Source organism: Hirundo rustica, chromosome Z, assembly GCF_015227805.2.
Source record: "Hirundo rustica isolate bHirRus1 chromosome Z, bHirRus1.pri.v3, whole genome shotgun sequence".
In the NCBI taxonomy this organism is placed as follows: domain Eukaryota; kingdom Metazoa; phylum Chordata; class Aves; order Passeriformes; family Hirundinidae; genus Hirundo; species Hirundo rustica.
Window position 1 is genome coordinate 39,849,375 of NC_053488.1, and position 71,931 is coordinate 39,921,305.

Consider the following 71,931-nt stretch of genomic DNA (forward strand, 5'->3'; position numbering starts at 1 on the left):
AGTACAAATAGTAATATTTCTGCATCTTTCTCCAAAAGTAATAAGAAGTCAAACAGGCACTGACTTATTCATATATAATTTTATGCTGAGAAGCTATTGAATACTGATACAAAGAAACATATGTGAACTTGTATCTCATTCACATATATCTGTTCCTCCGTGTACTTGGTGTTTCCATGTATCATGCTGAGTATCTGAGGAATAATATCAGGCATTGCTGACTTCTGCATCTGGAGGCAGTCACAACACCATCATCTCTCAGCAGCCTTGATGGCAGCTTGTGGGGTGTCCCTTTTCACACCACTCCAACCACTAAATAGTCTCTGATTCTTAAAAAAATATGTATGTTAAAAAAATCTGTGTCTTACTTTCTCAGCAGTCCTCAGATACCTTGCAAAACCATGATGGGAGGCGAAGGAAGGAAGTTGTGGTCCACTGTTGCAAGGGTTTCTTAGGTGGTGTCCCCTCACCCTGCAGTTAGTGTAATAGAGCTCTGCAGAAATGATCTGAACTAGTATCACACTGTCAAGGGAAGCTTTAAAACTCACTCTGAGCCTTTAAGAAGGACTTTGTGGAGTGGTGTGGTTGCAGCGTTGTGCTATATGTAGGAGAATACATACAAGTACTTAGGGAGGTGAGGTAGATAGAAGCAGGACTCTAGCAAAGAATATCCACTGTTCACACTGAATAAAGTTGCTTGCTTTCTTAATCTGCCTTTGAGGTTTGTATGAGTTGTTTATATGAGACAGATACGGATGGTAAGTACCAGCCACCCAGCAGCCCACAAACTAGGAGCATTGTCATTTAAGCATCAGCGGCCACCCAAGCAGCAGTGGTTAGTAAGAGCAGTGTCCCAGCACTAGGCCCTACACTAACTTGTGCTTTCGGTGCAAACTGAGGAAGAAAACAAAATGTGGGGAAAATAGCATCTGGGATTTGATCCAGACTTTGCTCTGAAACTATACCTAAATGAAGGCAAGTTGGATGCTGTTAAGTCTGACAGTAAGTAGGACACTGAATGCCTGATATATTGCAGTGTGCAGGTGTATATATCCTCCCAGCAGGAACACAGATATTAACCGTTAGACTGGATACACCCACTACAAAACAAACTTTCAGCATGTCCCTAAGTGGTGGTTTTTAGAGGCCCTGTGGTTACGCTGAGGAGTGCCATGTCTCTGTTCTTACCGTATCATCTCTCCTGGCCCCTTAGGAACAGGACCATGTTACCAGTGAACCTTCTGATGTAAAACTAGTTTGTTTTACAACTAAAAATTGTCAGTTGACTTAGACTGGCCTCAAATTACACTTGGTTTTAGGTTTACAACTTTAAAAATGCAGTGGTGTTCCTCAGTAAACAGTGACATCAACATCTATTTGTCTTCCTATGTAGAGACTCAGAGAGAGAGAGAAGTAATACATATGTATAAATGTCTAAAAAAAAATGCATATATGTGTATATGTGCTTGGTACAAATTTTTTTCACAGGAAAACTGATTTATTAGTTTCCATAATCAGGGTGCATAATTGCATCATGCAGTAAAAATTATTACCTTAACTGTCTTTTTTTTTCCTGCTTCCTCTTCGGTCCTCAGGATTTAAGTGTTGTTTGTGTTCTACTGTTGATAGAAGAGCTTTGGGAAGCACGTGATGAGGAACAGAATAAACAAGTACACGCTGTACTTGCTGACCCTGGGCAGTTGTCACAGTTTTAAAAAGTGCCAGATAAACACCTGCAGTAAGAGTGCTTTGATACCTGAAGCAGCAGTGAAATCACATCCTCACCCCTGGGATACCAATAACTATGGGTAAATACTCATCCTGAATAATTTTCTGTCTGCTTTTGTTCAGCCTGTCTCTTCTTTAGAAATAATAAAATACATTTGTAAGTTAAAAATAACTGTTGGATTTTCTTGGCAGGAGTATTTTTAACTCCTCTATATGTTCTAATGTAATTCACAGAATGTTCTTAATAAAGTTTGGTACCAGCACAGCAGGGGGTGTGGATCAGGGGTGAAAATGAGAAGAGGGTACAGGAGTTGTTTACATCAAGGAGATTGCCTAAAAAATGTTCATATAATGAAACAGGAGAGTTATAAATGGGGTTAAACTGGAGGGTCTAATACTTAGAGTGACCTAAATCCAGTTTTCACATCCTTATGGCTTAATGTAATCACACATTTCTTTTAATTGCAAATTTTTGCTCTCATTGGTCAATGACAGCTAGTTTCACAGTGAATTTCTGATCTCCTTAGGCAGTGTCAAGTCTGAGATCTAGCACCAGAGCACCTACAGGATGGATGGCTGTAGAAGCCTGGAAGTGTCAGACTCACAGAATCATTAGGGTTGAAACGGACCTCTGGAGATCATCCAGTCCAACCCCCCTTCCAAGGCTACAGCACATTACACAGGAACCTGTTCAAATGGATTTTGAATGTCTTCACAGAGGAAGACTCCAGGACAGTCTGTTCCAGTGCTCTGCCACCCTCAGTGTAAAGAATTCTTCCTCATGCTGAGGTAGAACTTGCTGGTTTTTGTTTATGGAAATTGGTCCTTGTGTTGTCTCTGGGCACCACTGAAAAGAATCTGACACCATCCTCTTGGCACCCACCTTTAAGATATTTCTATGCATTAGTGAGATCCCTTCTCAGTCTTTTCTCTGGGCCTAAACAGGCCCAGCCCCTGCAGTCTCCCCTCATAAGAGAGAAGCTCCAGATCCAAATCATCTTTGTGACCCTCTGCTGGACCCTCTCCTTGTCTCTCTTGTCCTGAGAAGCCCAGAACTGGACACAGCACTCCAGATGTGGCCTCACCAGGGCCAGGTAGGGGTGTAACTCCCTCAGCCTTCTGGTGATGCTCTTCTTGATGCACTTCAGGATATCTTTGGCCCTCCACGAGGGCACTGCCGGCTCATGGACAGCTTGTGATCCACCAGGAGTCTCAGGTCCTTCTCCACAGAGGTGCTCTGTAGGAGCAACCCCTGATGTGTGCTGGCACTTGGGGTTGTTCCTCCCCAGGTGCAGGACCTGACACCTGCCCTTGTTGAACTCACCAAGTCTCTCTCTGCCCAACTCTCCAGCCTATCAAGGTCCCACAGAATGGCAGCAGAACCTTCAGCTGGATCAGCCACTCCCTCAGTTTAGTGGCATCAGAAAACTTTCCTAGGGAACATCCTATCAGCAAACTTGCTGAGGGTACATTCTATCCCTCCATCTGGGTCATTGATAAACAAATTGAACGATACTGGTCCAGCAATGATCCCTGGAGAATGCCACTGGCTGTTGGTCTCCAGGTGGATTCTGTTCTGCTGATCATGACCCTCAGAGCTCTGCCATTCAGCCAGTTTCTGATCCACCTCACTGTCCATTCCTCTAACCCACATTTCCTGAGCTTACCTGCAAGGATGTTATGGGAGACAGTGTCAAAAGCCTTGCTGAAGTCAAGGCAGACAGCATCCACTGCTCTCCCCTCACTGGCCCATCCCGCCAGGCCGCCACAGAAGTTTAACAGGTCAGTCGAGCATAAATTCCCCTTGGTGAATCCATGGTGACTACTTCCAATGACCTTGTTCTTCTCCACATGCCTGGGCATGACCTCCAGAATGACCTGTTCCATTCCCTTTTCAGATATGGAGGTGAGGCTGACAGGACATACCTTCCCAGGTCCTCCTTCTTTTTGGAGATGGCAGTAATGTTGACTTTCTTCCAGTCATCAGGCTGTTCTCCTGTTCATCCCGTTCTCCATGATTTTGCACAGATAATGGAGGTTGGCTTAGCAACACCTGTCAGCTTCCTGGGCACCCATGGGTGCATCCCATCAGAGCCCATGGATTGATGGGTGTTAAGTGTCTTTAGCTGATCTCTAACCCAGCCTTCTATGACCAGGGTGAAATTTTCCTTTCTCCAACCTTCCTCTCTTGCCTCTGAGGTCTGGGACTCCTCAGGGCTGGCCTCACCAGTAAAGATTGAGACAAGGAAGGCATTGTCCTAGGTTACAATGTAAAATGTGCCCAAAATATGTATTCTATCACCATCTACATGAAATGTTGAAACTAAGTTGTGCACCACTGTTTCCCTTGCCCCCTCTGTCCAGACTATCTTCTGTTAATGGCCCATCAATGCCCTGCTGCACGACTCATAGATGACTCCCTCCAGGAGCTATCTCTGTTTAATGGGCAATCAAGGACCCATTACAAAACTGATAAAATTAGATCAGTCCATTGTGAGATGCTCCGCCCAGGGGGAGGAGCCAAGCATTCCCACCTGGATATAATCTGGCATCTGGGACAGCACAGGCAGCTTTACCCACTGGATTCCCAGAGGATAAGAGCTACCAGACCTTTCTGCAAGAACACTGCTTCAACAAGACCACTTCATCTGGACTGCTACTACCACGGTTTCAGGTTGTATTCTGACTCTGTCAGTGATCTTTTGTACCGTTGCATGTGTTTTATTTTATTTTATTCTACTTTCTTTTTTCGTCTCCTATTAAATTGGTTTTTTTCTGACTTGGAGTCTCTCACTGGTTTTGCCTTCAAGCCAGCACAGGCATTCAGTAATTCTGCCTTCTCTGGGTGTCTTCCATCACCAGGACACCCATCTGATTCAGCAGTGGCCTCACATTTCCCCTAATCTTCCTTTTGCTGATGATGTACTTGTAGAAGCCCTTTCAGTTGCCCTTGCAGGTTCAGTGCCAAATGAACCTTGGTCTTCCTTGTATCATCCCTGCATACTCTGATGATGTTCCTACAGTCCTCCCACAGGGCCTGGCTCTTTTTTCAGATCCCAGAAATATCTTGCTAGAAACTCTCTGCTCATCCATGCAGATCTGCTGTCCCCTTTGCCTGATTTCCTGCTCATAGGGCTACACTGGTCTTGAGCTTGGAGGAAGTGCTTGAATATTGACCAGCTCTCTTGGACCTCCTTATCTTCTAGAGCCTTATCCCATGGGATTCTTGTAAGTAGGTCTTTGAAGAGGCCAAAGTTAACTCTCAGGAAGGTCACAAAGGATCCTGACTCCCTAAGACAAAGGGCTAATGTGCATGCTCCAAACAGCAGTAGCCAGATAGTTGTGGATCCAACCAAGGATTGTTGATAATAACAACCAGTGATTGTTGGTAACACACACTGAGAAAGAGCAGGGTGTGGCTGGAGAAGGTGGCCATACAGAAGTAGGGCAACACTTTTCCAGGACAAACATCCTTGTAGTAACTCTTGGAGATAAGGACAACACATTGCAAGTACAGGAATGAGACTAAGAAGGGGGCATAGGTGGACTACAGGGGGGGATCCAGACCACCCAAAATGCCTAAACCTTCTGACCCATTTTGAGAAAGGTCTGAAAGAACAGACTGTGCATGATAACTAATTTTTATAGAAAATGAGAAAGTTATGTTCATGGCAGGGGAAAAAAGTATCCTCACAAAGCCCAGGCACATGTGTACCCCTCGTCCCTGAACTCCCCATCAGCTGGAGCCATGCTGGAGCCAGGTCTCAGTGTCTCTTGCCTTCCACCTCCTCTTTAATTCACCTCTCTCTCTCTTTCTCTCTTCCTCTCTCTCTCTCTCTCTTTTCCTCTTTCTTTTTCCCTCCTGCTCTCTCCCACTCCTGCTCTCTCCCCTTTTGCCCTACCTCTGTGTCCAAACCCCACCGCTGTGTACTAATTCTAGGAGATCAGGGACTAACTAACATCAATTTTCATGCCAAGTGTGGAATTTACTAGTAAAGTTTTTGTAAGCTTCTGCAGACCATCTGACTTCTGTTGTTCCCTTTGACCACAAGCATCTACAAAACTTGGCTGTTCTGTTCCATTTAAGGACTGGACAACAAAGTGATTAGAAATGGCAATATAACATGTAAAAGGGCACTTCAATCTGAAACAAGAATCTTTCTAAGTAAGAGAGAGTGGAAGTATAATTGTGTCTTTGTATCCTCTTGCATGATACAATGGAGCAGAGGACAATGCAGAGGACAATGGATCAACAGAAAAAGCATGATTTGGGTGTCACATCCATAGCAATGGTTTATTGTAATTTGAGCTTTGAAAGGTGTGTGTAAATAACAGATGATATTTCCTATTCTCATAAGAAACGAAATGAGAAATGAAATATCCTGGCAATGCTGCAGCCTCTTCATCTCTATTAATTACCCAAAACATATATAACTCTCAGCCTAAAAATACTGTTTCAGACAGCATGAGACTTCTGCTCTTCTTAGGGCTGTCAAGATAAAAAGCATCTGCAAGAAAGCTTCTGACAGAAAATCCAGATAATGGCATTGCAAATATTGATGTGAAAATCCTGTCACAAACAATGCCATCCGTGTAATGTCAAATGTAAAGCTTCAGATCAAATGGAGATACTGACACAATTCACTTCCTTATGTTAATATTATTTAAAGTAAGTAGCTTCTGTTTGTCATGACTCTGTCTCTGCACTTGCCCTGCACAAATCAGAATTAAGGGATTTTTACACTCGCCTCCGAGGAGAAACAAAATCTCACTATTTTTCCGGTTCTTGTAAACTGGAACTTTCACGGAGAGATTGGTGGTAAATGCTAGAATCCACCATTTTGAACGGTAAAGCTTTTCTTGGAGAAGGAAAATGGACACAGAAGATTTGATGTGGAAAGACTTTAGCTGCTCTTCTGGTGTTTCTGTACACAAGCAAGGTATTCTTGCACATCGTCTGGAGAGCCAAGTATAAGAGGAACTCTCTGGTGAATATTCTCAGGTTTCACATCCAATACTGCTTGGGTCCCTGTAGTTGCCATCCCACCTGCCTGCTCAATGATGAAAGCCATAGGGTTGCATTCATAGAGAAGTCGGAGCTAGAAAGAAGGAAAGAGGAGACACATGATTGTCTCTAGGGAAAATTATATCAAAAGACTAGCCAAAACTTAACATTCCTTTTGTGATTTTAGAAAATTTTGTACCAAACTTCAGTTGACCTAAGTAGCAATGTCTTTCAGAGAGCCCTTCCTTCACTCTCTTCTTCTCCCCTTCCCTTAAGCCTTCTGTTTGAAAGAACAGTGCACTGACCTTACATACAGGCATCACCACTATCATGTCCAAGATGATATACGGATGTACAGCATCAGTGAAGCTGTACTTTGTCAAAAATGTCAAAAGTGGGTGTCCCACAGACATCAGCAAAACAGTTAAGCCAGGTAAACTAATAGTACTGGGAAAGAAAAGCCAAAATTTCTTCTCATGCGGAGCCTTTATGTGTTAAGTCAGAGCTTGGGATAATCATGTTATGTTTAGTCAGACTATTTTGGAGTTTGAAACTTGATGCTCCCAGTTTCAAATTACCAGATTTTATTACTTCTCTTCAGTAATGTAAATAGCTATTAGTGGCCTGAACTAATCCAGGTGGCAGCTTCAGAAGGAAGTGCAGTTATTTATTAAAGAAAAAATGTCCCTTTTGGTTTGGACCCTGATACTGGTTTACATTTTTTCAAAATGTTACCCCTTGGGGTAAGTGTGTTTTGGTGGAATGCAAAATTATTTAGGACCCATGCCAAAAGTTTCTGTGTTTAAATGAACATTGATGATAGCTGGTCAGCTCTGAACAAACATTATTTCTGTAGGTTTATGTATGAAGTGCTCATGTACAAAAATATCAGCACATATTTCATTTAAAGCGCTCTTGACATGTACAAAAGAGGGAATGTTTTCTCAGAAAAAGGAAGTGTGACAGGATGCTACCGGATATAGAGACAGAGGAGTGGGCTGAACACAGGACTTCACTGTCCCTCGTGCCTTTAGCACACTGTAATCAAACCATGATATACCACAACTCAAATAGCACTATAATACCTGCTTTCTTATCTTTAAAGCCCACTGAAGTGCTACTTATGGTACAAGGACTCCATCTCTGAGGCAACACAGGACCAATGTCTTTCACTCTTCTCCCTATTGCTTGGCCCTATTCTGGAAGATTATGCGCCAGCAAACAGCAGTGGTATCACTATGGAACCACATTTCAAGTTTCATGTTGCTTAGCTGTGACTATGCAACTTGAGGAAAGCAGTTTTTCTTCAGGTAGTGGTGCAATTGCACTTAAGGATCTTCAGATGGGCTCTCTCTTCAGACAGGTTTAACATTTTCACCTAATAGAGAACTATAGGCCTTAAGTTTATAAAAAATATTATTCAAAATATATCATTACAGAAGAAGATTTATTTGTTGTCTTGACCTTTAGTGTTTATTGAGCATCAAGATTTCTTTCTTTAACTTAGGGAAGGATCTGTATATTTCAGGGCCTACATCCATATAATTTGCATTTACTTTAAGGACTTTTGATCAATTCCAGTGACATTTGATTCTTTTCAGCTGTCTAACCAAGACTGCCTTTCAGGGGAAAGATGATCAGGGCACTTGCCACAAGAGTATTATTTCTCCAATAAGAAAAGATATATATGAAAAGAACTATATACACCTGCACTCTGAGACAGAAAGAAAACTTATTTGTAATTATAGAATTTTTTGCTTCTTCCATTACTCTCTGGCAGTTAAAGCCAGAGCAATCCAATAATGAATATAGGTTAACTCCTGTGGAAACCTTTATTTCTAGAAAGTTATGTCAAGTCCTTCATTCCTTTGTTCTTTTGTCCTGTTTTTCATTCTCTCTTTTCAACAATGGTTTAGTACAGATTTCAAAACAAGTTTAATTTGAAGAAGCCAGTCACCAAACCCACTTTTTTCACACACAGCAAATTCCTTTTTTGTCTGTTTCTCTCTATGTACAAACAGATCCACATCATTTAGTGAGTGCTTTTTGGGATGGTGTTTTGGGATTTAAATAATTTTTGTTTTTAAAAATTTTAAATAATTTTGGTCTTGACAAACATGTAGACATATTTGTTTGTATATGTTGAAGATAATTATTTTCTCTTTTTGCTTTGAAGACCATTTGGATCTGCTTGTATTTTGGTAAATAAAATCTCACCATGATGGAACAAGTAGTCCTCTCTCCCTAAAGACTGTAGACAATAGGATATTTCGAGACCAGTATGGGACATGGGGCAAATTCCTCCATGTACCAGCCATGGATGCAAAAACATTTGAATAGAAGGTTTAAAGCACGGTGTATATCAGGAAAGAATGTATTCTTGGAGTCAGAACGCCATGTTCTATTATGTACTGTGCTAATGATTTCCTAAGAATGATCTGTTGGTCCACAGATCAGCTGTATGATTAGGTCTTTTAAAACATACTTGTGTAGAAAGTTGACAGTAAGGGTATCTGATGCTGCAGGAGAGAAGCAGAGGCTAACAATGGTCCATGGCCCATCAGTTTCAAAGACTGACTGCATTGCATTGCACTGCATTGTCATGGAGCACTTTGTACCAGTGTCCAAATGGGAGGTCATATTTTCCAAAAATACTGCATGAAACCCACCTTCCACTGTAATCACCTTTTCTGATCAGGTAGTAGAAGCCTGAGTTTGCAGAGCAGGAGATAAAAGGTTAGTGTTCTTTGGAAACATAAGTTAGGAAAACCTTTTTTCCTAGCATTGGACAAAACCCTTTTCTGGGGCTCAGCATATCCCACCACCTGGTGGGATAACTCTAGTTGCCAGTTTAAAGTGCAGAGATTTTCCTTAGATCTGTGTTGTGTCTGCCAGCTATGCATAGCTGTCTCAATGGGTTTCTATAGTACTGAAATATTATCTTTAGAAAAATTATTAAGTCCTTGGTTGCAGTGAAGACCACTTGAGTATTTTGTAATATAAAAGCACAGAGGAAGATTTTTGGCCTAAATTGGCAATTGCCTACATTTCTTTCCTAAATTCGATAGCTGATCATAATTTTCATTAATAATTTTTTCCATAGTGGAAGATTAATATTTGTATATTTATTTAAACTATTGCTCTAGTAATACCAGAGGTATTAGATTAGTTAAATTCACCAGAAATTAATTCAAATTATGTACCTTTCCTTTAGGACTCTTCTGATTAGCAGGATACATGAAGATCCCACCATACATCAATGTACGGTGAACATCAGCCACCATGGAGCCCACATACCTGGCACCATATGGGGAACTGCCATCCTGAAAAACATGAATAAAGCACTTTATTTACCAGGCTAGAAAACTAGTAGCATTGCAAAATGTAATTTTGCTATGAAATGGGAATCAAAGCTGCTTAAATTAATGGCTGCTTATACTGTGAAATCAGTCCTAAGCTCAGCCTTTTGTGATTGTCTACAGGGTTCAAAGATAACAATTTTAAAGACCTGCATTCACAGTATGCAAACCAGAGTGTCTGCAATTTGAGTGCACAATTGGAATCAAATCCCAGCCTGTGAAAAAACAAGGGACTGAAAACTTCTTCACCTTATCGGAACAAGATCAAAATAATTTGATTTTTGATCTTTCACTGGTTCCTAAGCATGAGCATGAGGACTTCACTACAAGTCCAGATGGTTCCAAGAGGACTCCAGCTTCTACCTTCTTTGTAAGTGGTGCTTATTTGTCAAGTGGTGAAATTAGTCATAGCATTCATTCTGCAGCTTAGTTTGGGAGATAGCAATTTATTCATGAATGTAATTTTCCTTGCTCTCAGCTTAGAAATTGATGTTGTGAAGGACAAGCTATTTTAGCAAGAGTAATCAAGGAACTATTCATCTCAGTCTCAGGCATGCTGGTCATAGAAATGGTTAGGCAGGAAATACAGAAGACAAGTAAGGTGTTTTGAGCAAATAGAAGGACATACAGTAGACCAAATAAGGTCCATTCAAGAAATACAACATCTCACCATACTTTTATGAAGGGGAAATACAAAATACAGATGTAAACTGAAGGAAAGCTTATTAAGAGAGGAATGTTGCTGGTGTTTCCATATCCCTCAATCTGTCTTCAATAAAGTTGAGGAGGAATTTTCATCTTCCCAGAACGTTACTAGAGCCTGACTTCATGAACATTTAATACACATATATGTTTTGTATTACAGTGCTAAAAGTCTGAAAAGCTTTCAGCATGTTTTTTGTTTGGATCAGTTTTCTAATTAAAGATCTTAGCACTTTCTACAAAGCTCATCCTGTACTGACACTAGATCTAGAAAAATACATAGAGAACTTGTTCAGCAATACCAGCTCCAAGACCTTCAGACACCACAAGTTAGTTACCTTTCCCAGCAAAATCCTAAGTTTGGCTGGGGAAAAAAAATCCACAATTGGAAGGAAAATAGAGAAAAATATAATTCTATTTTGAGATCATTTTTTCAAATTGTTCAATGTGACTGTGAAATTTTGATAATTACTCTTTTAAAATAGAAAAAAAATCTCATGAAATTACACATTATAAAGCAATAGAACACTAGGAAGTTAAGTCCTATATTGCTAAACATAAGTCTTGGATTTTTTATATAGCTGATAACAAAATTGGAAAAAAATACCTATTTCAAGCTATGTAATAATCCTTGTTGAACTGTAAATATGTTGGTTTTCATTACTCATGTTGTACACATCAGGAGAACTATGCAAAATTCAGAAGAAAACAATACATACTAGAAAGACTGATTGATAAGACACAGCCTAGAGCTTTTACATTTAGTTTTGTTTAAATCTGGTCCCCTTAATTGTAGGCACAAGTGAACAAGGCTTTTAAATATTTGGTCCCTTGTTTTTCTAGACTTATGCTCAAATAATTGCATATTAAGGCTTCAAATGATAACTTCTCCTTCTCACAGCTGTTTGCACTTGTGACTTGCAATTGTAAAAATCTCATGTCTGGAAAAACCAAACAGCTTGAGAGGTATTAAAGAGAGACAAATGCAAGTTTTCAGTTAAAGTCTCAGAAAGATGTTGTAGTCTCAAATTACCTTCAAAAATACAATCAAAAGAAGAACTTTCTTTTGTGGTTTTAAAAGGTAGTGAACAGAGTCTTGAGAACAGTTTGTTGAACACTTAGAAAAGTCATAACATATGAACAAACAGCCCCTGAACCAGACTGCTAAGGATTGCTTCTATGACTTTATCAAATAAGGACTCGGTAAACCACAGATAGAAAACTTAGTGACCATGAGCTGCATGGCTGAGCTAGCTGTGTACACATCATCTGACAGGTTTGAAATATGCTGGATTTCCTATTCACATGCAGATTATTTACATGATTTGTGTGTACATGGACAGTGTTACGCAAAGGATGTTTTGTGGGTTCCCTTCCAACACAGGGTATTCTAAGCTCATGAGATGCTACTGACAATTTTAGTTGCTTCTTACCCAGATAGATATTCACCAGTTAGCGACACAGTGCTGAGACTGTGCTGAGAAAAATACGGAAGATAAATTCCTCCATTCTGATAAGGTTATCACTTGAACTACATACTGAAATAGAATTTTTACATCCCTTAGCATACAGCTGTCTTCATGGGAAGAATAAATACTCTTTTTAGTTAGTGACATGTTATTTCTTGTTCCTCCAGCTTTGTTGCTTATTCATTTTTTTTACACATTAGAACGTTAATAGTGTTGCATGAGTGCTGGCATATTGCCCAGCAGTTCTTAAACAAAATTCTAAAGTATGAATGCTAGACAGGTTTATTACAACTCCTCAGTAATGCCAAGCTCTGTGTTTGCTCAATAACCACTTCTGATTGTTTGGTTGATGCCAATGAAAGTGTTGGAGAACCTTCATGTTCAGTATGGTCAGCATTTATGATGTTTGAATAAACTTGTGGCTACCCTTCATTTTACCCCTTCTGCTGCCTTTATTTTTTTTTTTTTTCCTTGATGCCAATGAACAAAATTTATTCATAACAGATAGGTCCTGTGATTTTTTCTTCATGTTCTGATAGAAATCAATTTTTGATTTCTTTCTTTTACTGATTCCTGATAGCCCTGCTCTTCCACAGCAGAACAAGACCAGAATTTTCTTATATAAATATGATGACTAGGAGAGAGTGGGCAAGACATTTTTTCTACAGACTACAACAGCAACACTCTGCATCCCTTACTCCACATACAGATGTGGTGACAAAAGAATAGTGATTTTGCTAGCTTTTTTGTATCACTCAGACACATCTTGGCTAGTTGACAGAAGAATGCTTCATACTGAAATGTGCTGTTGGGGGCAAGTGTTTAGTGGCATTGCTGAGACAAATTCTTAACCAGGGAGTCTCAATTGCATAGCTCTCATCAGCAGCAGGTTGTGATCAGACTCATCTTCTCTTGTGCCTGGCTGTGGGAAGCCAAGATAAAATTGGCTTTTTTAATTCTAATTCTACCATAGGTAAACCAGCGCCAGAGAGAAGCTAGGGCCTTGGAGCCATTATAGGAGGAAGAACCTCTTTTGAGGAGGAATTATAGTAAAATTTGTGCAGAGAGAGTTTCTGGCCCAGACGCACCTGCTAAGCATTGCAGACTGGAGTAAACAAGTTGCATTACAAGCAACTTCACAAACAGAAATTTCCTCTTCAAACTGGTTTAGCAGCAATGTGATTTTTGTCCTGCTTAATAAAAAACTAGCTTCACTGTCATACCAGAAGAGATGTGGTTAGACATAAGTTTCCCACTACATTATAGTAGTAAGGGGCTTAGTTCTGGCCTGCAGAACACTAGCATTCTTCTAGTGTTTTCTTTTCAGAATTGATGCCTTAGGGAAGTGGCGATCCAGAAGAAACTTTGAGGATCAGTGTGGCTGATCTGGAACACTCTGTTAGATAGTAAGTGGAAATCTCTCTTCTACTTATAAATGGTTGATTTTTAGTGTTTTGTTGCTAATGATGATGATATATAACATAGGACAAGTTGTAGATAACATTCTACTTTTGTTTCCCCGTTTAATTTTTTGTGTTTTCATGGCAATGTCAGAAAGTCATCTGAACAGCATGTTGACTGAGAACCAGAGAAAGGAGTTAAAAGAGGTAAGATCTAAGGAAGAAAAATGCAAAAAAGGGACAAATAGCTAAAACTGATGCCAGGTCTCTTGGCTTCTAGTGGCTGGAAAAGTATAGGGTGAATGATCTGCCGGAATAAGAAGGTGTTCCTCCATGTCCACATGTTCCTCCTCAAGTCACAGGCAACTGATAATCCAGCAGATATGTTCACTACCCTTCTGCATGCTGGAGACACAGGCACAAAAGTTGACTCTGAAAATGTCCACCTGGCTTCTGTAGGGAAGGTTGGAACAATCCAACGTGGCTGAGCTGGTTAGGCTTACACGTGAGGCCAGAAAGCATGTTTCATGCAATGGAGAAATGCCAAAACCTTTTCTCTCTAGTCCTCCCTACAATGCAAATATAATGTCCTTTCCAAATCAAGGAACTGAGTTATGCTGTTTCCAAAACTCATAAAAAGCTTCAGGTGGGCTGGGCACTTCCTTGTGCTTTGTGGCTGTAACATTTGTGCCTCAGCCCTTCTCATGCAGACAAAACTGTACATCTCAGAGCAGAAAAAAATGTGGTTGTTCAGCACAACTGAGAAGATTTCCTGTGCCCCAAATAACCCGTGCACTTCTGTGCTGCTTGCTTTAAAGCAACAAAAACATCCACCAACTTCTGTTGCATTAGACCAACAATTTCAATAGGTTTTCATCAGAAGATGCACAGATTTGAGATTAAATAGTGTCTGCAAACGAGTTTTTTCTGGTGTGTCCTAACTTAAGGATTTAGTGAGTCACATGATAGAGCTGTCCCCATTGATCCTGTGAGGAAATACTGTCTGGTCTTTCCGCTGTTTGAGATCTCTTCAGTCTTCTCCTAGTTGCCTGGGGTTGATGCATTTGTTCAAGAGTTTTACTTCAAACAACACTTTGGTGCTTTACAAAAACACAAATTAATAAATCCAGTCTTGGTGCATTATACTGAATACATAGCCTGGTATAACGTGAGCAGAATGAGAAGCACAGGTATTCTCCAGTTTCCCAGCTGGATTAGGTTTCAGGAAGTTTGAAATTTGTGTCATGGGCTTTGGCTTTTTTCACAGCTGAACTGAATGCAGACTTTGAAGTCTCAAAGTAATCTCAAATATTCAAATTAATATATTTAGAATGCTGTGATGTGACACACTCTGTATCTACAGTCTGGGTAATATGAAAAGGAGGGTTTGATATTCAGTCAGTAGTTTTGCAGCTATAGCTGATGTGGCAAATCCAGATTTTTTAGCTCAGAAGGAGGAGCTTATCATGGGATCATAGTTTAAATGCTTACTCATTATCTTTCCCTTTCACAGCACCCTGAGGGTTTTACTGAATCTATTTAACACAAACCATATTACAAGTAACCTTGACAGCCAATAGCTTAAAAATAATCTGACTTTTTTAATAGGAGGAGCTTTAAGAACAATTTCCTGATGAAATTAAGTCCTGAGTTGATCCACATCACCATATTTCATTATGAATTACTCTTCACATAGCCACACTTTCTAGAGAGCTTCCAGCTTTCCACATTGAGAGCTTGTGTTCTCTTCTCCTAGCATTGGTAAGTTAATACAAAACTGTATTTGTCCAAGGAAGTTCGTCAGACATGGGATGTCTTTCTCCAAGAAAGTTCATCACTCATGGATGTCTCTCTTTTAACCACCAAATACAGTGAAATTGTGCCTCATGCCCTTTGTTTAGATCATATCCCCAGCCTATGGGTTGGTTCATGCTCCCTATGAGGCGAACTTGCAAGAACGATACTGCGTTTTTCAGATACAAGAGGGTACAGGAAGGAGAAGGTGATGCCACCCAGATTCCTGCAAACACCTTCTGGGTAGCACATGGAATCCAGCCCTGAATGCCCAGCTGCACCTATGACTGAACTGCATATTCAAATAAAGCTAGAAAATTAGGGTATCCCCAGATTTGGTGGGCACATTTCCAGAGCTTTGTTGAAAGAACTGGTTCTTCAGCACATTTCCCTTCACACAAAGAAGCCATGATTTTATTTAACAAAATCTAAAAGATGCCAGGATGGGGAAAAAAAAAAAAAAAAAAAAAAAAAAAAAAAAAAAAAAAAAACACTCCATTACATACATATCCAAAATGGACCAGCTGGTATGAAAGGGTTATATGGGTCTGAACTCAAGAAGACCTTCAAATCCTTTTCCATCAGACAAGACTGCATGGAATGCAGTGCTTGCCAGTGCATGGTACATTGGCTACAGTGCTAATATTTTCTTACCTCAGGGAATTTTTTCTTTTGTAAATATTCTGTCATTGCAGGATCAAAATACTTTGCATAACCTTCATTGAGACTGTATACCTTCCCCTTCTTCTTGATTTTAACATCTCTGTCCACCAAAATAAATTCACCAAGACCCTGCAGGACAGGATAAATGAGGTATTAGCAGGCAGCAGAAATGATTTTTACTTTCTGTAACAGTTCTCACACTAGACATGACAGAAATGCTAGCACAGCTTGATCCTTTCAGCACCAGTGTAGCGTACAACCTCATAATATTTCAAAAAGAGCAGAAAGCAGATAATTTGTATTTAATTAATGAGAGCTTGTCACATTGGTACTATAAACAAAACCTAATTGCAATAGAGTATCAAAAGAACACCAATCAGCCCTGAAAGCAGATTGATCATGAATCTCTGTCCTCAAATCATAAGGCTGCAAATTAAAAAATTACACTGCCTTCTAATTTTTGAACTCTTCTAACCTGTCTTGTCTAAATTCTTTAAGTGAATCTGGTCATCTATACCCATGTGTTGCTGTGTGCAGTTTGATTTCCACCTCCACGTCCTTTTTCTCTGTCTCAATCAGTGCAGTTCATCTCCCAGTTCTTTCCACTTGGAATGAGACTATTTACAAAGGTTACAAGAAGTTTTGGTAATAATTCATCCTTTTATTAAAAAACAAACAAACAAACAAACAAACAAACAAACAAAAACGCCAAACAAAACACAAAACCATTAAAAAATCACTATGTTATTCCCCACATCTAAGTCTGGTTTTACAAATGAATGCATTTCCACAGTAACACTCATTGTGTTCCTGGGCACTGAAGAGTGACTTGTGTTCAATTGTACAGGCGTTGTTGTGCTTTTGCAAATTTTTGGGTATGCACCCTAGGTTACAGCCATAAAACTCTGCACTCAGGAAATGAAACATCACGTGGCCTGAGCTATCAAAAAAAATGGTCCTTGCCTCAGGGCAAACAGTTAACATGCTGATGTTCTTATTCAGACAGAAAAATCAAGAATAAAACAAACACAGATTCCTTTAAGTGAAGACAAAGACACTGTACAAATTAAATTTTCTTAAGTGTTGGTTTGGATGGAGAGAATTTCAAACACTTAATTGAGAATTTAACTTAATTTCACTTCTATCGAGTTGGAAAAAAACAAGCAGGTATTTCAACCAACATGCTCATAAATACTTGTAAAGAGAAGGTGGACACACAAAAAAATTGCATTAAGTAGATAGGTTAGAGAGAAGGATTAACAAAAAATAAGTAAAACCAAGGACAGAAAGCTCTAAAAGATAGTGGCAATGTGATTAACACCGTGACTGTACCGGATCGAGCATGAAGCAGTCCACTCCCTGCCCTGTGGATAGGGCAACCAGCGTAGCACTACCGTACAGGGCATAGCCTGCAGCAACAATATTGCGCCCGGGCTGTAAAGCATCTTTTTCACAGGGCTCATCATCTGTTTCCTGAGGAAAAATTACCATTGAACCAAAGGTTAAATTCTGATAATGAACAATAAAAACAACATTTCAATAATAATGTGTGACGGATTTCCTGTCTCCGTCTATGCAGGCCTTTGACACAAAACAAACAGAGTTTGCTCCCCCCCTCATTCAGGGCAAGTTTGGAACAGGTACAGGTACATGCTGGGACAGGGTGTTGAGAGCTTGTTATTTTATACATCATGCAATCAATATGATACGTGCCACAAAACTGATCCCTTAGCATTATAGCCCCAGCTATTAATTGAGGATCATCAGAAATCTGAGATAGCGATACTAATTTTCTGTAAATGTAACATAAGCTATCATACTGACCTCCCCTCAGAGAGATTAACTGAGAGATAAATGTTGTAATTAACATTACAGAAAAAAATGCTTCCATAGTACAGAATTAAAAGGTATGTGGTGGAATATGATGGAATTTGTGCTTTGGTCTCTGCTAGTGAAAGGATGCGTAAGTGAAGCAATATAAATGTTCATCTATTGTATACAAATGTTCATCATAAACAAAATAAAAAATGCATTTGGTTATGTAAAGTGTGCACAAGTGAAGGTACTCATCTATAAGTCTACGTAGAACATTCAGGTGGCATTTCACTTCTTGCTTTTAGTTCAGTTTCTGACACTTGTATTTTGATTTGGCACTTTGGTTATCATGGAACAATGGTAGCCCAAGCAGACATGGTGCAAATATTTCCAGCTAGCTCTAGGGGCATGCCTCGGCCATGGCTTACAAGAGTTTGTCTGGTGGGGTAGGTAAGGAGGACACCCAACAGTACTTGGGAAGGCTGGTTCTAGCCTTCATCTCTTGCTACTACAAAATTAGTAGGGATTTCTTGATGGCAATGCTTACTTAAATCCGTTGTGGTGAGACTTGTATGGATGTTCTGGTGGTGGTCCATGGGGAATTGAAATGAAACACCCCCCCGCTTCCTTCAGGCCATGGCCTAGTATTTTATTGTTCCAAACTCAGACAGTTTCTCAGTGTTGCACACGCTTATTTAGATTGAGTAACAGCTAAATAGAAACAGCAGGTCTAACCCTGAATATCTGGTTAAAAACATTAAAATCCACGAAGACAGTCTTGTATAGAAAATATTTGCCCATCAGGGTCCTAGAAAGGTGTTCCTGTTTGTCATTGTATGCCAACACCTTGAGGAAAACTGGGATGTGGGACACCAAAACGACACCTTTTTTGGTATGTAAAGACAATAATTTCACATCAAAATGTTTACATTTTAAGCTGAAATACTTTGTTACTTAAGTTACTTCACTTACAGTTTTTAGCTGTATTTTGCTCAAATCTTTTTTATTTCTACTTCATCAAATCCTTCTGTGGAAATAAAAAATCCAGTTGACAGCTCTTCATGGGAGCTGAAATATAGCATGAACAAATATATGTGGTACTCAGTCTCTTGAAACTGTGTCAAGCTGCTTATTCTGAGAGGTTACAAAGCACACAATGAAGTTCAAACTTTCGTTTGCATATTTCAGAACTCTGAATATTGACTAATAATAGCTAATACTTTGCAAAACAATCCTTACAGTACCAACTATTATGGCCTAGGTAGCATCATCTCTTTCAAAAATATACCTCTATGGCGCATATGTCTCGCCATTAAAAGCAATAGTTGTCTAGAGCAGACTAATTATTTGCAGCATCAAACACAGAATTAAACATGCATTTAGACAGTTAGTTTCAAATATATTGCAATTGTCATAGCTTTTTGTATGCTCTTCTCATCAAAGAAAAGATAATTTTGTATAAATAGAACAAAGTTCTATTTGTTTGTTTTCTAAAATACACTGTATATACAATACCTGTAACTCTGGGTTATATATAATATTGTTTTAATTTTTTTTTTCTCAGATGAGCTTTTCAGTGCTATTTCTTAAATGCATTTTCTATGTTAATTTGGCTGAGAAAATATATATTTGTTGAGTATTCTGAAAAAAAAAACCAAAACAGAGGAACTCCTCCCTAGAGGAGTAGGCAGTTGGGCTGAATTCCTCCTGAATTCACTTGTTTTTTCATCCTTATTCACAACTGTGTTTCCAAGAGCTAGCTTCCAAAAAGAAGGAGAAAAGGTTTGAGGCAAACATTTTGCAGAGCTCATTAGAATGTGAAAAGGCTACAGATCAGCTGATACTTCAATGTTAGGACTGCAGGAGTTTTGTCCTGCCAAGTACCACATACCGTTAAACAAACCAGGGAATTAAGCTAGACAGTATACTCTGACAATTGCTATTTTCTCTTTTTTTCTGGTGCACAGATGGATTTCCTGTCCATTATATTTTGACTGTGATGGTGGCAGTGAAATGCCTTTAGAGGTCTTTATGCAAAGCAATAAAACAGACAGATGGATTGCCAATAATGGGTTATAGTGACTCTGTCATTTAAAACTCTTAATTGGTGTGAGGCTGATTAAACAAAGGCTGTGGAGTCTGGCTATAGTGGTACCCTCAGGTGATACCTGAGTTTGAATTTTTTTTTGTTTGTGATTTGCCTAACATCACATGAAGGAATTCTCATCAGCACTGGGAGCAGCACAAAAATGACTTGGTTTCCAGGTCTCTGCTTCTATTATGTTTTTCATGAGTAGCCTTTGTGTTTATACTGAATTCTTACACCTTCTCTGTGAGGGACCACATGAAGGGGAGGACATTCTCCCCACAGCAATGAAGGGAAGGAAATAAAATGCATCAGAGTCATTGGGCAAAGTTACAAATCAAAACTAGAGTGAAACAAAGCAAGAGAGTTTCACAGCATATTTGTGCAGTATGAATTAAGGATTGTAGACTCAACTCAGTGGCATGAAAACCTGGGAGAACCCAAGCATTTATTGTCACCACGTCCTAACACTTTGGCAACTGAGAGCTCCTCAGCGGCAGCAGTTGTCTTGGTCCAATTCTCTGCTGATTCTGCAAGGCTTCTCCCTCAGCACCACTTTTCTGGTGTTTCTGATTTTTAGCAGCACCACTCTGGTCTCAGAAAGAAAAGGGCAGGTGGAAAATTAAATAAAGCTGAGATAGTATTTATTTCCTCATGGCTTTTTCTAAGAAACTGATAGAATGCTTTTCTGACATGAGGAAATGGTCCCTCCCACTTTGGTGGAGGCTCTGGATTGGGAGCAATCAGACAACTGTTTTCAGGATTGAAATGTATTGTCCAAGTCTGGCCTTTCTATAAGAGTGCTTATTATCTGTTATGTTGGGGTTTTTTCCCTAAAATAAGACTAATGTTTCTGCTTTGGAGAGTGTGCCTTTGCAAATGAAGTTGAGGTGAGACATGGTAAGAAAATCAGTCAAGAGTTAGTCTCAAAACTGGTAGGTGCTAAGGTTCATCCTTTGGAATAACAATAGTTCTACCTTTTCAGAAATGTTATTCATGAACCTTAAAGGCCTAAAATCATGTTCTCTTTCTCAAGTGATACTTATACACTGAAATAAGCATCTGACTTTTGTTCTTTCACATTACCCTTTAGTAACAATAAAACAATAATTTGAGAGGAAAATTCAGCTATTATCTATTGCAAATATTAGGAGTTGCTGTTGTCATTTAGGGTATCTTTGGAGAGATAACTGAAAAGGGCAGAGGTCCCTCTGCTTAACATAAGAGCATGCTTCATAGATTTCATCAACATGGATAAGCTCTTTTCCCTGCAAAAAGCAAGATACTGCACGGTACTGGAGGTCGTCCCAGGAATGCTGTTTCCAAAATCATACCCAGGCACCATCTCAGTGTTGTCTGGCCTGCACAGCATCCATGTTGTGGATTTGCACTATCCATTAACAGTGTGGACAGCCAAATTCCAGGACTCGGCCTGTGACACAACCCTCTTGAAATTGTGCCATAACAATTTGATTCACTAGTAGATGCATATTCTCAGCAGTGATGACTATTGTATTACCTAGAAGAAATGTAAAAACCAAGGACTAGCCGGCTGAAAATTATGCACTAAAAGGTGAACGACTTGGAAAACATCTTCAGTTGCTTGAAGCAAATAGCTTCAAGCTTGTAGCTTGTAGCATCTGAGTCTGCAAAACTTCTTTGAAGTCACAAGCACTGTAAACTGTTATTTCACAATAGCAATGGCTGAGGGTCTCCCACAGTCATATGACCGTGAGCTCAGCCTTTGGAAAAAAACACCAACTGCTGAGAGATTAGCAAACAAATCACAAGACCGGGCATGACCGTAACTATTGGTGTTTGTAACAGGCTGTATAGCTGCTGCTCTGTGCAGCCCCTTGGGAGCAGACGTGCTGTCAGGGCCCCGATGAATGAAGGCGATTTCTTCCTTCAGCACCCATCGTTTCCATGCTTGCGGACTCCCATCCACGACAGGCACAGCAGCTGGCGCCGGGAGGCCACTGCTGCTGACCGCGGTACGGTCCAGGGCTGCCAGCCCCCCGCAGTGGGTGTCCGTCAGGACAAATTCTGCTATTCGTCGGCACCTAACACTGAGTCAAGCATCACTGACGGAGCTAACCGGCTGCCCTGGGGGTGAGAGAGTTGTAGTTAAGCGCCTTTGTGTGTGGAGGGAGGAAGTGCTGCCACCTAACAATTTGATGGAGCTGGGTGTCCCCTTCCTCTGAATTCAGGCAGCATTTCAGCACACGTGAATATAAAGTGTTCGTCTACCCTTTCTAAGGCTCCCTTTTCCCCTGAGACACCTAATGCACCGTGGGAAGAACCTAGGCAAGGCGATGAACTCAAGACATTTTGCTTTCATCAAGAGGATTGTGAATGTGCAATTTGCTCCTCTTACCTTTCTGTAGATAGCAAATATGGTTCCTATCGGTGCCAAGCAGTCTATATTGGATGAACCGTCAAGGGGGTCAAAGCACACCACATATTTACCCTAAAACAGAAGTGGCAAGGAAACCATTTAATGGTATGTTGTTTCGCACTCTTATCTCCTTTTGCTTGAAAACTCCCATGTTTTCATGTCTGCATTTAGCCCTCCGAGCCTGCCTGATACAGCTCGTCAGGGAAGGCTGCACTGCTGACCCAGCTGGCCCTGCAGCACAACACCGACCCCCAAAGGGACTGCCAGGGAAATTGGAGAGCACATGTTTTTGCCCAGACAGCACAAATAGATAGAGGAGTAGTCCTCTGTGCCAAGCAGTGCAAGAAATTGTTTAAAAGCTAAAGGAGTGACTCATTCTGGAAGCAAGTATCTTCCTCGAATGAATATGTTTTCTCCTGCTACTTTTTGAGGCGAATGAAAGGATTTCGCTGTGTTGCGAGGTTTGAGGGTAGGAAGGCAAAAAGAAAAAAAATCTTCGGGAAAGGGCAGGTTAGTTACATCAGTGTGAACAGTAACTTGCCGTAATACGATCCCCTTCTGAGGGAAGCCTGATGAAGCAGTCAGGTGTTTCCTTTGGACATGTAACATAAAACTCAGTTCCGCCAGCCTCTCATCTCATTTTACCTTGCTAAATACTAATGTAATCCAAAACCATCACAACCATGGTCAGGGAATGTAATGGTACACTTAAAACTGGGATTTGAGATGTATTGACAAGCTTAAAAATAATTATTCTTCCCCCTTCACAGAACTTTAATAATAATTTTACTCTCCACATCTCTTTTAGCTGTTGAAATCATGCCACTCACGACAGTTATTAATCAAAACAACGCAGAAACGGTGCAAATTTTCTGAATTCCCCCGGGAAGGGTTGGGTTTAGGGGCCAGGGCCAGGTTTCATACTTGAAGCAAGAGTGCCACCTGCTGCTGCCTGAGCCGACAATTCCCCCCCCCCGCGAACGCCGGAGCTGCACAGACCCGCTTGTCTTTCGGGGTGATGATAGCCTCCTTGTTCTCCTCTGTGACCAGGACGCAGGTGCTGTAGGAGGACTGGAGCATGTTAATCACCAGGGAGTTGGATAATACATCCAGCTTCTTCACCTCATCACCTGTCACATTCACAGTGCCAGCTATACCAAACCTACAGAACAGTAAAAATATCAAGAAACCTGAGGGAGGCCAACATTACAGGTTTTTAGGAAAAAAAACCCAACAAGTCAATGTTGTTGCTTCCTCTTAGCTTCCTACAGCTTTAGATAATCTTTGGATGAAACAGCTGAGGTGCATTATAAGACTGCTGCTGCTGCTGCTGCTAGAATAGTATGCATTTTGAAGCCTTACTTGGGTCCTTTTGCTCCTGTGTGGATGTTCTCCAGGCCAGAAGTAGAGCCTACAGCCCAGGTGATAAGTGCCAGGCTTCCCCAGCAGCCCCATGAAGCAGCTGCAGTTTTGAGAAAGCAGGAAGTGCAGTGAGCATCTACAATATTTTCTGCCACTGGCTGCTCAGAGCTCCATGATGGTCCTTTAACCCACATTCACTACGTCCCCTTCCAGCCCCAAATCAAGACTCTAAATACAACCCCAGGGAATTTGCCATATGGAACTGCATCTCAGGATCAAGATCTGTTTTATTCAGTGATCCTCAGCTGAATGAGGATGATGTTTCTTTTTCCCATCCTGATTTTAACACTATGCTAATGACATAGTACAGTAGTACTATGTATGTATGTTTCTGAGACTTCCAGCTGAAGAAGAATGTTTAGAGCAAATGTGCATGTTCTAGGCATCTTAGAAATACAAAACAAAACAAAAACAAAAAAGGGAAAATATACAGCTTTTTTATTAATTAAGGGAAATTAAAAATTAGGGGTGGGGAGGGGTAGGGGCAGATGGGGAGAAAGAGAGAAGAAAGAAGTGAGTCATTAGTCCCCAGGATGATGTTGGTCATTGGCAGGCCTAAACTGGGAGTGGAGTAGAGCTTTTGTCTTAGTCAAAGCTCAAAGCTCCCTGTGGTTGTTTTGTTTGTTTGTTTTTGTTTTGTTGTTTTTTTTTTTTTCCCTCCCCCCCAGATTTATTGAGTGTTTGGGACATTTTATCTTTGAGTGCCAAGTTTAAGGTTTTAAAAGGACCATGACTTTCAGGGAGTGGTAAGTACCTACTCTCCAGTTAGTGTGTTTTCAGGCACAATCACAGCTCAGGTCTATGACCTGGAAAAAGTTCTCCTTCACTTTTGAACTGAAAATATGTCAATAATTCATGCTTGGTGCTTTAACATTAAAGAAGACACTTACAGTCTCCTATTTGGATGGGCAAGAAAAGTCAGAGCTCTTTAACTGTACAAATGCAGATTGGATGCAAGCCACTTTCACAGTGGTTGAAAGTTTGCCATGGGAAATCCTGAAATTTCATGGTTAGTTTCAGTAATTTTAATGGTGTAAGTTACTCGTTTGTATGTTTGGATACTTCAGATATTTCTGAGTCAACATCTGAAGCTTTTCATTTGTAAAAAGAAACATTTGCTCCTTAATGTAATTGATGTTTTAGGGTTGTGGTGTTTTGTTTTGTTTTTAATGGGTTTTTGTTTATTCGGGTTTGTTTGTTTGTTTGTTTTTAGGGGAATTATTATTATTATTATTATTATTATTATTATTATTATTATTATTATTAATTCCATCTTTGGCCCATCAAAAAGTTTCTCTGCTGTTACAAACTATTTCAGAGATTGCCTATATAAAGACGAAAATTATGTAAGAGCAACTGTTCCTTTAAGACAAGGAGGCAAAATAGCTCAGTTTCACTCGGTAAGGACAGAGACGAAGCATAGTTTAAGAGTAAGGGCATAGGAGCCTGACACTGTGGTTTGCTTCAAGTATGTCTCATGTCCTCTCTAGACATTATGGTCCTACAAAGCAAGGGAAATAGTTCTGAGACATGGAATTCATGATTTTCCATGATGATCAAGGACTTGGACCAAATAATCTTCAGAAGCACAAAATCCCCCCCAAACCCTAGTGTCACACATTTTGGTGTTTCTATGGAAGGAAAAAAACAAACAAACAAACAAACAAAACAAAAAACCAACTCCCTGAACAAATTATAATGTTGACTTTCTTTCACAAATGTATTCCTGGTCTCTTTTATGTAGGCAGGTGTAAGTACATAGTGTGGTATGCTCAGAAAAATATCTTTCAATACATATCAAGAACATTCTATTTTAAACACATCATTTTATTAGGGCATTCTATATCTCTGAACTCCTTTAGATAGATCACCATTAAAAGACTTAAACTGATGCCTATTGCACTTGTCTGTGTGGAACAGCTCAGTATATTCCAGGTTTTCCCAAGGTCATTTTTTATTCCCTCTGTGAAAGTGCTAGCTGCCAAATTGTTATGTTTGTTTTTCCTACAGGACCTTTTGAGACTCCCTGCCCGTAACCCTGCATCTGGGATACTGCTTGAGGAAGGAAAGAGAAATGCACCCAGGTATGACAGCATATGGAGTTTCTCACAGGGCTGCTGCTTTAGAGCATTGCTTATACAGCAGACAGGCAGAAAATCAGCTTCCCAAGAAAAGCCAAGACCTGATTTGCACAGTTCAGCAGAGGGTTTGGATGTTAGCAGAAAGTATCACAGTGAGATATTCTGCATTAAATATATCACGATGTGATTTTCAGCAAATTCACAGTAAATTTAAAAATAGATCAGTATCAACAAGTACAAGAGATAACAAGGTGAGCAGTGCATTGAAGTTCTGTTCTCACTTACATTTTTAGAGTAAAATATTACAGAGCAGCAGTTACTTTAAATGTGTATCTTGCGCCCAGTATTTAAAAGGTCCAAAAGAGAGCTCTCCTGCTTCCCACTCTTGATAATCCAGACTTTGATCTTAATCAGCTTAAAAAAGACACTTCCAAGGTACTTATGAATGCCCACCCCCCCAGCCTTGCTATGGAAGTAGCTGTCTCTCTGCCTCCTCTTCCTCCCTGTAGCGCAAGGTAGGACTCACATGTGGGCAAGGCCTGCCTTTCTGACAGCAGCGGAAATGGCCTTTATGGCAGTCAGCATGGAGTTGAGCAGCTGCGTCAGCTCCCCCGTCGCTCCTTTTACGCGGCGTCCCTTCTCCATAACAAATCGTGTGAGTGTCAGCATATCTGTTTCGAAAGGGCTTTTGTCAGTCATTTTTGCTGGGTAGCAGAGTTCCTGTCTTCTTGGCTGGACAAGATGCTCTCTTGCTGTGTTGAGATCCTGGATAGCTGTTTTATTTTGAGGTGGAGCTGTGTTTGGTTGTGTTGCTGGTCAGCATTTATTAAGTGTCTCTGAGACCATGTGATTGAATGCTCGGAATAACTGCACCCCAGGCTGGCTCCATGGCTCTGCTGGGATGCAGGAAAGGAGCCCGAGACAGGACTACAGCTGAACAACTACTGCTCATCTGGTCCCCCGCCTCTACACTGACATTAGCTCTGTGCAGATCTAGTTACATATTCTCACTGTACATCAGACTGATTATAATGCAAAACTCTTGCTGGCTGAGTTCTTGGAAATAGCTTTCCTGTAGATCCTGCTCAGCAATGGGCTCAGCATAGCCAAGGCTATGTTTACAAGGCACCAGAAGTGAAGCTACCAAGTACCAGTAACCATATATACCAGTCTTCCACAGCACTGGGACTCCAGAGAGTGAAGTTCCCTTCTCATGAGCTCTGTTTTTTCACTCTCTTTTGGCCTTCACCCTGAAGGAGGGTTTTGAAGGGGTGCATCTAGACACTCATTTGTTAAAGTGTTTTATGACGCCAGTTGGTCTGCTGCAGTTCTATTTTAATGATTTAATTCCTGGTCTAGGTTGTTTGTATGTGGCTGAATGAATGAGAAGTATTGGTAAACTGTGGCTTGACTAGTTACAAAGTAATCGTGTCTTCAATAACTTACAAATAAGGCTTCTCTTATTTAAGCATGTCAATGGCATAACTAACAAAATCAAATTTTATGTTGGCTTTCATATTGTAGTGCACCATGTAAATATAGGTATGTCCAAATTTGCAATTATGCTGCCAATAAGCCTTTACGAGCAAAATCATTGGAGCACATGATGCCAATGTGAAGGCAGGCAGAAACTCTCCAAGTAATGTATTAGACTGTGCATTAGACACATGCTAACTAGGCAGTAAGAGAAATTATATGCTGTAATATGCTGTAGCCTTCATTTTACTTACTAGCAGCACTCTTATTTTAAAGTAGAAGATATGGAAAGCCCACCAGCAAAACAAGAAAATCTGGAGTAACAGAAGAAGAGTTTTATTAAGTTTCATTATTATTCCTTTAACCCCAATTACTGCACTAAAATTATTTCTTGCCAGGAAAACAGAAATGAAATTCAATAACAAAACATATACCTAGTGTGGTTTTGTTAATAGGAACTGGAGCTGAAGCTAAAAGGTTTTGCTTTCTCTTGTTCCTTTTTTTTAATCTTTAGCATTTCTTCAGCCTTTCCTGGAAGTGTCTCTTCATCTATGAAAAATAATTACTTATACAGTTTTAAAGGGATTTGAATGCTAAGGTTTTCTACTTTGAAAGCAGCTGCAAAAAAAAGGCGTTTTGAGATTGAGAGCACTGAACACTAGCCACAAGTAGAAAGAAAGAGTTCAGTCCTGCTTTCATGCCATGTGCTTAGCTTTAGGGATGTTTTTCCAGTCCTCTTCCAAGGTGGAGAAAGGACTGGTGAGTGGAGTTGCTCAGATCAAGCAACAGGCAGCTTTTAGACTACATCCTCTAAAGCAATGGTTGAAAAAGAAAAAAATCTTGAAGATTTCTTCCCTACTACAGTGATACAGTTAAATGTACAGGACGCTGTTCACATCACAAGACAAATGTTACACAGCGTGTTCTACCTGGTTTCTTCTTTTGAACAGACTTTGTAGAAAACCAAAAAATAATGCATGTAGGGAGCTTTGGGATAGCACATGGTAGGATCAATAAAAGAAGGGGACAGGTTTCATGTTATACATGCAAAAATATCTGCTGGCTTAAAGTACAACCATTACATTCTGCACATTATTTCATCATCATGGCAGCTGTCAGCCTGACCCATACTAAAATGCTTTTAGTGCAAAATCTCTTTCCTATGCAGCTAGAATAGCATAAGCATACAAAATCAAATTAGTAAATAAGAAATAAGAAATGGGGTGGGGGTTGGCCTATAACTTCTAACTTTTGTCAAAACATCACATGGCAGATCTGTTGAATCCAAGTGATCTTTTACACTGGTCAAAAATACAAAGTTCATATAATCTTCTAACAGAATGTTTGTTTTGGAGTTAGTTGTTCAAAGAGTGTTTTCAGAGCTAATAACTACACTATTTGCCTTTTTTTTTTTTTTTTTTTTTTTTAATCTTCAAATGTGTTTTATAGGTGCTGGTTTTTTAGTATATATAAAGCACAATGTTTTGAGCTTCTCCAAAAACAGTCCTTCAACAAGACATTAACTTACACTATTATGTAAAGAACACAGACTCTTCAATCAATATTCCCATAAACACTGCAGTCAACAGTATAGCAAAAAGAGGAATAAAACTTGGATGGATAAAGACACACAACTGGATTACATGAAAGCCTTCTCCCTTTTTGATTAATACTGTGATCCCACTGAAACAAAATACCCCAAATGATTATACAAAATGATTAGGTTATATAAATAATTACCATTTGGGGGATGTGGGGAGAAATTAGATTGTGTAAAAAATGTGTGATGATTGTCTATAAGCCTGAGAATCTTCAGTACAATGGATTGGAATAGCATAGGAAGGTTAAAAAAATAAACACCTCAATTTGACAGATCTGGGAGATTTGCCTTCTAATATAAAGAGCTCTTGGGGATTATTCACACTTGCACTGGTGTGTGGGCTAGTCCTGAGCTTTAAAGGTGACACCTTTTCTAACTGATATGAAATGTTAGTCACTTGGATGGCACCAGCTGAAACTGGAGCTAGTGACCTTTCACCAAAGGCCACAGTGCAGCCTCTGAGGAGGGCAGTGGGTAGAACCGCCACAGGGGCTGACAGCAGACACTGACAAACCCACCTTCCTGCTCTGCACTGACAGGCAGGGAGAGTTCTGGAAAGGGAGATACGGAAGGAGATTGCTAAGTAGTTCATCCCCTGCTAGCCAGGGATGTTGTTCAAATGTGGACTTACATATTACTGATGAGAAGATAAACCCAGCTCACAATGGGTAAAATGCTAAGTATGAAATGTCAGCCTACAGGTAAAACGAAATTGAGAACTGACCTAGCAAATGTGGACAGCACTGACTTTCCTCCTATAACCTTTATATGCTGTTTACTAAAAATAGATATATGCAGTCCAGGATTCCTGTAAAGCTTGAGGGCAGATACAAACAAGGAATTATGGATACTAGGCATAAATTGCTGCTGTGGATTCTGTCTGCTAAGTCAAGCTAACAGACCACTGAGGCACTGCAGTTCAAACTGACTACCGCCAGCACTCTCAGAGTCTTTTAAGGGTTCAGGTCCCTGAAAGTTGTAATTACTAGCAAAGCTTCATCAGAATTAATATTTTCAGCAGAAACTAGGCCATTCAGTCCCTGACAGAAACATCTCGCCCCCCATCAGTTTGGAGAACAGATGTGTATATACAAATATCTAAAGTTTGCCAGTATGCCCCAGCATGACCTGTCAGAATGAGGGTCCTCCGGTTTTCATCTGTCTGAGCCCTCACAGAGCCTGCTCTTGCACCCTGGATTTCAGCTTTCCCATACTTCTCTCCTGTTTGACAAGAAAAACCACACTCAGTTCAGGCTATCTGCACTGACACATGCAAAGCCCTCAGGCAAGCAGGTTTATAGCTCATGGCACCCCTAGACAGGACCTCCCAAACCAAGAATTGACTTAATGATTAGTGGCATTCTACCCAACATCCATGTGATCCTTACTTTGAGTTTGGTGAAGGTAAGTGGGCAATGAGAAATATCAAAGATTCAAAAACTGTATCCAGATAGAGGTGGACAGCCCATCTAGCTCCCAAGCACTAGCATGCTCTTCCCAGAAGCATGCTTTGAATGAGCATATTGAATGTCAGTATGCTTTAGGGAGATCTTCGCACCTCCCTCCTGAATCCTCTTCCATGGTAATCCCCAATCCCAAAATAACATGAAGAACATCTGGTGGAGGTTTCTAGCAACACACAAGTTCCCGTTTTCATCAGGTAAGCAGGTTAATTTTTGTCAAAGGTAGCCAACTCATTGCAGCAGAATCTGTGTATGTACGAGCTGTCCTCATGCATTGTTTAACCCATTAAAACCCCTCCACGCTAACATGTCATTTTCCATCCTTGGGTAACTGGATCTGATAGAGTGGCAACCAGCATTATTAACGTCACATGTCAGAATTAACATGCACTAATGCCCATGTTTCACAAACATTCATTCTCCATCAGAGTAAACCCAGACCAAAGCACAGTGAACAGATTCTGGGGTGTGCACAATGGTCTAGGAAAGGTCATTCACTGTAAGAGGCTGCTGAGTCTTCTTCCCATGACTTTTTTAAGAGGACAGAGTCAGCTGTACTGCTGATAGTCTGTAAGTTGTCTGAGAAAGGTGTCTCTCCCTGCTAGATATTGAATGCAACACAGTGTTTCCTTGCAGCACGTGGCTCTTCTGTAACCACAAATTATAAATGAAAAAGAAAACATATTTTTCCATTGCTTTCATTTTTAATGCTTCCTTTAATGCACTCTTTTAATGCTTTTCATTGCACAATGCACTTGCACAAGATTTAACTTTTAAAAAAATCTTAAGAAAATATGGCTCATTTGCTACAGCAGTCAGACAGCTCAATCTCATAGTACTGCAGTGCATTCTTTGTTCAGCTGTAAGACATTTTATCCCCTGTGCACAGTGAATTCAGCAAGCTTTCTTTACTTTGCTGAATGCTTCTTGACTATCTCAAGGTACTCCTTCACATCATCAGGAGACCCCAAGACAACAGGCACTCTTTGGTGGATTTCCTCAGGCACTATATCTAGTACTGCTTGATGACCAGTTGTTGCTATTCCCCCAGCCTTCTCAATAACAAAAGCCATAGGATTGCATTCGTAGAGCAGTCTCAGCTAGAAGACAAAAGTCAAAATGGCAGCAAGTCAGGCCAGGCAATGCCAAAAATCATGAAATGTAAATATATTTGGCATCTGATTTTAAATCAATTAATATTCTAAGTACTCTTTATTTCATATAAACATTGACTCAATAATGAAATTGTGTGGATTTTTCTTTTAAAAACACAGTGAATGGTGGATTCGCCCAATCCGATTTCTTTCTCCATAACCCATGTTTGCATTGTGCTATCTACAGAGAGATAAAGCTTGCATGTTAACACACAACTGTTCAGGAGACAGAGCACATAGGACTGTGTGAAAATAAAGAAAACATGAGCCCTGAGCGTGACACTAGGTTTCTCTAATGAATAACTGTATCTTATCTGCAACCTGAAGCAACATTTTACAGAGAATTACAAAACAGATCAAAGGTCTTTGCTGAATAAACAGTCCCCTTCTCAGCCTTTAAGTGCGTGATCTTCCCTGATTGACCATTGTCCTGGCAGATGCAGTCAGGCACAGTTCCTCCAGACGATGTGCTGTTACCACATAAAATATGCAGATGGTTTTCTCTCTGGCACAGCTTCTCCTAATGGGTCAACTACATTTAGGCTTCTTACAAACTAGCTTGTACTAGAAATCTCAGGGTAATGTGGATTGTTCGCTTTGTAATGTTCTACTCAGTTGGGACCAGCATCAGCAGCTTTGGCTGACATGGTGCAGGAGAGCCAGTTTGAGCAGCCCATCCACAAGCTGGATATGTTTGCAGATAAAGAGAAGTCACCACAGTTGAAACAAGTGAGCAGCAGCCCTAAAATGGATGTCTGATACCAGGTTGCTGTCACTTGTGTTTGTTTCTTTATTAGAGATTACCAGGTACTGTCTATAAGAACTGTTTAAGCGTGCAAGGGATGGTCATATCCCCCCACACAAGAAATACAAGCCACCAAGTTAAAAAACACAAGATCAAAATATTGAACTTGATAGTGAAATGTCTACAATGCAATATTTTCTGCAACTGGGCTTATTCAGGCTTACCTTTCCTTTGGGACTTTTGGAGTTAGCAGGATACAGAAAGATTCCTCCATACACCAGTGTGCGATGGACATCTGCCACCATAGATCCTATGTACCTCCCACCATACGGTGAGCTGCCATCCTACAGAAAAATATTCCAATAAAAGTAACTGTAGAGCACACCAGTTTAACCTCCCCCACATGCCCCTTTAGCAGTCCTAACATCTTTCATCTCCATATTGTGCTTCATTGATAATACTCAAAAGTAGTTTTGGAGAGTACGTCAGTATCCTCTTCATTTTTTAACTAGGAAAATCCAAGGATAAGAAGCAACAGAAGACTTCAGCACAGGTGAGCAGTAGCGCCACCAACAGAAAATGTATCCCAGCTCTCCACTGGCTCTAACACTTGGAAAACACTGCATTTCCAATACCAAAACCTCAAGTGAATTGATATTGGGGCTTTGTCTTTTCTAGCAAAAAAAGAATCAAAGAGCAAAAGAAGTGATCTTTCCTACTTCTTCCAACCATTTTTGCCAACTTCTGCTATTTTTTTGTTAAGAAAAAGTTGATTGTTGACTTCTGATGTTATTTCCTTATTCTGCTCTTAATATCTAAATAAACAACTTTTAGCCTGGAAAGAATGATGAAAACATCGGTCTTCTTCCAAGCAAGATCAGGAAGTCAGGAAGGGACACAAATACTTAACAATAGTAGGTATTCACATTTTCATTGTCAGTGTAGTAACTCCTATGATGAAATGTGTAAGGCATGAGAACCTTTTATGGGCACTCCTTGGAGCTTTGGGCCTTCTGACACCAGGAAGTTGCACAACCACAAAGCAGGCCTTGAAACTACACTAGATTTTCAAGAGAGAGGCAGACCTAGGACACTCGTGTTACCACTGAGCAATGACCCACTGCCATCCCCACTCCGCTCTCCAGCTACTCAGATGTTGCAGTGAGGCAGCAGCAACACAACACATCTTGATCAAATTTCTTCATCACCGGACAAGATTTCCTCTCTACTTGATTACCAAATGCCCAGTTAAGCCTCCAGCACCATTACTCAGGCCCTCATTCAGGATAAAGATTCAAAAAAGGAAAAAAGGGAGAAAGTAACAAAATGCAAAAGAGGTGCAGTGCAGTATTGGAGAATGCTGAAGTATCTGGTTACATCAATTGCTGGTCTCATTAGCAATTCTACATCAAGTTATATTTTAAATAGACAGGAAAGGAAAACAAGCTCTGAACAGTGCATGAGAGAATGAGTGATTGATCATAAAGCTGGAAATCATGAATTTTTTTGTCATCCGAAAGTTCCTGTGAAACAGGACCTTTTACCTCAGGGAATTTCTTCTTTTTGAGATACTCTGTGATGGCAGGATCAAAATATTTAGCATAGCCTTCATTGAGACTGTAGATATTTCCCTTCTTTTTGATTTTCACATCTCTTTCCACCAAAATGAATTCTCCGATTGCCTAACAATAAGAAAGAAAAACTACTTGTTAACATTAATTGCTCCAGTGGTTTCATGTTTACTAAATTTTGGTCTTGGTACTTACTTTTTCTGTGGGAGAGAGACTAGGAGAAAAACAAAGCAGGCTCAACCTTAAAATTAACAAATAGTTTATTAACATACACTAAAAGAATAGAAAAAAAGAAAGTTGGAAAAAAAACCTAAAATGGAATGAAACTTCTAAAACATTCTTCTCTCCCCTTACAAACTGTTCACTTTTTTACAAAACAACATAAAGAGACAAAACTTGTAATTTTCAGTCAGTTTCACTATCTGACAATAGTCTTTCATCAATTCATAAGGAAAAGACTATCTTTTAGAGTCATGGATCCCACTGACAACTTAGAACAGTTCTCTTGTGGGTTTTAAACTGTCACAAAAACAACTGCCTGGAGAAACCTGCCTTTGTGTCCCTCCCAGGAACAGTTTCCCAAGCTGCTGATGGGTCATGGGTCTTAGACTTTTGCATACTGGGGTGTCACCTTCTAAAGATGAATAACTCCAAAGCAAAGGATTTTTCACTTCAAGGTACAGAGATATCTTCTCACTTCTTCACTGGCGCAGGGAGCTTCTTATCTTTATCTCTGTTCAAGCATCTTATAGGATATTATTTAGTTCATCACAAACACCTTTGCTCAAATCTACACACAAATTAAAACAATCATCTCCCCAAATGCATATTTTTTCTATGATTTAAAGGAATGACTTTATAGAGTTCATTTCCATGGCTTAAGGAAGAATAGAACAACCAACTCTTCAACTCTCTGTTCCAATAGTCTTTTCACTCTTGCTTTACTGACTTCATCTTGTTGTTCTTTATGTTCACTCTGTCCTTTCTTACTCTCTCAGAGAAGGGCCAAGCTCTGGAAGCTTCATGTTGCTAAGAAAGAGTTAAATCTGCTTGGAGTCTTTGTCTCTCTCTGTAGCTCGTGGTGTTAGATGTTCAAGGCTGAGCTGATGAGGGAGGAAGAACTCACAGAAATATCAGAGATCAGAGCACCCGGGCAGTCCAGAATCACAAAAAACCAGGCAGGATCATAAATGCCTTCTCAGCCCACCCCTCGGTGTAAATCGGGGTGGCTTCGGCCCAAATGGTGCCCACAGCTCTTATCAGGGGCCCAGCAGAGATCTCTCCCTGCTCCACAGAAGTCTGAAGAAAGTAGCTGTTATAAAACAGCAACCTCTCCTTCCCTTCCCCTTCACCCGGGAGCCAATGGAATCCGGCCAGGCCTCAGGCCAGCTTCTCCCCCAAAAGGGGGGAGCAGCAGGCCCAGCTCGATGTTACCTGTCTCTCTCTAGCCAAAAAAAGAAGAAAAAAGACCCACCTACAAGAAATTAAAGGATTTTATATGGTACTTCCCAAAGTCGCAGCTAGTAATTCTCAAAGGTTAAAACAGATGCCAATATTTTAACTAGCTCTCTAATAAGTCCCTGTCTCTTTTAAAGCCATTCCCAGGTCTTAACCTGAAAAATTATTTTACATTCTGTTATAACTAAAAAACTAAACTGTACCAGCCTATGACAATTGCTCACTTATTCGCAAACTAAGGCAAAATCCAAAAATATACACAATTTAATAAAAATTTACGACCACTGCCGATTCTTTAAATAATTCAGTATCTACAAAAAAGTAGTCATTGTAGTCTACATACAAGGTATTTTGTTTGTCCATAAACACAGACAGAGCATGAATCCTGGCATCATGCAAGCTTGCTCATACTACCATTCCAAGCACTCTCTATTTTCTATGCCCAAAAAATGCTATTTTGTAAATTTGTTTACCTCTCCACTCTTCTGCTAGACTTACAACAATGTAAGTTTCAGAACTCTAAGGAGTTTGGAAACTGAGAGTGCTGGCTGAACCAATGCATAAACAACTTCAAATAGCTGCAGATACCAGCTCTTTTTAGCTCGGACTAACTGGAAGCCTATGACCAAGGGCTGGTCTGTTTAGTTTTCGCTAAAGTAAATTTCCAAGTCAGTGCTAAAGGTAAACAAAATAACATGCACGCATGCTTGAAGTTTAATCTATTACTTGAATAAAGTCAAAACCACATGCATCTATTTAAGCTGCTACTAAACAGAGGGTACTGTTATAATAAAAAGTTCTATTTCCTGCAGCTTGATCACTGCAGGTTATAAAAATTCAAGACTGGCAGGTGGCACACCCTGACTGATCACAAAGAAACAGGCCACTAAAGCAAACTACCTTCTGCTGTGATCAACATGACTTTTGTTTCAAAACTCATGGTAAATGCATGTTAGAACGTCACATCACCCACACACATCACTTACTCTTTTACATCCCATGGTGGGATCTGAAAACACAGAAAAAGGTTAAATATTTATGCTCCTCTGGTTTACTAAGGTCCTAGCACTAAGGAAAAGACAAATAAGACTTAAAGGGTATTTTGTACTGCAGAAAACAGCTCATTTTAAATATCACATGATTCCACATGCTGTGTATTTGCTCTGCTGACTCAGCTGTCTTCCTGTTGTTGAGTCACATGGCACTGCTGCGTCAGGCAGGCAGCATGCAAGTCTCTTGATATTACTGCTGGTGTGTTGTAAGTACAAGTGCATTTATACTTCATTCCTTCATGCTACCTTGAAAACTGCTCCTTAGGTTGATTTTCCTGGGGACAAACAGCTCTTATAGACAGTACCTGGTAATCCCTAATACAGCAACAAAGAGACAGAAGAAATTCTCACCGGATCCAGCATGAAACAGTTGACACCTCCAGCAGAAGTGGCCAGTACCAGCATGGTGGCGCTCCCATAGAGTGCATAACCAGCTGCCACGAGATTGCGTCCAGGCTGTAAAGCATCTTTCCCAGAAGGTTCATCAGTAGACACCTAGAACAAGAAAGAGTATAGCCAATTTTATTTCATTGTTATTGCTGGTACATGACTGGACTCTGGGATAGGGACAGTCTTCTGCTCCATATCCATGCATGAGGTGGCACAGATGTTTCCATGATCCCCAACTGAGATTCCTACTGGATGCACTAATACAAATTACATATAGGATACAAACACATTGATCTAGAAATGCTGCTCTAACTAAGCCTAGCAGGAATGCAGGAAGCAGGAAAGGATTAAGGAGATAATAAAGAACTATGTACCTCCTTGTAAGTGATGATGAACACAGCTCAGAGGAAAACTCGGAGGCACAGTTGAAAAGAAATGAATCATGACTCACAGAGTTCAAAGCTGATCAAAATTACTTGGGATTTTTTGTTTGTTTGTTTGTTTTCTTTTGCTTCACACAAAAATGAAATTGAAAATAGCCACTTTGGGATATATGACAACATGCAAAAGATGATTAAAATGGACAGCTGGGTTTGTTTCATCTCATTTACTTTTTGCCCCATGTTGTGACCTGTAAGACTGGTATTTCAACCTCCTTCAGACAGGGTTTCTGCTTTTCAGAGTGAATTAGACACTTCAAATGCACATGACATGTTTCAGCTCTGGTCTGTTTTTGAAGCTTGTCCTCAGGCCAACAGGACTGCTAGTACAGAGAACAAGAAAAACTCGAAAGCACATTCCCCAAGTAGATGACAATCACATGGTATTTCGTCTCAACACAAATATTCATGAAACCTAAGACGTGATCTTTTCCAAGGGGTAATTTCATTAGCTGGCTAATTAAATATCAGCTAGGCTTCCATGTACACATAGGTTCTTCTTCTAAGAGACTAATTCAAATCCTGACTAATTCAAACTCAAATCCATGCGTCTGTGAAATACTAGATTTAACTTAAAGCTGGCCTTGAGTCTCTTTCACAAACAAGTTTAGTTAGATTTTATTGTCTTCCCATGCAATTTTATTTCACCAAAAGCTGCACAATAATAGTTTTGCCTATTCTGCATGAACGAATTTTACCTTTCTATAAATTGCAAAGATGGTTCCAATTGAAACAAGACAGTCAATGTTCGACGAACCATCTAGAGGGTCTATGCAGACTATGTATTTACCCTAGAAAATACAAAAGAGGAAACTAGATTAGTGACAATATTTATCCACTTCCTCCAAACAAAAACATTTCACGAGGTAAATTTTCTCTGAGACTTACACTGCAAAATAAGCTAAAACACCTTTATAGATTACAAAGGAACTAAATTCAAATGTCAGCAAGTCTTTGGCCCAGAATTCATTCTTGATTACAACCATGATTTGTGCCAAACCAGAAACTGAGAAATCTTTAAAGTACATAGCAGATGTTAACACAGGAAAAGTGAAGTTTTCTCATATACTATTTAATGTGAGAAAAAGAGGGGAAATGCTTTTATTGGTTTAATTTCATCTGTGTAATTAATGTCAGTCCTTTCATATCCACCAGCTGGGTTAGGTGGCACTTTCTCTTTGGTTACATGTCTTTGTGAATAATAAGGGATAAAACCAAAATGAAGATCACCCTTTTTCATGTAGAGCTAAAAACTCTATTTTACCTCTACCTATGGAGGTATTAAAAAGCTTCTTAATGGCTGCCATGCCTAAACTATACATTTTCCTTTATCTGTGCTCTGAAATAGTCAAATACTACCTTATCCAGACTGATTTTACCCTGGGTTTTGAGGGGTCAAAAAAGAAGTCTCTGCCTTATTGCTGGATTAAGGAAATTGACAGTAGAGGACGAAAAGCTGAATTAACTGAACCTTTTAAATATTTTGGTCCCCCATAATTTTATTCATAGTTGTCTTAATAATAGTGTGTAACAGCAGTGTTTATTTCTTTTTCATTTGATTTTATCCTGTGTGTCAGAAATTTAAATTTAAGTTCAGCAATGCTCTGCTCTGCAAGTCTGATTTGCTGGTATGCATTGATAAAAACACTGTATTGGCTCACATTTTGTTTAGAAAAGCATTAATACTCAGACTCCATCAGTGATCTTTGAGAATATTTCTTCAGATCTATGGAAATCCAATGCCTAGAAAATCAATTCTGAGGATTTCTCAACAGGGACAGACGGAACTGCTTAAACAAAGGAAACTTTATTATACGTTCTAAATTATGTTTTTGCTCTTCATTTTTGCTAAATTTTTACTCAGATTTTTACATGATCAGATCAAATTTTAGGTGGGGAAAAAAGGAACTATCCCACAACAAGTGTATGCAGACTTGTGAAGATAAATAATAATAAATGTAAAAAAATATTTTTGTTTCACTGTTGCAAAGTCTTTCATAGGTTTCAAGGAGAATTTTCATGAATTAAAGACCTCGAGATTTGACCTGCAGAGAACAAGCTCATCAGTGTCCTACTCAAAAAGTGACATTTCAAAAGGGCTTGACTGACTCAGAGCATAGTTCCAGAGATCAGATGGTATGAATGAAATGTTTTCTCCACAATAAGAAAAAGGTGGGAGAAAAAGAACATAGGGAGGAACAATATATTTTAAAAAATAAATAAATAAAATGAACAAACATTAGTCTGGAGAGCAGAAATGACAGAAAGAACAAATGTTGACTAACACTCTCTCCACCCATCACGTCCACCTTCTTTTGTCAGTTTAGGAAAGTACCTGTTTTCTGAAACCTTTTAGCTCAGTTTTACTTTTTTAGATGTGGAGCAGTACACCTGTACGGGCCAATCAGAAATCAAGCACAGAGAATTTTTAAAGTTACTAACCTGTTTTTCAGTTTCCACTATCACAGCATCTTTGTTTTCTTCAGACACAATAACACATGTACTGAAGGATGACTTAAGCATGTTAATCACCAGGTCATTGGAAAGAATATCCAGCTTTTTTACTTGATCTCCCGTCACATTGGTAGACCCAGCAATTCCATAGCTAGAGCAATTGCAGGAGAGAGCATTTCATGAGAATGGAGCACTGCATCGTCTTAAGTGTTCTGTTTCTTATGCCTGTAAAACCTCCTGTAAACATACAGAACCTTCAAATGACATCTCAGCTCTCTAAGCCTGTTTTTCATTTACTGCCCAGTGAATTCTTGCTGAGACATGTTACCATTAGCTGTGTTCGCATGTCTAGAGGTTGCTGAGAAATACAAACCAAGGGTTTGCTTTTCAATAGTTTGTAAACTATAGTTAAAGACCAGGCTGTGAAGGCTGAGTTACAACCGTCCTTTTAATGAGCTCTTAGGACCTACATATTATTCCTGAGTTCTAGGCTCTGCATACCCTAAAAGCTAAGAATAATTCATTAGAAAATTTTGTTTTAAAAGTGTATGTATACTTTAAAAAATATGAATACATATGTGAATCTGACCACACTAGTTATGCTATATCCTCTGTCTGTAGTATACTCCTGATTAGCAATATGTTATGCAAATTGCAGCAGCAGAAGTCTGTTCACAGATAAATCAACCTATTCACAGTTTAATGTTTTCAGTTTTGATTTGAAGTAGTAAATGTTTCTTTGAGAAAAGAACTGAGCAATACTAATAGGAAACACAAATAAAATACTCCAAGCTAATCAGAATCAAACCATCTGGCACATGGAAATACCAGGAGACCTTATGGTAAGTGATTTTGTAAGCACGCAAAGCAGAGAAAGGGGAAGTTTAGCTCTTAGAAGAGAAAAACAATGGCAAGCCTGGCACACATTCAGATGGCTCTTAAGAACTTAAGCTACAGTTAATTGATTAGGCTCAACACTGGTATTTTAGGTTTTATGTAATAACACTGAACACACTATTTTAGCAATGCATTGCATTTCTTCAGTTTAATGCATGAGACAAAGAAAAAGACCTGGAATAACTCTCTGTGTTTCTCTCTCTCTGCTACAGTGACTTAAATATTTTTCTGCAACTGTGAAAGTGCTTTTGGAAAAAAAATGTACTTTGAACACAGCGCTTATGAGTGAAGGCACAGCAGCAGAAGGGCTTCTGCACCTTCACCTTTTGGGGACTCCTGAGAGGGGAAGATAAGGTGCGGAGACTCCAGCTGGGAAGGGTCTGCATATCTTCCACAGCTGTTCTGCGCCTCCCCTGCTGAGCAGCACTAAGCATATAGTTGAGTCTGAGGATGGTCCAAAGAAATGTATTGCAATGATGCCTGCTTGTTCACATTCCCTGACAGCAAAGCAAAATCTCACCACTGCTTATAAAATGTGGTCCCACAGTAAATGTACTGTTCAAGGAGGCTTATGAGTCCAAAGCCTGCTACCCCAGCACTGATGAAGAGTTAAACCCACTGTGCAGGGGATCATAAGGCAAGTCCATGGGCACAGATAACAAACCTGTGGGCAGCTGCCAACAGACAACATGTAAGACACAAAAGGAATAGGGCATTAAGCTTACAAATCAGATTATAGCAGGGAAACCCTGCTCTCTATTGATATATATAGGAAGCATATGAAAGGGCTGGCACATGACAATTAAAAATTACCACAGTTACCTGCAGTCTGAAGTCAATATAGGAAAAATAGTTCAAATATAAGTGGAGGATTTTTGCCTTTTTTCTTATTATATCTTCCTGTGCATGGCTTGCTGAGGTAAATTCTTTTTCTCTTCACAACATTTTCCATTATGTAATGAAGTAGCCCATGTCTTAATCAGCACACAACTGGGCGTATGAAGAATATGTAAAATACTTAGGAGGATTAGTTACCTATGAGCAGGTTCAGCTATTTTACATTTCAAGAGTTCTAAATTCCTTCTGATGCATCTCCAGAACATCCTTCTGACCGGCTGAATACAGACACCTATGCTCCTAACCAGCGCACCTTCTAAAAGCCTTAGACATTCAAAATTTCAGCAGAAACTCTACTTACTATGATGCACTACAAAAAACCAAAACAAAACAAAACAAAACAAAACAAAACAAAAAACCCACTCTGAATTTGATTCAACACCTCAAACATAAAATGGTGCTTTGATATTAAGCAATATGCGATGAGCCATATTTTGCTAGCCTTTGTTTTTTCAGTCTATTTGGTCTTATGGCTCCAGGCACCCACACCTGCTGAAAGTATTCCTGAAGTTCTATTATCGATAGACACTTCTCAAAGACTGGATGCCTTATCCTATTGAAAAGTCATAGGACCTGTGTCACTTAAAAAGAATCAAGAATCTAAGATATTACTAAAGGAGTTACCTTCAGCCCTGTGCAAGAGGATGGGTTGATGTAACCCCACTCACAGGCTATTCTGGTGAAATACCTATTCCCATCCTCATCGCGAAACCCACCACCCCGGAGGCAATAGGATGCCATGGACCCGCGGGGACGCGGGAAGGTGCGGGGCGCATCCCGGGACTCACAGGTTGGCAATGCCCGCTTTACGGACGGCGGTGGAAATGGCTTTGATGGCCGTGCAGAGGGAGTTGAGGAGTTGCGTGAACTCCCCGCTGCCCTTCGCCCGCCTGCCTTCCTCCATCACGAAGCGGGTCATGGTGATGACATTGGTGTCGAACGTGGATCGGTCCGTCATGGTGGCGGCGACTGCGGCCGCGGCCGCCAGCACCGCCACTTGCCTCAGCGGGGCGGGCCGGGGCGGGGAGCGGGCGGGCAGGGACGGGGACGGGCCGGGCCGCGGGAAGGCGGGGGCAAGGCTGACAGGGGGAAAAGGGATAAAGGGACCCTGCCCCTCTGTCCCACAGACGCTCGAAAAGATACACAAGCCCCCACCCTTTTTTTTTTTTTTTTTTTTTTTTTTTTTTTTTTTTTTTAACCCAAATCTTCCCTCATACATTGTGCGGGGAGAGGCGACGGAAGGATGCTTTGGGCGTTCGTTATGTGAACGGCACAGAGAGTCGATCGACACACGGCTGCTGGTAGTTCTTAGTGTTTGCAGTGGTCGCGCTTCAGTGCTAATGGCCCTGAAACTGTGCCCCAAATTCGAGCTGGTTCACCGCTTGATTGCAAAACTCTGTGTGGGTCACTGTAGATTACAGCGAACTAGGCACAACCTACAGAGCAAGGCTAGTATCTTCTGCTGTACAGGAACGCTCTCATCCTGTCTCTTCAGTACAGGAAAAACACATACTCGGTAACCGATCCCATCAAGTATTGACTTACTCCGTTTACAGAGATCATGTTAACCCCACGTGTCCCAGCCTTATCCAACACCATAAAAAAGCTGCAAGGAAACAGCCCCTGGAAGCTGCACTCAGTTAGACATTTATAACAAACTCTCCAAACCTGTTCAATAGAAAGACATAGGCTGAGTTCCAGTTCAAAAGCTAGAAGTTAAAGCATGTCACATAAATACTGCTGCAAGGGAATCTAGACCCTCCTGAATTTCATTTCTTCATAGAAATGTTCTAGTCTTTCTGCTTTTGCATCAAAATCAAGCAATATGTTTTGCTGCTTTTGTTTGATCAGAAAAATCCAAGCACTAGTAAGGAAAAACAGATTCACCCAACATTGGACCCTAGATAAACCATTTCACACAATAATTTGACAAACACAAACCTGAATGCAGGCGTTCTACTCAGATTTCTCATTCTAGCTATTATTTTATATTCCTGTTATCTAAGAAGATGAATATTTTAAAAATTCATTATTTTTCAGTAGAATGCATTTGTGAGTTGAATAAGCACAGTCTTGAATTCTAAGTTGAAACCACAGGTTGAAATCATTCCAAATGGTGTCAAACACAGGGCAAAAGTCTTTTACAAGATGCACGTCTTTGCATATGTGCAAGTCTGTCTTCATGCAAAGCACACTGCATATCTGTACACTAAATGCTTCAGAGGTATGCATAAATGTCTTCTCCTGAAAGTGTAAACAACCCTGGCCTAATTTGCCTATACCCAGTATTACAGACACTCCTGAAGATATTAGATATGAGTAGTTGTAATGCTTTTCTGAATGAGATATTTCAGTCTTTGGCAAGTGGTCAACAGCCTAGTATCATAAAAATGTTCTTTTAGAGGCAGGTGGATTTGGGAAAATTTACAAAACATGGAAGTTAGCTCATTTTTTAAGGGTAAGCACTGTTTTACAACCATCTAGAGCAGCTCCTGCAATCTCAGCAGTAGAGAACAACAAATAACAAAGACCCAATAAAATTTTGGATGAGTGCACTGAAACTGGGCAGCAGCAAGTAGGCAGAACGGCCTGGGAATATATGACTTATGGTAACAAACCACAGAGTCTCTGATTAGGGCAATTTGCCTTAAATGTGAGGATTCTAACAAGTACGTCAGTAATCGGCAGGAAAAACTGTACTTCAGTATAAAATAGTCAAGATCAGTTCATAATACACCTTAGGTTTTGATATCTATGCCTGAGGATAACTAACAGGGAAGATAAAACATACTTGAGTTGATGATGAGATTTTGTCTCAGATTTTATCTGAGATTTTATCTTTTGGGGTTTATGAGATGAGTGGGAGATGAGTTTTACTCCTCCATTTCCACTGTGGAAGCCAGGTAGAAACAAGTACTGTGAACTGAAATTGCAATCATTTGAAAGGATGCTGGTTTCACACAAGTCCATACAAATGTGCATGTTCTACGATGGAGAAGGAAAATTATTTTCAGCCTATATAGTGTGCCATTTATCTTCTGTATTTGAGGCAACTGAATAGAACATTGGGTTTAATCCACCTCCACACGCCTGGCCAAAGAAGGTATGCATACATCGGTCATTTCTGGAATTCCACTATTAGTATAGAAAGTTGACTTGACATTAATTGTTTAATATCAAATGGCTGAGGGTAGACAAGCTATGCAGCCCGACAGCAACTATGCTGTTTGGTAACTATAAAGTCAATGTAAGATTAAAAGTAGGCTTTACACGTAGTGAACCTTTGGCTTTAGAAAACAGTAGTTAAACATTTATTGAAAAGGAATCTCTAGATTTGAGAAGGTCAGTCAGTACTGGTTGACTAAACATTGCTGAAACAGCTCACTTCTATACAGAAGAAAACAGGGACTAATTTGCGCACAGGTGACGTCAGCTAGACACAGTTTACAGCGGTTTTAGAACTGTAAGATTACAAATTCATGTAACTACTTTGAAACAAGCTTTTCTCCCAGCACATAGAATCCCAATTGCGTAATTATCTAAAACACTGATGAGAAATCCTTCATTTTAAAGGTTGCCTCTTGTAGGTTCAAATGACAGCCAAAAAGATAATAGGAGTGAAACCCCTTCACAAGGGACCTTTTCTTCCCCCCTTGAAGTAAGAGTGTTCATGTGAGAAAACCAGCTTTAGATCCCAATTTTCATGAAGAAGAACTTTCTTTGTGCAGGAGTCTCACAACTGCAGAAGTTTTGTGCTGGTTGGGTGAACAGAGGGTAAGATTAGGCAAGTTACACTGAGATCTTTTGCAAGGCAATGTCACTCCACTAGTGCAGATGCTCTCTGCTCTGTGATGCCATGATGATTAGCACTAGAGCAGCTTGAAGGGGATGAATGAGGCAGATCCTGGGAGCTGCAAGAAATACCAGGGTGAAAAGGGGAATTGCACACATGAAATCAGGAAATTTCTAGATGTGCAATCCATCTTTTACCTGATTTGCTTCAAAAAGTGTTTTGCTTTGCCTATGTGAATTTCCTGTGTGAGAAAGGGTCCACACATAGGCAAAAGAATAGAACATTGATTTACAACTGTGATAGCAAAGCACTTCACCTCTCTGGACACAGGTGAAATATAACAAGGGGCATAAACTGATGTTTAAACATAGGTAATTACGAGTACAAATTAGCTAAAAGCTAACTTCTTTGTGTAGTAGATGTAAAAGGGGCTTCATTTAATATGATACAATTTAGTACTACAACTGATTAAGAAATAGAGATGAACTACAAGGTTAGTATTAATAGACGTGAATGGATTTTCCCGTGCCTGGTGCCCTCTTGTGGGAATGGGAACACTGTCAGTGTTTCAGCGGGACACCAGCTCAAGTGGGAGTGAGCACCTTTGCAATTTTCTGGAGGGGGACAAAGCACTTAATGTGCAGATAGAGGATCCTGGAAAGAAAGTCTATATATCTCTGAAATATAGATATTGAATCACGAGTTTTAAATCTCTGTACTCTTTACTTATCCACAAGATTTTATCAGGCAAGTAAAACAAAGATATTAAATATGAGTTACTGCATGTGCTATCACTTCTCACCTTGTAAAATGTATAAACTAAAAGTATTTGAAGTAGTCACACCAAGTCTATGCAAATAAAAAATTAATTGGAAAAAAAACCACCCCAAAACAAAAACAAAACAAAAACAACAAAAACACCAAAACACACAACACCCCCCTCCCCCCCACCACCACCAACAGAAAGAAACCCCAAAACCACAGTTAAAACAAGATAGGGATCTCAGTGCTGAGAGATGAGATTTCATAAGAAGGTAATTAAAGTGGAGTTGTAATTATAGTTTTAACAATTCCCTTTGCAGAAATAAATAATTTCTGTCAATACTGAGTGACATGATGTCATGATTATATGACACAATTTGTCAATGTGACAACCAACTGAAAAAACAAAAAATATTTTTTTACGTTTAATCTATAAACCTGCAAAATTCAAGGTTGATGGAGGAAGAACACTTAGTATAAATGACCATAGGTTAGATTGCTGGGAGATATTTTCCATACATGTCCTTGCAGATTTATTTGCTGTGTTAAATATGTATTTATATTGTAGTATTTCCAAATACAATCTGTCTAGGTTTTTCAGATCCTGTTCTTCAGGAGGCATTACATGGACAGTGTCAGAGGTTCAGTGGTCCAACTCAGCAATTTTTAGCTATAGTAATTTTAACTATACATTATTAAATTCAGAATTACTAGATAATCTGTGTTAATCAACACAACTAAAACTGTTTTCCTACATAAAGGTCCAGAAGAGTGGCTGGCTTTTCCAGGTTTGTTGACAGTGTGAGGAGGGTCTGATCTGAACTCTTCTAGCAGTGATATACATACTATGAAGCATGATGCAGAAATTAACATAATATCCACAAAAGACCCCTTTTGTGTAAACGATGAAAAATATGGCCAACAAATGAATGAGTGATGGTTTAGATGGTCAGTCATTCCCTGTTCATTTTTATCATAAGTATTCTGTTCCATGTCTGAAGTACTGTCCATAACTTATTTGAAATTACCAATAACTGTTACATTTTAAAAAATCATTTTATCCATAGTTTGCCTAGTTTGCCACAGCTTCTGAATTCCAAATAAGCATTAGCTAATCCTTATAAACATGTTGTGAGGTAGGGAGGGTTGTAAAGAAAATCAAAGGAAAAACTTTATCCTATGCCACAGAGAAAAATTGTGACTGCATGAAAAGCTTACTGGTTACTTTGGGAATTCACTCAGTTAGAGAAAGAATGAAGGGAAGTGGGATAATGATGTATTTTACTCAAATATACAAGAATTGCATCTGTATGTATTTTCTTTTGCTCTACTAACTTGGTATTTCTTTGGTATTTCTTGGTCGTACAACTGTAAACAATATAGAAGAAAGTGGAGAAGGGAGACACCAAGCACATACAGGGACAGCTCTGGAGAACTGAAAAGAAAGTTGAACACATAAAACTAGGACATTACTGCAAGTTGGCTTTAAAAACAAGACTGATAGGTGGGTAGAAAGAATACTTTAGATTGCTGAAGAGTCCATTTGATTGTGATAGGATTAATAAACAGCTCAAAATCCTCTTACATTAACCAGTTTTAGGATAAATATTAAATCCAGTTCTGAAGTCAGATTTTATCTTAAAACTTGCCATCATTGCTGCAAATAGTCCTTCCTTCCTGATAGCAGCAGCAGCAAAAATATTTCCTTTGACAATGAGACTATCAGACATGCATGGCCCTTTTGTGCTTTCTGTGTACAACCTTTAGCATGTGAGTGATCTAGTCCTCAACTGTATCTTGTAGGTGGCAGTGCAATACAGAAAAGGCAATCATCACTCTTGCCTGAGATGCACACTGAGCAACTTTGTCTTGACATCATATGCTTTTGCTCTTACCAAATTATCTATAGTAAAATCAAATTCACCCATTCATGAGTACATGTACAGGTTTAAATGAAACGCTTTTTAAGACCACCAGAGATTCAATTTCAGGACTCACACACATGTGGAAGGTTTACATAGGCTAAACTCCAGCCCTTGCTTTGCATGGTCCCAATGCCAGTTCATCACACAACACAAGGCTGATACCCAAAACACAGTATGTGTCAAGATCAGAAGAACTCACTCAACTAGATGGCAATGTCAGAATCAGGCTTTTGATCACTGGGCAAAATATTTCTACTTGCTCAAGCTCCAGCATCCAGGTGTAGAGGTTCCCTTTTGATTTTAGAATGTAGGTGTGAGAGCTGAGTGGCATACCTAGCTCAGGGTTCACCTCCTGCCGCTAGAGGTGCTGCTTAGAAGAAGGTGTGAGCCCGGCTTGCACACTTTCCCTTCCTATTCCTTCCTTACATATGTGGACTAGTGCTGCTGGAAGGTGTACCCCTGTCGCTGTAGTCCAGCTGTTTTTGTGATCAATAACCTAACAGGAAGCCATTACCTAAACACAAGTGCATTGCAAGACATGGCTCTGCCATCCTAGGAGCCTGTTATATTATTAGGCAGGGGTGCACGAACAGAGAGAGGGCAACAAGGATGCCGCGGATAGGGCTGAAGAAGCACTTTTTGAGTGTGACTCAGAGGAAATCACAGAATCACAGAAAGGGTCGGGTTGGAAGGACCGCGGTGGGTCATGTGATGCAACCTCCCTGTTCAAGCAGGGTTATCTCAGAGCACGTGGCACAGGATTGTGTCTAGAATATCCCCGCTGAAGGAGACCCCACAACCTCTCAGGGCAATCATAAAATAGTGTCAGAAAAAAAAAAAAAAAAAAGAAATCAGGTGCTCAGCCATAGACACTTCATTTGTGAACAAGTCACTTGGTTCTATTGCAGGCAAAGAGACTATAGGCAAAGGGACTGTGCAGTACCAAGGCTCTGCCATCAGATGGCAATGCTTATTTGACAAACTATGCAGAACCAGCGCCTGGCAGCGCTCCGAGGGCAGAAGAGGCTGATCGGCGCGGCTTCGTGTCTCACTTCCTTGGAAAGATGGTCACTGATGATAACCAAGTAAACGGAGAGGAACCGAAAAGTCGGCTCTCTTCGCCTATGCCGGAAGACAAGATTCTACCACTGTATTTCAAACCTACTGCTATTACAAAATCATAATTTAAATCCTACCGGAAATGTGCCTTCATTATCCCAAGGTCTCTGTTTGTGCTCACTGAATACTCCACACACTGCCATCTCTGCATCAGTCCTCCCAGTCTGGTTGCTTTCAGTTTCCAGTGGTTCAGCAGCACATGATTGATTAGACCCTCGGCATTTGATTTCCTTACATACAGCTCTTGGTTATGGCTGTGATTATCATTTTTAGTACAGTAGTTGTTTAGGATGAAGGGCATGATTTCATGGAAGTAATTATTTGCACTGTACAGAAAGAGAAGAAAAAACACAGTCTTTGCTCTACACAGTCCACAGTCTGAGAATAAGAGAAAACAGGGGAAAAAATGTATATAAAGATATCCTTGGTTTTACAGATGAGCTGCTGCAATACTTCCACTGCCACTCAAAAATTTACTGTCAGTTTTTTACCTTTTCTTCTTTGCATCGTGCAGTCTAATGTTGATCTCTGAATGGGATTCTGCTAATATGTGCTGAATATATCACCTTTAAGAGAGAAAAAAAAATTAAAAAAAGAAACAAGTTTTGGGAAAAAATGAAAAATAACCTGCAAGAATTACATATATTGAGGGGGAAAAAAAAAAAAAATCAATGCTCAACTTGTGTGAGACTGCCAAGTAACACATCCCTAACTCTTCCAGCTTACATAAACAAAAAACAGAGATCTATCCCTGTACATTCAGTTCTTCCTTCTATTTGCAAACCCAGATTGCAGTTTCAGCCATTTACAGGCTGAATACCAAAACCAATTAAGTAGACCTCATGTGTGTTTTGTGATGTGAAACCCTTACAGGACAGAAAGAGTCAAAACATCCTGTCCTCAGTTTCTACCATGTCTTAATTGCAAAGGATGAGCAAGCACTGTTAAACTCTAGGCAGAGCTGGAAGTCAATTTAGTTTTTTGTAGGGGAAAGAAGATACCTGTTTTTATAATGACTAACAGAATTTCTCTTTCATGACACAGATACAGGCCTTAGTAGGGCATTATACATATTACAGATGTAATAGCTGTATAGTGCTCAAGGTGAACTAGATTACATAGAGCAGAGGTCTCTAAACGTTGTCATTGTGCACCTGTGTAAGTGAAAAGTTCTTGAGTGCATTCCAATTATATGTATGCTCATTTATAAATTATATACATGTGATACCATAGTAATGTTAGGCACACTAATTAAATATACACAAAATAGAAATGAGAAAATTATTACAAAGATAAACAACATTTCAAAATTCTACTTTTATTTATTTAATGATAGAAATATGCTTTCTTCCTGCATCACAGTGTCCTGTCTTGTGTATCCCGTAGGGTGCAGGAACATCAGTTGGGAGATGATTGCTCTACAGACAAAACCTGTGAGGTCTAAAATCCATTGTCTCATATCCAGCCAAAAGGATACTTCTGTTCTGATTTACACTGGATATGACATGTCTCTCCATATCCATTTAACCTTTATGCATGTGGATGGCTGCAATCAAAAGGTGTTCATAGGTGAGAAGGACTTAAAGAGCTGTGTTAAAACTGACACCTACAGATTAATAAGATCCCAGGATCTCACAGAGCAGACAGAACAGGTTTTGAGAGATAAAAAGATGTATGTGGCTGCTTGTTTATGAAGTATTTAAGCATTAAACCAGTTTCATGCAAGTGTTTTTTAACAGCATTTTGGGAAATACTTTCATTTGAAATGTAATGGAGAAGTGGTTTTAGAAACAAAAGGATGAGATTAAATCATACAAAAAATTTAGATATCTGGAAGGGAAAAAGTGAAAAAGGGAGGATAGACAAACAGGGAAATGAGAACAGAAGAAAAATATTATTGCACCACTTTAGAACACGAGTTAGTGCAGCTTATGAAAGATTTTCACAACAGGTGTGAAAATGTTATGGCAGAAATATACAGATAGCTTCTCCAGTGCTAACACTGTCGTTTAAAACACTTGCAATCCCACACAGGAACTTCATTTCCCCTGATTTTTATGTAGCGAATTTATGTAATACAATCTTCAGTTCCTAAACTTGAAAACATTCATATTTAACCATAATTTATCAAGGTATACTATATTATTGCCTTAGTAATATCAGGAAAATATTAAAGTATTACAAAGGCAATAATATTGCATAATTAGTATTTAAAAACATGCCTTCAGAGAAACCACTGAGGCAAAAGACCTTGAGTTTCCAGTCCTGCTTCCACTCAGGCAGATATGTTAATGCACTGATTCCTGAGAGCCACCCACCAAAAGCTAGCTGCTCCCACCTCTCACAGCATCACATGGGAACTTCTTTGGTCTGGTCACATAAACTTAGCTGAACTATTAGAACTCCTATGAGACAGAACAGTACCTCCATGTCAGATTTTAACAGTCTGAAAGCTTTTCAACTACAAACCTAGGGCTACTCAAGCTTTTGAGGAATAAGTCCAGTTTATCAGTATTTGTCTGAAGCTTTTAGGGTCACATTTCTGCAAGTAATTTGAAAGCTGCTGTGAGCACCAAATCTTAACCAATAGACTCTGCATATCCTACATCATACCACAGTTGTTTGGCTTGTAACCCAATTCTGACATTTATAGTGTAATTTGATCCTTTCACACAGAAGGATAAATTGGATGAACTACACTTAGACCTAAAAATGAAAACAGATTTAACAACAGATAGGCTTGTTGATCTCCTGCATTCTTCTTAAAGACAAAAGCTGCAAATGAGCCATAGGCTGCTGTGGCAATGAGAAACCCACTGAATGTGTTTTTGGCAACTTTCAGATCTACGAATGTTTAATGATACATTGAAAGTAAAATAAACCCCGTTCTCATATTTAGCCTATTTTTTTCTTTCATTTATTTACCTTTTTCTTACCTACAGTCTAAACCAAGTAGGTTTGGACCTGGGAATAGTTTGTGATGTTCTGCTTGCCTTTTTTTTTGCATTGTTGTTGTTGTTGTTGTTTGTTTGTTTGTTTGTTTGTGGGGGGGGTTTTTGTTGGTTTTTGTTTGTTTGTTTTTGGGGGGGGGTGTGTTGGTATTTTTTTCCCCACAAATAAGCTCATAATTTCCAACTAATAATATGTATTTAATTCACTTTAATATATTAACATTAGTGCCAGAGAATGCAGGTTCCATACACAAAGGCCTGTCTAAATAAGTACAAAATTTCTGAGCGGGCATGAGTTACGGTTATTTTGCTTAATATAAAAGAATTTTGCTGCAGGTATACCCTGTTGGTAGAGATTATATCCTCTATTCAGAGTTAAAGTATCTTGTCAGCAAATTTGTGTGTCCCAAATTTGCATAAATTACACAAATATTTAGCAAGAGTGTTCTTGCTTCCCGTTGAACTCCTTTTGCTTGAATGCTTTTTAGAAAAGCATTGCTATCTAAAATGGCTTGAGGAATGTATGGCATTACTTTTTATGAAAAGTTAGACTGGGGATTCTAAAGGAAGAAATGAAATACCCATGTCCCACCTTTGTTGTTGGTCTCATGGAAGCCTTTCAAAGCTGAGTGGTACTTGATAGATAGGACTGTGGCAGGAGTCCTATCACACACAATGCCATGCACACTTTTTTTAGCCCATATTCCATGAGCTACTTATCTTCAGACCCTGGTCACAACTGCCCTTTCCTTCTCAAAACCAAGCTAGGAATGGGTTTTACAGGCCAACAGAATTTGAATAACAATGTACTGATATGCTGGAAGAGCATATCAAAAACAGGGGAAAGGTAAAGGGTTTTGTTGCCTGATGGTCTGAAGAGCTCCAAAGAGATATGAAGTAAAAAAGGAAGATATACAAATGAAAAATAATGTTTCTCTAAAATAAGGAGAGTGTTTGAATGAAGAACATAAGTCAGGAAATACTGGGAGTCTTACTCTGACAGAGTGAGGCCACCTCTATACTAGGATGCAATCTTTCCCTATAATTTTGTTTAGTTACTAAAGAGCATGCTCTTAAACTTGTCTGAGGTGACAGCACTCACTGGCATTCAGTTTTTACTTTGGATTCTGTTTCAGATACAGGTTTCTTTGTGGTTTGAGAGGCTTCTTTCTTATCCTGCCAGCCCTGTTATCTCAGTTTATTGCTCAAGCTCTTAAAAGCTTGGCATCACTTTTAATAAGCAAGACTCCACAGCTCAAACTCATTATCTCTATAAACTGAGGGAAAAGAGAGGACGTGGGGTGTTTCTCTTAGATCTCAATCTGCTTTGGAAGTTTAAGTTAAAAAGCTGGGAAAAGTAATTTTACCTAGAGAAGTAAGCAGATGTACTCCTTATAGAAAAAAGGAAGTAAAACCTTGGCCAAATGAGTGGTTACTACTTTTATATTTTACTAGGTTTGGAACTTGTAATTCTATTTTCAATCTGTTAATTTCAGTTTACATAACAAAATAAAACCAGAAGACTGCTGGAAATGCTAATTGTTTTGAAAAAACAGACTATAGCTATGCCAAGATAAATGCACTTTACTAAACAAGCAGAGTAAGAGCTATTTGGTAGCTATAATCAACACATGAATTAAGGTGTGGCATATTTTAAGGTCTAGCACCTTATAGGAACTTAAGGATATCTTATAGCTGAACAAGAAAAAAAATTACAATGATTTATGTAAAGCTGCATGCTTTGAAATGAGGTGTTGCACAGGATTTATGAGTAGTAGTGATGTAAGAACCAGGATATTTGAATAAAAAAGGTGGGTATCCATAAATGTTACTCTGTTTCTCTGTATTCATTGGAAGTCAAAACAGCAAATTATCAGTGGAAAGCTATACATTCTAGTTGACAAAAGTTATCTTTTGATTACTCCAGTAACCAAAAAGCCAAAGGCCTCTCTATGATGGACTGCCAGAAAAATCCCTTGGGCCATCAGTGTCACATTTAAACTTTAAGTGGAATTAAAAATGAAGAAAAATGGAAGCAACACTTAGGTGAAACAAGATCTGATATATTATTACAAATTTTCTTTATCTTACACAATTACAACAGTCAAAAGGTAAGGCTACAAAATGCCAAGAGCATCCCCTTGGCTGATTTGTTTATCCTGGGAATGCTCAAGAAGGACTGCATGGGCAAACATAAAATTTTAAAGAGCTATGGTAAATCTCTCTGCAAATACCACCTTCATTTTTACCTGAAAGTATTTCAGTCAAACAGAAACAGGTCACTCATCTCCAGTCATGAACCCATGTAGGCCCTAAAAGTACATCTTATTTTAATCCCTCTTTTCCAAGCCCTTTTGCCTTCCCAGCATACCTCTGAAAACACACCTGCCTAATGTGCCAGTTCAGAGGTCTTTTGCTAAAACTCAGCTGCAACCTACTCTTCAGCTGACAAAAAAACTAATACTTATGTGCTAAGCAATAAGTACGAGTTCATACACAGTATGAAAGAGGAAAATGAAAACTAGCAGTAATGTCATCATATTCTGCCTGAATTACAACCAACAGAGATCTCACATGCAAACTAACAATTACATTTACAAGAACAGCAGAGGATTGAATTATGCTTTTCTACTGAAAAGGGTCCTTTTAAGCATTAACTCTTTTTTGTTAAACTTTCAAGCATGACTATTTGTGAATGAAATTGCAAAAAAATGCTGTCAATTTTCACTCTTTCTTTATTATACAAATGCATAACAAGAAGGTTTCTTTTTGGACTTCCATTGAATTCCCAGATCATATGAGAGTTTCAGTTCCCTCCCCAACATCAGTGAAACAGATTTATACAGGTACATGACAAAACTGAGACAAGGTGACTCCCTTTACCTTAGCATTTACAGTCTGTGCCACTCATCCAGCAGTCAGAAACAACAGGAACTGATTTTTATAAAGAAGTGTAATTCAAATTCTGTCAGCATGGCTGTGCACTGACCTAAAAAGACAACCATTAGATTATGTATCAGGTGTATTGCATTGCATTGTATTGTATTGTATTGTATTGTATCGTATCATATTGTATCATATTGTATTGTATTGTATTGTAAAGGTAAAGTAGTTCGCCCAGCTAGAAAAGGTCTCTGCTTGACTGATCAAATTAAGTTTCTTCCCACCTGCACACCACAGATAACAGTTACCAAATGTACAACCATCTACAAATACCTTCTCTGACACCTGCAATCTACAGACCACATGATCATTTCTAATTTCCAACAGAAAGATAATGTTAGCAACTGGCAATGCAGATGTTGTGCTATCTGTGTGCAATAGCAGAGGTCTGAGTAGGCAAAAAAGCTCTCCTGGTGTCACAATGCAGACCATCCCCTGTGGTGTGGGGAGGGAGAAGGCAGCCCATCTAACTCCAAGGGAGACATGGACAGCAGTGAAAGGAGTGTATGAGAGAAAGAGAAAAATCCCAACATAATGTCACATGACTGAACATGGAAAATTCAGGAGCATAAATATAATAGATATGTCAGTTTCACTAATTCCCTCATGTACTGAAGAATGTATCTCACAAAGTACACTAAGCAGTGGAAAAACAGAGGGTCAAGAAGTGTCATGAGGAACCAAAGTTGTGTATGAATCCAACAATTAACTAGAACGTTTGCAATGATTTGCTCCTGATAACAATGTACACTCAGTGGATTGCAGGATAAGGAATCTTACTACTCAGTTCATATGCTGCCTGGAAAACATCAGCTCCATGCTTTACCTTTGTTCAAGTTCCTATCAGGTTAAAATCAACAGAAAGTTATGAGAGGAAACACATCAGGAAAAGGTCTTTATACCTTTTCCAGTGACTTTTTTTCTTCTTTGCACAGGGCAGAAAAGACCAGGCCTCCAAAAGTCCAAAGTGTTGCCTAGTTCTAGCAGAGACACTTCTTTCTTGTGCTACAGAAACACAGGGTTCCTCACCAGAGCTATATGAACTCAAATACAGAGGAAAATCTGTTAATCATTTTGGGGGACTTCATAAAACTCAGTTTTGAATTTTGTCTTCAGGCACAAAGTTTTGAAATGTTCTTTTGTAAAGTCATTTGTACAATTCACCTCCTTAATGGAAGAATTGTCCCACAGACCTCTCAGGCGCAAAATAGGGCACTGAGTTTTATCTGAGCTTCAGAGTCATTATGGTCAGCTTTTCCCTGCAAATATTTTCAGTTCTTGAGTTATTACTATCCTATGTTTACATATGATTGACAGTTTCTTCTCAACTGGGAACACCAGAGAGGCTGTGACTTGCAAATTAGTTTTGGGACACAGATCCAGATCTTTTGTCTGCTTCATCAAATTTAACCACATAAACTTAGTATCAAAGAAGCACAAGGCTTGTAAATTGGGCAAATCATGAGCAAGACAGTGGTAATTCCAATTACACTTATTGTTCCCAAAGGTAAAACAAAGGTTCATGAAGAATTTAAGAAATCATTGTCATGGTTTAATCAGCCCAAATTAGCACATTACTAGACAATTGTTTAAATTTTATTAGCAAAGGCTGAATGACTTGAATTAGTCTTAACACTATTCTTAAATTATGTTTATTATGGATGTTGTAATTTTCTTTCAAATATTAAAACATTTCCCATTAACACCGCAGCTGAATCAGGGTTTAGTATTTGAACAGTTCCTCTTTATTGATTAATTCTTATAATTCTAGAGTAACTTCAAAAAAAATGTTCCCAAACTTGCAACATTTACAAATTACATTATATATGATTGATGTCTTTAGTTAGTTAGTTAATTAATTATGTGCATGTGACTATAAACAAGTGTGTTTGTTTTGTGGGTATTGCTTCTTCATAGATTATGAACACATAATCACTAGAGTCTAACTCATGATATTAAAACCTCTAATGTCTAAGTTGACAAAAGTTATCTTTCAAAATGTATAGCTGCTAGTAGTAAGAGTTAGAAACAGTTAAATCATTTATGGCATGTAATGCATATATTACAGAATGATGTGTTGAACAGTTGCTCTTCTGGAAGCTGCAATGTACACTTTTTGCAAAAAGTATCATAATACTGGTCTTGTGAAAACCGAGTTTAATACATAATATGAACACCTTTTCAAGAAATTGTTTTTCAGATCATCTTCTTCCACACAATATAATGTGCTTGAATTTCTTTGGCCTATGTCATGCTGAATACTCACAGAAAATGTTAAATCTTCCTCATATGCAAGTCTACAATTTACTAGACACATATGAAATTAGGACAAAGGACAAAACCTTGAGTCCTGTGAAAGAAATGTTGAATTTTGTTTTTTCAATTTGGTGCTTCAGAGATTTTTCCTCAACATCCTAGTGCTGAGATGATGGACTGATTGCCCAGAACAGGCACAAGTTGTGCCAGAGATCCACTGCACACGCTGTCAGTCTCCCCAAACCGTCTTCCAAGAGCTAACGAAAGGATTTTCAAAAACAGTTGATCCAAAATGCCACTTTGAGTTCTAAATGACAACAGCTTTATTTGATAAAAAACATACATGTATTTCCCTACACAGTGTTTTTTATATGTCACCCATCACCCTGGTATCTCAACACTTTTATAATGTTTCGAAGTAGAAATTCTGTCTTTACTACATGTACTCTCTTCCTTGTCATAAGATGGAGTAAGAACCTCAGCTAGACAGAGGAAATAACAACTTGTTCACAGCTCAGTTCCTAGGGTAGGAAATGCAGTGAACATGCTGAAGAAAGCTGAAACCAAGCATTATGTTGGTTTTGGTTTTGTTATTAATTTAATTAATGTTTTGTTTTTAATTAATTCTTAATGGAATCACTTTAATTTATTATATTCTCAGTCCAGTTCTGAGATCTTGGTTCCCAGATTCAGTAACCACCAGGCAGTTAAGAAAGGGAGAGATGACTTTGTAACACTTCTATGCTAAGTCACTTTATAGTCAGTTCAATCAGTGCCCTCTCAGAAAGGTGTGTATGCTACTTAAATATTGAGATAGTGCTTACTAGCGTCAAAGAGACAGAGAGTTTTCCATAAATCTTTCTGTCAGGCTCTCCAGCTTATGTCCTCACCATCCACCCCTGAATAAGTTTTCTTATAGATTTTGAATCAAATTATGTGGGAAGCTGAATGTCATACGACAGCAGATCTGCGCCCTCTATCATATTTATTTTTGGCATTGTCTGAAAAAAGTACACAGACTGCAGCCAAAGATTTCAGTCCATTCCTGTAGCTTCTTATGGATGTGGTGGACACAGCTGCTGATATGCAGGGGCACAGTTGGCAGGAAAGTGGAGGATGAGAGCTGAGGGACCAGTAGCTGCATCTTGGACACCCGTTGCACCTCAGCCTGACAGTGGGCAGCTGGTTCAGTATACTAGTCCTTGTCAGCTTTCTACCTCTTCTTGCTTAGAAAAGGGAGGATACACACTGCAAGGTCAAGACATCTCCAGAAAACAAGTGAAACGTATTTTGGCACTGAGAAATTTGTATTCTTAAGGAATGCAATAGTATTCCTTCCTGACATATACGGGGCTGGAGAGGTTACAGTACCACAGGCCTTCCCTGCAACCATTCTCCTCCAGTTATGTGTCAGAAGTTTTACAGCCTATCTGTCATATTATAAAATATTCTCTAGACACTCATTTGCTTATATTTAGTTCTACTCTGTAGCCTTTTTTTGCGTGTGTGTGTGTTCCTGGCCTTTTCTTTAATTTTGAAAGCGGCAAGTCACTATTAAATTATGCGTAAGTTTACTTAAATTTTTTATATTACATTTGGAATTCAGAGACTGAACAGAGTTTTTGATGATGATTCAGTCCATTCAACTTCCCCCTGGTGTACTAGCTGGGAGGATTCACAGTGAGCTGATCTCTCCATTAAACATAATGAAATCCACAGTCTTGGGGGCGACAAATAATTTTCTTGTACTTGTTGAGAAAAATTTTCTGAAGGCAAGACTTATCAGTCTCTTTCTCCAATATTTAAAACTATATTAAGATCTGATCAGGCCGAACTTACATCAAGGCATGAGGCCAAATTAAGACAACGATTATGCGAGACATTTATCTGCACAGCAGGGTAAAAATCACTGCAGCTGAGGTAATAGACTAGGAAAAAAAAAATAATTATTTTAAGAAAACACAAGTTAAATTAGATCACAACACTCCTGTGACAATAAAGCCACAGAAAAAATATTATATTTAGCAGCTTTAACACTAATACTTAAAAGTGATGAGCAGTAGTCACTGAATTCACATAAAAATTGATCCTAATATCAGGAGTTCATCTTTATATTTGCTTCCAAAAAGGTAACTTCATGTGAGAGATATCTCTGGAAACCCAGGAGTTCAAATGCTGTATGTGTCCAGCTAAGACAAAACACAGCATTAAAATTAATTTTAATCTTCTTTTAAATTTTTTTAAACGTTCCTTTTTACTGTTTCAAAATGTGCAGTTGGGTAAGGTATAATTCGTTTTTCCCCTATCTCTCCTGGAGCTCCAAGGATCTCCCCACAGCTAATTGCTTTACAGGCTTCCACATACGGTATACTTAACACATTGATTTTGATTTGTCAGAAAAGAGATTTTCTTTCAAGAAATGAGTAGATTTTGGTTAGAGTAAGAAACAGGTTGGTTTATGCTCATGATGATATTCTGATTTCTTTCCTTTAGGCTATAATAGTGCATTACCTCAGTCCCTGGAAAAGCTGTCACGTTTGCAAGTAAAAGTGAGAGTAGTCAACAATGATGACCATCTACATATCTCTAACAAAGTGCAGTTAAATTGAAGAGCTCTGCACATCACCATTATATCTGTAGGAAACTTGAACCATATAGTGCACTGAAAACAACAAAAAAAACCCTCAAAGGCTGCTGTAGCACAGCATTTGCTTAAGCCTACAGTTTTCCTGGTCAGAAAACAATAGATTCCTTTTCTAGTACTTGCAAAGTATTGTGTAATTTCATTGTTTACATCTATATATATGCATCTGCATATCTCAGGTCTTCTCAAACGGAACTGTTAAAATAGTGGCTTCATCTGGATTCAAGACACATACTTAAACCTAGTCCAAGTGGATATTGATTTTTAGACTCAACCTTCCCTTGGCGACTGCACACAGACCTAGTCAGAAAGTTCTCCCTGAGTATGGGTAGTATGGATACAATCCTCAAACAGAAGACCCTGTACCGGATCTGGCTGGGTCAGAGATACTTTCTAGTATGTTCCTTCCAGTGCTACGATGTGTACAATTACTTTGGCAAGACTCAGATTTCTGGAAGTTTTTGATGCTTTAAAAACCACTTCCATCAGGCCTGTTCTACGTAAGTTTGCAATTCTTAAGGGAAAATAGGCATCCAAATGTCATATAGGCTCCTGAGTTCAGTATTTGTGACCCCACATTTTCTGCAAACAGGTATTTACTACTAAAAATCAAGAAAAATAAAATAACTCCTTAACACCAGTGCAGCATTAAGAAGCAGGCATTCTTTATTCAGCCACATGCATGAAGTGCATTTACCCTCCAGAAACTGTGCATGCTGAGTACAGTAAAAGCAGAAGAAGTTCCTGTTTGTATACTATTCTTTACATACATATTCATTTATTTCCCCGGAATAAACATACATTGATAATGATTTCCCTGAAATCACTGACATATGTCCTTTTCCCTCTGCGCATGCGTTCTGCTATCCTGGGGGTCTCTTTGTGGGTCCCTGGTGGTCAGTGACCCCAAATTCACATCTGACCATCTGGTGAACTGGTAAAATTTGGCACAACTGAGTCGGCTACTTTCTAGTGGTTGTTCCTACAGAATAAGCACTGTGTGGTTCCACAGGCCAGTGGTTTTTGAAGAGTAAGCATTATATTAGCCCACCAGGTGCAAACAATTTTTCACCTGACAACACTTTCACAAAACTAAGCCAAATCCTTCTCCTCAGGATGATTTTCAAACTACATTCCCAAATTCCCTGCCTAGCATAATTTATCCAGTGGGGACAGAAAGTCCCTGTAATCCAACAATAACAGCAACTGCTTGGTGGGAGAGAAATTTCTTTGCTATTTCTGCTGGTTAGCAAGGATTTGAATCCAAATTTCCCACCACCCTTGAAAATGCCCTAGAAAATGCAACTGGCAAGTTCTGGGAGAGACTGTCAGTGCCTTTCCATGTTGCATAAGTAATTAAATGTTCATGGGGTTGTTTCAGTGCTCAAAATCACTGGAAATGTTTCATGGCTTATCATTATACTACCAGAAGTAACACCAGTACAGTTCTTGCCCTGCCCCTCCTTCCCCCACACATGGGAAAAGGGAAATTCATGGCGTCACAAAATAGTTAGGGTTGGAAGGGACCTCTGGAGATGATCCAGTCCAAACGCCCCCACCCAGGTAGGGTCACTTACAGCAGGTTACATAGGAACACATCCATGTGGGTTTTGAGTATGTCCAGAGACATAGCTGCGCAGCCTGCTCCAGTGCTCTGCCACCTTCAATTTAAAAGAAGTTCTTCCTCATGTTGAAGTGAAATTCCTTATCTTTATGGCCACTGGTCCTCTTTTGTGTCTGGGCACCACTGAAGAGCCTGGCACCGTCCTCTTGGCACCCACTTTTGAGATATTTGTATGTATTGCTGAGATTCCCTCTCAGTCTTCTCCAGACAAAACAGGCCCAGCTCCTGCAGTCTTTCCTCATAAAAGAGATGCTCCAGACCCCAAACCATTTTAGTGACCCTCTGCTGGACCCTCTCCAGTAGCTCCTTGTCTCTCTTCTCCTAAGGAGCTCAGACCACAGCACTCCAGATGCGGCCTCACCAGGGCCGAGTAGACGGACAGCACCACCTCCCTCAACTTTCTTCGACACTCCTCCCAGCATACCCTTGGCCCTCCCAGCCACAAGGGCACTGCCGGCTGATGGGCGTATTGTCATCAACCAGATCAACCTCTAGCTGGGGAGGCGAGGCCAAGAGGGGAGCCGTCTGTTGGCAGCAGACGCCTTACCCTCGGTTACGCGCACCGCGACCGGCCGGGCCGGGCGGAGGAGCGGGCTGGCGGGGGCGGGCCGGGGCGGGCCCGGGCGGATGAGCTCATCCACGGGCGCCGCGGCCGGGCCGCAGGGCGGGGCGGTGGAGCCGGCGCGGCGCCGGGTGCGGGAGGGTGGCGGCTGCGACAGAGACGGCGGCTACAGCTCGGGCGCCTGGCGGGGCCGGGCAGGGGACGGTGTGTCCCTGTGTGTCCCCGCACACGCCCCGGGAGCCGGCACGCAGGCGGGGTAGTGGCCGCCGCTGTAAGTGTTCCTTCCTTGTCCGTCGCCCCCCACGTCCCCGTGCTTCCGGCCGGGCCGCGCCGCGCTCGGCTGGGCGGGCTGGCTGGCATCCCCGTCCAGCGGCGCTTCCCGCCGCCCCGCCTCGCCTCGTGCGAGGGAGGCGCCGCTGGCGGTGACAAAACTTTCCGTCCCTGCCTTTCCTTGCAAATTAAGTGGCTGCACCCAGAGCATAGGGAGCAGTGGAAGGAGCAGAATGCAAAGCAGCTGGGGGTGTACGGCAGTCGCCTCTGTCCTTTTCCACGCAGCTTGGGTCAGTGGCCTTCTTATGGGCTTCTGGTGTCCTGAAAGAACTTTAAACGTGGATCTGTTCGACCCTCTCAAAGCTGTTTAAAGAACTGTTCCACTCATTGGCGTTTTTAACGCTGGAAACAATGTAGGTGAGACTCCTGTCTTGATAAATGGTGATGTGTAATTCATCTGAGGATTTCAGCTTAGTTGTATGTTAGTTCCTTTACTCAGGATAATGCTTAGATTGCAGAAGTCTAGTTAAATGAGGCTGAGGTGACTTGCCAACGTCAACGTTGCAAAGACTTTTTCTTATTCCGGCCTCAAAGATTTAGTTCTTTGACATTGTAGGTGGTATTCATGAAAACCAGCTGCATTAAGTTGAAAACAGTCATTCTGTTTCAGCACTGATTTTATTTGGTTGCTTCCTGTGTATGAATATCATCAGACATGCATGCTTCGTGTCCTGAAAGTCAGTCACACACAACCTTTCCTTGTGTATTTTGAATGGAAGTAAAATCCAAGGTAGTTCTATGCCTCTTTAGCGCTGTTCGGCATGTCCATAGAATCACTCACTTTGGAAGGACTGCTGAAGATCATCTAGTCATCCCCTTTGAACATCCCCCTGTTCAAGGAGGGTTAGGTATAGTGAATTACCCATGTCCATCTTGAAATCATTTTGTGAAATAAAAACTGGAAATACTATCCTTATACAGATGTTGGTCGTGGGGCTTGTTTTGTTTCTGCAGGGTTGTTTTTGGTTTTTGTTTTGCTTTGTTCTGTTTGGTTTTTTCTGTGAACAAAGTAATGGTAAATTTGGGATCAGAAAATTGTAAAACACGTATTTGATCTCTCTTTAATCATTTTAGGTATTTGATCATTACTGTAATATAAATGATTGTCAATGGAGTAAAAATGGGTTAAGGACAATATCAGGATACTCTTACTAGCTCTTTTACCAATTGTAGTTATGCTTCTTTTTCAGAAGTCTTGGGTGTTTTTCTTTGGGAATTAGTATTTTGGGGGCAGAAAGGGGCAGGGTTTTTTTGGCTTTTTTCTTTTTTGTACTTCTTATTTCAGCTGAAATGTTTTCTTTTTTGAAAGAGTTTTCTCTCTCGGCTTATAATTTCAGCTCATAGAAGTAAATTTCCCTCACTCTTAACTTGCTGATGTAGTTGATAAAGAAGGTCTTCCATTATGTTTTCAGACCTACTGTCTTCCTATAGTTTTCAGACTTAAAAGGAGACTTCTGGAGTGGTACCAATTGTGTTTTATCAAAGCCTCATTACGAAATAAGCTATTTTTCTTGTGACGCAGAGTGAGGTCTGTAAGCTCTCTTCTTTGGATTGTTTTATAGTAGTTTAACATGAGCAAATGTTAGTTTTCTGTTAGATTGTTTAAGCCTTTCTTTCATCTATAGGACCCATTCTTGCCTTAAAAAGGCTTAAGATCTCTTAGGTGTTTGTCTTATGTGTATGGGGGGAAAAAGTTTGTAATTACCAAAAATAATGTGTACCTATTACTTGGTATTTGAGAAGTAAAATTGATGTTGATGGATCAAAACTGAGTTCTTAGTACGATCTTAGTGTCTTATATTATGTGGATAATGTATAAACTTGAATTTGGAAGAAGCTGCCTTGAAAGCGGTTTAAAGAGCATTAGTTATAAACCTCTTCTAATTATTGAAGAGAACATTCATTGGAAAAGCAGGGGTTTTTTTCATTTTTAAGTTTCTTTAAAAGCTAAGTGGAGAGCATTATAGCCTTAATTCCAATACCTGCTTGTTGAAAGCAACTGAATTAACTTTTATGTACAAATGAAGAAAATCGTGCTTGGCTGAAGATGAAGAGTGTCCAAGCATGGCTTTATTTTCCTGGTATAGAAAGTTGGTGTTTAAATATGTCTGGATATTGGCCCGTGGCGTGTAGGGAAAGTCTGTGTCACTGAAATTCTTCTATACCTTTTGAAGAATATAGTGAGTATGTAACACAAACAAGTTGGTCTCTGTGCTTCAGATATCCTTGTTTGTGGATCAGGATATTAGCTTACATTACCAGCTCAGGTGCATGTGTCAGGCTGTCTGCTCCAGTGACTGTGCATGGAAATAGGTGTCTCTGTTGGCTGTTGGTCAAAGCAGATGATTCTGGCAGAATCAGCTGCTGGGAGAAATATCTCCAAACAGGCTTAGCATAAATTGATGGGGTTCATCTGACCGTCCTTAGTTTGCTAGAAAACTCAATTTTGTAAATTTCTATGGAGGTACTTAAATGGACTGTTATTTCAGGGAATGAGTTTGTGTGTGGTGTGAAAAACAGAAAAGCTGAGATAGAAATGGGCACTGTCTTATGGATTGATGCCTGCTGCTTGTGTCAGCATTCATGTATGAGTTCATGCAACTCTGATTTTGCACAATAAAAAACAGTGGTATGGTTTGTAAGGCATTAACCAGTTTATGTATTCAAATATTTGCAACAGCTCCATGTTGGGAGTTTTCCAAGGCTTGGCAGATATCAAGTACAGCACTGTAACTGCTTGGATTGGTTGGAGACTTGATCTTCTATCATACGGCCCTCTCTTTCATTCGTTTTTATTTTCTGAGATTTTGGAAATTAATGAAAAACGACAGCTGCAGTTGTGCTCTGAAACAAGACATGCTTTGTGTATGCTTCATGTTTGGCGTACGCCTTCATGACAAGATGCAGCACTATGTTAGGCAACTGTGTTTTGTGCCTGCCTTTCACAGTCATGTGAGACATGACAGTGTCACAGGTGAGACAGTCCTTCACTGGCTGCTGCAGCAGAAGTGTAGTGAAATTAGGAGTGTGCTTGGAAAGGGAGTAGATAATCCGGTGCATTCTTGATAGTGTGTTTCTAGGTCCTGACATTATATTATGAAGTCATCTCTAATGACCACACATCTTCTGATTTTCAAGGTGGGTTTGTTTGGGTTGGTTTTGTTTTGTTTTATCTGTTTTGGGGGTTTTTTGTGGGGGGGGTGTTGTTTTGGGTTTTGGGTGTTGTGGGTTTTTTTGTTTTTTTTGTTTTTTTTTTTTAAGTTTGTAACCCTTTCACTTGCTTCCACCTAGTAATGCCTCTGATGGACATTTCAGCAAGTTCAGAGGGTTTTCTAATTTTCCCATCAGGATTATTACTGTTAGAGTGGAGTTAGACTGGAGCAGTTAGCTATTAGCATTCAAAATAACAGCTTATTGGAATAATGAAATATCAATATCAGGTATCATAATTGATCACTCTAGTTTTTAATGTGCTGTTTACAAGTTTAACTAGACTGCTTTTGTGTAACAGTTCTTCTTCTCCCCCTCCTGGTTCATCATTTGAAATGGGTATTCTGGGTAGTTCAGCTGTCCCTTGGGTTTTTTTCCTCAACTTTCACTGGACAAAATTATATTTCCAAGATCTTCCCTATGTCCTTATTTCCTTTTTCATTTTAACTGTAAAACCTGAGTCTATGAGTTACAGGGTATTTCCTGTCAGAAAGAAACTTTTTTTTTTCCCTGTAGATATTTTCAGGAAGCTTAATCTTGTGTATTTTGCAACCATGTTTTATGTTGCCTGGAAACTTTTTTTCTCATGTTTGCTTTCAGAGACCTGTGTTTCTAATTCAGGCTGATGCTTTTTGTATTGAGTGGAAAACAATGTTATACAAATATAATTTCCTGAAGGATCATATCTCTCCTGTTTCCCATTTTTCGTGTCTTTTATGCAACTCTATTATGTGCTGGTGATCAAGATTGACTCTATTAATGTTGGCCACCATCTGCTGTTATTGTTTATTCTTTTGCGAACATCTGTCTTCTAAAATATTAAAACATATAACCAAGTAGTCTGCTTTCCCTGTAATTTTATTACTTACAAAATGTACTTACAAAGTACATTTAATAAGAAAAATGCATTGAATTTAAGGTCTATCTTTAAAATATACTAGTAATTTTTTACATCTCTGTGTGTGGAAGAAGTATGACATGAAACACCGTTTATGAAATGATCACCAGGATTTGTAGGAGCATTAGAATTTCTAATTTTTTTTTTTTCTTTTTCATGCCTGGAGTTCAGCTAGTGAACCTCCTTTTCTAAAGCTGAAATGCATTAATTGCACAGAAATGAAAACTAGATACCTGTATTATGGGCATAATATGGCCAAAATTATTACAGAAGACAATGTTGAATAAGAGATGTATTTCAAAAAAAGATGTCAAATATAATTTTTTGCGATGCCAGTACCTTGAAATATGTGTAAGTTAGTGAACTTACCATACTAAATCTGAGGAATATTTCTCAGAGCAGTGTATTTATGAAGCAGTAGTAAAAGATGTAGTGTTTGCATACACAAAGCTCAAATATATGCAGACAACTTTAAGGTATACAGCAGGGGTTTTGTCTCAGATGGTGAGGTAGCATGTTTCCTGTATTATATCAACACCACAATTAGAATTTGTTCTCTTAACCTGCTATGGAAAAATGAAGAGAAGTAAAGAATGAATCACAAATGCCAGATTGAATTAGTTATGTGATTGTACACAGTTTTGGAGTTAAGTTTTTTACGCTTCATCTCAATCTGTACTCAGTTTGTCACTAAAAAATTTTCCTTTGTAGGAAAGAGCCCTTCCTTTGTTTACCTAGGCTTGACTTGCAAATTTGCATGGCATTGCATCTCTTTTTGATTCTGCTTAGGATTTCGATTGGCTGTATTTTAGTACCTGCAGTAGTAATCATGTTGGAGAGATAATACTACTATGAATTGTTTCCATTTTTGGGGCAGACTTGATTGAAGAAAAGACACCATAAAGTTATATTTATTCAAATGCAGTTGGAATCAAATGGTAAATAAAAGCATTTCATCCTGTTCAGTTAAACTCCCCAAATTGTCACATATTTATGAAAAGACATCACAGTCTATATGAAGAAGAGCATGCCATTTGCTTATTTGATAGTTGCACAGCTACCTTTTTCTTCCTCACCAGTCCCTAGTACCTGTCATTACAGGTTTTTCCTTCTGTAAGTGCACACATACGTTCTGTGTATATCGTTTCAGTAGTTTAGTCATGTTGGACCAATGAGCGACAGGCTAGGTGTAGATGCTAAATTTCAAACAAAGGATCAGTATGTTGTTTTACAAAATTGTTGAACTAGCATTACTGATTAAAAACAAATGTACAGATACCTAGACTTTAAACCAGTGAGACCATATATACATAAAAATAATTTTGTCTTGTTCAGTTACATGTTTTGAGAATGATCCTTTCAAAAAATTTGTGAAAAAGATAATTTTAACTCTGATACTACATTCTGTTGTAATTTTTATCCTCTTTTGCTGAAGTGCATCCTTCCTTTACCATTTTTTGCTTGCATTTTTTTTTTTTTTCACTTGGCTTTATTTCAGGTTTGCTCTAATGTGATTCCTGTGGTGTTTCATTGCTACAGAGGTTGTGTGCGTGGTCATTCCGTGCCCTGATATTTTACTTTTTCCTTGATAATGAAAAAGCTGTCTGTTTAAGTGTCCACTGTCTATTTCAGCATCGAAATAAACAGTTCATTCCTGTTTTTCTTCTTGAATAAAACTGATGATTTCCTGAGTTGGTTGAGGTTCAATATTTGATAAGCCAACCAGAGCCTGAAGGAGGAGTAGATACCCATCTTGTCTGTGACACAAGCGTTTACCCATGTATTTGAATGCCATAAAATTAGCAGTGCTGTTCATGACAATGCATCTGTTCATCTCAAGTTAATTTTTATGTAACATGACTTTGAGCCCAAATGAAACATTAGGTTATATTTCTAGCTCCTAATTAGATGACAATCATATATATGTATTAAACTATCTCTACTCAGTTGTTCTAAATTCTGAATAACCTTATAACCTTACATAAGCTTTTAGGGTGAAGTTTTGTTTGGTTTTGTTTGGGGTTTTTTTTTGTTTTTTTTTTTTAATTTTTTCCCCACTTTAAATGCTGTTTGTTTTCAAAAAGTACATTCTTTTATCATCAAATTTCTTGCTTATAAAGCAGGTTAAATAAAACAAGATTAAAATGCTGTTTTGCAGCTCTATTAATATTTTCTTTAAAAAGAAATCTTGAAAATGCATTATGTTAGTACTGATTATACTTCTATACATTTTGCACTGATGTAAGTCTAGAGTTGGAAAAATAGCAGTTTAAAGGCAGTGTATGTTGTTTATATTTTAAAATTACTTGTAATTTTAGAGAGTGAATTTTGTTGTGTATGTGCTCAGCTGATTTACTGCTTAGAGGGGTAACATCACCTGCACACCAGAGGGCACACTAAGTCCTCTGGAATATGATTACAGAAAACCTTTTCAATTAGGGTAAATTCATATATGTAGAGAAAATAAAACACAATTTGAATGTAGTGCTATTTTTAATGCTGACAAATATTCTGTATTAATACTTTATGTATGTTCCAGAAAACTTAACTAATCTTATGTTTAAGTCCCTTTGGTTTAGTTTAGTAAATATTGGGAAATTCTGTGGCTGAAGATTATTATTGTTGTTTAAAGTGGCTTAAAGTAAAGAAAATACTCTGGACTTCTATTGAAAGTATAGAGAACACTGTTTCCTGGGAGTATATTTTGGTATTCTTACACTTAAAATTGTATATTTCTGTTCTTATTCTTTATTTTCTCGTTCCCTTTTCATTTAGTGTTTCAGTTCTGTAAGAAAACAAACCAACCAACCAAACAAAAAAACTAATCAATTTTTACAGTTTTAGAGAATTAACTCAGTGTAGTGCCTTGAAATGCCTGGAAGATAGTTGTATTTTCTAGACAACTTAATTTTTTTTGCTTATCTTTTCTCCATGGCCCTCTAGGGAGAGGCTGCCTACATTTACTGTACATACCCAGTCAGGATCTGGGGTATAGCAGATAATCTTCCCTACTTGCCTCTTCCCAAGGCTGGCCCCTCCTCCCTACAATTATGTGCATAGCATAGTATTTGCATTTTATAAAAGGTGCTGGGTTTATATTAGAAATATTTACAAATTTAAAATGTGGTTGTGCAAAACAAACTTTGAATGTTAGTTCAATGTTGGGGTTTTCCCCACTAAGTCACTTTATTTCTTTTCTCTGTCACCAATAATTACTTGACCTGCTAGCAGTCATGAGGTTTTGGTAGTCAGAGGAAAAAGCCAGGTGAAGTCAGCTTCAGTCCACAGCATTACACACAGTCATCATAGATGCATTGTTCATGTTGCCTGAGTTTAATGAGCTATTTCAGTGAAAGAGAACATTCTGATGTGAGCTTGTTGCCTTGGTATGTTTGCAGAAGTACTGAAAGATTGTTAAAAATTAAAAGAAAGGTTTTTCTCAGCTTCTCTTCAAAGACAGCCCTGAAAGAGCTAGACAGCTTTCTGACAGCTAGAAAGCCACTGGGGTAGGGAGATACTTCCTATGTTTTTGTGCTTTGTGTTACACTAGTTTAGGGAACTGTATGGACAGTTTCTTGCCCTGAGTCTTTCACTTCATGATTTTAGCTTGATAGCATGCTCTGAATTCCTATAAAAAAGCTATAGCAAGATTTGGGGGAGTCTGAATTCCCCTCTATGATGACTCCAAGAACTGTAAGAAAATTGGCTTTAGACAACGAAATCTACGATGAGGTATAAAACTATGATATAATGTCACAATGTCACAACCTCTTCTTTTTAGGCACTCAGAAGCAGGCCTGGCTGCCTATCATGGTGAGTGTCACTGAAATGCTTGGGAGAGAACTGTCTGTATTTCATCCTCTGATATCTATTCCCATCTAGAAAGCAAATAGAAAGGACTTAAGTAGGTTAAAACTGTATTACTTGTCTCAATGGTCATAGCAAAACAAAGAATGCATGTAATTTTAACTTTGTGATGAAGTTCTGCCTATTGTTGCAACAAATGTTGGTGCATTTTAATTTTTTTTTGCCTTTATAGCTATTTACATACTTTCCAGTGAAAAGACTTTTTGTTCTCTGTAAGGTGTTATTCTGAGTGTTGTGAGTTTCCAGCTACAAAAATGTAATTATAAACCTTAAGTATTTAATTATAGATTTAAAAAAAATCTTCTTGAGCAATGTCAAAGGAATACTTGGAATGCACTCCTTGTAAATTGGCTCATTTTCTTGTAAGTGCTGATATGAGAATAGTTTTTCTGTGGAAAGTATATTAATCTGTGGACAAACATTGTATACAGGCATTTTTTACTCTGTAAGACCTATGAGGTGATTTAGACTTAACTTTTGTTATTTAAAATCCCAGTAGAAATATATCACTATCTTTTGATACATTTGGTTGTTTCTATTGGTTTATAAAAGCTGTCTGGAAATACTTTCATTTGAGTTCTTATCTGAAAAAGACGGCCATTGGTCCTTGGCAGCAAATCCTGAAGCCAAGCAGATGCCATTCTAGCCTGATGCCATGGTGTGGAGATACAATCACCCTTTAGCTGTACCACTGTAATAAAGGCAGCTGGACTTTAAATAGATTTAGCATCAGTGCATTTCAGAAATGGTTGTGAGATGATTTCTTTTCTTTTTTTTTTCTCTTTAGAGTGCAAGAAGTGGAGAAACTACAATTTTGGTATTCTAGTCTTATTTTAAATTATTTTGGCACTGGGAGGCTGAATATTCTCCCTCTGCAGTCATATCAGATTTGTGTAAGGCTTTGTAAAACTGTTGCCCAAAAGATGAACGTGGAGACGCAGCTAGATCCCATGAAGGATGACTTGCCCTTAATGGCAAACACTAGCTACATGCTTGTAAAGCACTATGTATTGGACTTGGATGTGGATTTTAAAAATAAAGTTATTGAAGGCAACATAGTTTTGTTCTTTGAGCCTGGGAGCTGGTACATGAAGACCAGCAGTGCTGGCAAAGACTGCTGCCAGTCACAGTTTGATGAAACCTGTAGAATGGGGGCATGTGAACCCTACCACATTCCTATGATAAATGTGAGTACTTGTTCATCTGAAACGGAGTATGATTTTGCTGTCAGTGGTAAAGAAGAAGCTACTTCTGATGAAAACAGTAACCATAGCAACAATGAACAGGCTTCTGGGATTTCTAGTTCAAAGGACTGCTGTGACATAGAGAATCATGGAAACAAGGATTTTCTGCTGATATTGGATTGCTGTGATTTATCTGTGCTAAAGGTTGAAGAGGTAGATGTTGCTGCTGTGTCAGGCATTGAAAAATATACAAGGTCTGCCAAGCTAACTGGTGTTTCAAAGAAGCTGGAAAATCTCAGGAATCAGATTGTACATGAACTTGTGACTTTACCTGCAGATCGCTG

General features: G+C 39.3%; 3 protein-coding genes across 8 annotated transcripts in view; 1 reads left to right on the top strand and 2 right to left on the bottom strand.

The window, feature by feature from the left end:
* Positions 1-6,020: 6,020 nt before the first annotated feature.
* LOC120765886 (fructose-1,6-bisphosphatase isozyme 2) lies at positions 6,021-26,793 on the bottom strand. The gene is made up of 7 exons (XM_040091101.2): positions 26,449-26,793; positions 23,419-23,581; positions 22,399-22,491; positions 17,453-17,593; positions 16,112-16,249; positions 9,937-10,056; positions 6,021-6,827 (listed from the first exon to the last, which is right to left on the bottom strand). Exons 1-7 carry the CDS (start codon positions 26,619-26,621, stop codon positions 6,633-6,635), a joined length of 1,023 nt encoding a protein of 340 aa, XP_039947035.1. The 5' UTR covers positions 26,622-26,793; the 3' UTR covers positions 6,021-6,632.
* A 4,352-nt stretch (positions 26,794-31,145) lies between these two features.
* Positions 31,146-42,510, bottom strand: LOC120765176 (fructose-1,6-bisphosphatase 1). Its single transcript, XM_040089719.2, has 7 exons — positions 42,308-42,510; positions 39,714-39,876; positions 37,970-38,062; positions 36,793-36,936; positions 33,905-34,042; positions 32,585-32,704; positions 31,146-31,561 (listed from the first exon to the last, which is right to left on the bottom strand). Exons 1-7 carry the CDS (start codon positions 42,475-42,477, stop codon positions 31,370-31,372), a joined length of 1,020 nt encoding a protein of 339 aa, XP_039945653.1. The 5' UTR covers positions 42,478-42,510; the 3' UTR covers positions 31,146-31,369.
* A 19,776-nt stretch (positions 42,511-62,286) lies between these two features.
* The window catches only part of AOPEP (aminopeptidase O (putative)), a 287,414-nt gene continuing 277,769 nt past the window's right edge, over positions 62,287-71,931 (top strand). For all 6 annotated transcript variants that reach the window (XM_040089516.1, XM_040089515.2, XM_040089514.2 and 3 more), the window contains exons 1-3: positions 62,287-62,369; positions 70,318-70,349; positions 71,191-71,931. The exon at positions 71,191-71,931 is cut by the window's right edge and continues 201 nt beyond it. In XM_040089516.1, the coding sequence (XP_039945450.1) occupies positions 71,327-71,931 (605 nt within the window). In that variant the 5' untranslated portion in view covers positions 62,287-62,369; positions 70,318-70,349; positions 71,191-71,326. The remainder of the gene's footprint in view (positions 62,370-70,317; positions 70,350-71,190) is intronic.

What these genes read in the sequence shown, in the direction of transcription:
- LOC120765176 (XM_040089719.2), bottom strand. Translation starts at nt 42,477, where the DNA reads ATGACGGACCGATCCACGTTCGACACCAATGTCATCACCATGACCCGC. An exon ending in TCTTTGCAATTTATAGAAAG is followed by an intron (nt 36,937 to 37,969) that starts GTAAAATTCGTT and finishes TTCTTGTTCTAG; the next exon opens with GTGTCTACTGATGAACCTTC. An exon ending in CCAAAAGTCCCAAAGGAAAG is followed by an intron (nt 31,562 to 32,584) that starts GTAAGCCTGAAT and finishes TTTGTCTTCTAG; the next exon opens with CTGAGACTGCTCTACGAATG.
- LOC120765886 (XM_040091101.2), bottom strand. Translation starts at nt 26,621, where the DNA reads ATGACTGACAAAAGCCCTTTCGAAACAGATATGCTGACACTCACACGA. An exon ending in AAGGCAGGCCTTGCCCACAT is followed by an intron (nt 23,582 to 26,448) that starts GTGAGTCCTACC and finishes ACTGTTCTGTAG; the next exon opens with GTTTGGTATAGCTGGCACTG. An exon ending in AAAAGAAAAAATTCCCTGAG is followed by an intron (nt 10,057 to 16,111) that starts GTAAGAAAATAT and finishes CATGTTTTTCAG; the next exon opens with GATGGCAGTTCCCCATATGG.